Source organism: Mytilus galloprovincialis, chromosome 11 (assembly GCF_965363235.1).
Source record: "Mytilus galloprovincialis chromosome 11, xbMytGall1.hap1.1, whole genome shotgun sequence".
In the NCBI taxonomy this organism is placed as follows: Eukaryota; Metazoa; Mollusca; class Bivalvia; order Mytilida; family Mytilidae; genus Mytilus; species Mytilus galloprovincialis.
Window position 1 is genome coordinate 8,858,845 of NC_134848.1, and position 72,089 is coordinate 8,930,933.

At 33.4% G+C, this 72,089-nt stretch overlaps 2 protein-coding genes across 5 annotated transcripts; both read right to left on the reverse strand.

Annotated features, from left to right (window-relative positions):
• Positions 1-15,917: 15,917 nt before the first annotated feature.
• On the reverse strand, positions 15,918-17,649 carry LOC143051603 (uncharacterized). The gene has a single exon (XM_076224498.1). It carries the CDS (start codon positions 17,591-17,593, stop codon positions 16,583-16,585), a length of 1,011 nt encoding a protein of 336 aa, XP_076080613.1. The 5' UTR covers positions 17,594-17,649; the 3' UTR covers positions 15,918-16,582.
• A 10,451-nt stretch (positions 17,650-28,100) lies between these two features.
• On the reverse strand, positions 28,101-56,493 carry LOC143051588 (uncharacterized). 4 transcript variants are annotated; one of them, XM_076224472.1, is made up of 10 exons: positions 56,402-56,493; positions 49,602-49,700; positions 46,445-46,588; positions 44,744-45,061; positions 38,284-38,718; positions 36,759-37,072; positions 36,662-36,701; positions 34,272-34,712; positions 30,720-31,007; positions 28,105-30,132 (listed from the first exon to the last, which is right to left on the reverse strand). In XM_076224472.1, the coding sequence occupies exons 2-10, from the start codon at positions 49,668-49,670 to the stop codon at positions 29,743-29,745; spliced, it is 2,439 nt and encodes an 812-aa protein (XP_076080587.1). In that variant the 5' UTR covers positions 49,671-49,700; positions 56,402-56,493; the 3' UTR covers positions 28,105-29,742. The 4 variants fall into 4 exon arrangements, with proteins under 4 accessions (XP_076080589.1, XP_076080588.1, XP_076080587.1 ...); XM_076224474.1 differs by lacking the exon at positions 36,759-37,072 and having other exon boundaries at positions 28,101-30,132; positions 38,333-38,718; XM_076224471.1 differs by having other exon boundaries at positions 28,106-30,132; positions 36,662-37,072.
• Positions 56,494-72,089: the final 15,596 nt, after the last annotated feature.

Consider the following 72,089-nt stretch of genomic DNA (forward strand, 5'->3'; position numbering starts at 1 on the left):
CATTTTTTTTTACTTTCCATATGATAAATTAAAAAAAATTTCTGAAATCCTTACGACTTAAATTCAATGATATTTTACTTCAGGTTCTCAGATCCAAGTTAGAACAGATGAATAGCCAGTACCTAATTGGGTTAGGTAGTATATTTCTAAAAAAAAATTTAACTTACTTTGTTTTTTAACGAATACATAACTAATCGAAATATTGTTAAAACAAAATGAATTTGTGTTTTTATAATGTATTATACAGAATGTTAATTTCCAAGTGAACGTTTGGACTGTTTAATGATGGAATTTTTGACAAGTACATGAAAGGCAAAAGGTTGTAAAATTGCCAAAAAAAAGCAAGATACATTTTCAACTTATTTTGAAGTTTTTGACAAAGTTTGCTCTGCACTATATACAAAATTCTTTTCAAAACTCGAGAGTTTCAATTTGTGAAGTCCAGTTTAGGTCAGTAGCGAGTGTTACCACACGTCTGATTATGCCTTGGACTAAGCGTCGTATAGTTCAAACAGGGATTCTTTACCATTCTCCAACCACAGCTGCTCGTAATTTGTGTGAAATATGACAAGCTTGACCTTAATGTTGATTATGATTTAATCCCAGACAGTCTATTATATATAAATATCCGTTCATATGCATTAACATGGATGGCCAAGGAATAATAATTGCCTCCTGATGTAAATGACCTGAAACAATGCCTGCTCTGTGTGGCCTAGCATTATTGTCCATCAATATTGGTCTAGTTGCAAGATTGTGATTATCAAAATGTGGCAAAACAATATTCCGGATGATGTTATCGCGATATGTTTGGTTTTCATAGTCCCATCTAGAACATTAATGTATATTCTGCAGTCGAATGAAAAGTATCCACAAACTATCAAACCCCACAACCAGACCCTGTATTGCAAAGATGTATGCTGTATTTCAGACCAATGGACTCGATGTCACTTTCTCAAATTTCGGTGACCACTTGACAACTAATGTCGAGCTTGAGGATTTCTTAGTGTCAGCAATTTGACCTACGAGAACGTTCACGCCCATCAAAAGTCTAACTATATCTTTGGCGCTATAATAAACACAAAATGATACTGCTTGTAACCCAAAATTGAATAGCTTTTATAGACTCAAAGCTGTAGTGCACAAACTAATGACTTACCACTTTTGTTCGATTGTCTGGGCATCTCCCAAAGCAGAATATTTAACGTTTATACTGACAAAACAGAACCTGAACACCTTACATTTTTATGCATCAAACTTGATAGAAAAAACTTGAAATTAGCTTCAGAAACCCTGTCCTTACTGTTCTTAAGATTCTTAGGAATGAAATTTATATCTAAACTCTTACGGTTTGGGGGAGGGGTTCTCATTTGGTCTGGGAGTGTAAGCAGGTCCTGCTCGATATGTGGAATTCGACGTAGTAAGTCTTATTCGGTAGGTCACATTCGGGAAAAAGGGGCGGGATTGTAGTTTCAACGTTAGGTACATATTCGATATCATCTGTGAAACAGATTTTCCATAACGGTCAACCAATATGTGATGGTTTTTTTAAAACAAATAACGGAATTTTTAACGTCATGACTTTGATCTCTTGGTTTAATAGTTGGTTTTTTTGTGAGCAGCAACGCTCTATCAAAGAAATCATGATTGGATAAACACACCCCGAAATATCGTATAAACTTGGAGAAGTATAATATGTATGCAGACGCTGCTTGAATGTTGCTACATAGAAATTAAAAGTTCAAGGATACAGCTAAATTCTACTGTTTCTTTGTATGAAGTAACAAGTCGGCAAGAAAGTAGAATGATTTGTTCCCATGGGAATGCCAATTGTTTGTTGAAAAAAACGTCCTCCAAACGTTTAAAAGTGTTCTTAATCAAAAACTCAAGCATCTATCTTGATGATGTCAGTTTCAGACAATTATGTATTTGACTCCCAGTGATTGTGTACGAAGTAGGATTGACCCCTTCCTAAGACAAGATAATTAACTGCGATGGACCTTTTTTTATGAAACAAAACAGGACCACCTCTTGCAATTTGTCATTTTGTTTTAGTGGGGAGTTTTGTGGATAACATACAGAATGTCTTTAATGTAATACTATAATTGTAAAATGAAAATAGACCTTATCTGATCCGGGGACATGTTATAATTCACCTTATAATTAGATGTAAATCTTCACAATCTATGAGGACTTTATTTTCCTAAAGACATGAAAACAAATATACAAGTTTGGATTGAGTATGCAATTAGCTTGCTGGTAATAAATTGCATTGACGTCCTCTGATAACTATAGCACATAAGGTGAAACATATTTATCCTGCAATTGGGTGTCCTACTATACAGATACAGCCCTACAGATATCGCTATGCTGTATCTGTATACTATACAGATATCGTTTTAAAGCTCCGCCCACTGCCGGACTGAGTATTGTTTGAACCTGTGTGACCTCAGAATGTGTATTCCAGTTGCATTCCAATGACGATGACAATTGTCGATTTCAAAACTTGAAAGTGGTGAATGTCAAGTCTGAAGCGTAGGACAACACGTACACTTCTGTTTCAAATTTGACAATGTTTTGTTATTTGTTTTTACTGTTGAAATTAGTTGTTAAGTTAAAATAGATAATTATTCACCTTGAGCGATGTATTATTGTTGACCATTCGAGATTTTTTTTTGCGAACCCGTCTTCAGCGTAATGTGTGATTTTGATATTACTACGCGGGCCTAAAGAGATTACAAATCGAACATAAATGCTAAATATGTTAGTTTTTATGTCTTTCAAAACACAAACAATATACAGAATTAATTGCAGGATAAAGACAATAACTGTTTAGTGTCTTCAAAAATCAGCTGTATTTGTACTCGGCTCGAAACAGGTAAAAAAGCTCGCATACACCTTGTTTTCTAGCCTTGTACAAATACAGCTGATATTTTAAGACACTAAACAGTTATTGTCTATGTATTCGACATCTAACAAATGTATATAATTTAAGAACACGCTGATCATAAATAGGAAAACAAATAATTTGTGAGTGATAAAAATACAATAAAAAAAATGAAAAAATAGGCTACGCTAATGTTCAGATGGAATGCAACATTGATAAAGTAGGAATACTTGTCCTTTGTTTAAATACCCTTGTTCTTGTCTAAAGTTAGAGATAGTGAGCCAAATTGAAGTGGGTTCGTGTTTAGTATGAATTAATATTTAAATGAGAAAATGATTTTATTACGGAAACATTCATCCTTAACAAGTAATATTTGACCAATTCATTTACCAATGGTAAACATTGAAAATTCTAATATTGAGTTTTCAAACAATTTTAAAAAAAATGAAAGACTTAAAATTCCATTTTTGATCTGGTAACTTATTCCACAACTTAATAAATGAGAGAACGAAATACTCCTTGTACGTGTTTACAAAGTATTGTTAGTCTGTCAAGTGCAATAGTTAGGATAATTTACTTATTCGATTTTTGTAAATAATTTGGAATTTCTTTATAAACATATAATCATGATAATAGTGAGGTTGTGTATTCTTTACTTTCTGAACGTTTTTCCCAACCTGTGTCCTCAAGAAGTGTCTGACATGAGTTAATTTAGTTCTCGCGACCTTCGGATTAATGTGAACACTTACAAATTAGTGAAAAAATATTGTGTATAGTTACCCCATATGACACCTCAGCACTCATTAATTTGTCGCATATATGATTATAGTTATCAAAGGTACAAGGCTTATTATTTGATACGTCAAACGCGCGTTTCGTGTACATACGACTCATCAGTGAAATAGGCATATTTCTAAAGTCAACCTTTTGACTTTAAAACTCATCTTCCTAGAGATATACTATTGTTTGATAGTTTAACTATACAATGAATGTGTGCATCACAAATAAAAAGTAACAAATGATGTTGCAGGACAAACCAAAATCTTCAAATTGTATTGTTTTGTAATTAATTGATTATCAAATCTATTTAAACTCAAATTCCAGGTAGAGTAGAATTAGTTCTTCAATCCATCGTTACAAAAATGGACACATTTGTGCAAATAAAGCAAAATGAAGGTTTGTACATAACATTAAACTTGAATAGACGACTATCGGATTTTAGTATATCACAATGATTTTTTTATAACGTCATAGTTTTATACCGATTGACTTTGGTTCATACGATGTAATTTATGCATTGAAAAACTTGAGATTGGTTTATTTTCAAATTTAGTAATTGCTCTCGGGATTTATTGGATTTAAAAGTTTAACAGAAATGAACATTTCTAAAATGTCAAGTTGAAACTGTGCATACGTGATATACTAGTTTGTTAACTTTGTATCGGCCATTTCAAAGAGAACCGACATTAAATATTTTTGATACATAATATGCTGTGTTGTTGAAAAACTAAAATTCAAAAATAATTACAAGCTGAGTAGGTTTTTAAATGTGGAATTCATAAGATATAAAAATCATGTATGCAAAAATATAACTGCCGTTTATATTGTTTGGTTTGCAGATCGAACTGTCACAGAAAAGATAGATGTCAGCTGCCAGGTAGATGACTCGGAATTGGATGCAGAAACCATGACGACAAATAACTTGTCCCAGCCAAGTCAGTCCAGTGAAGAATTTCTGATCAAATCCATTGAAAACAAATGTGTGATACTAGCTCTTGAGGTCTCAAGACAAGTTCTCGAAAGTGAAAAGGCATTAGGGGTTGCAATATATAAACTGATTGAAAGGGTAATAATTGCTGGAAACATTGACTTCAAAATAAAGAGGACAGTTGATATGATAATAATCTTCTCAGGACAGTTATCAAAAGGTATTTGAAATAGTATCTTAATTATGGTTGGTCCTGAATGCTTTTCAAATTTGTACTTTATTGAGCTAAAACTTTTTAGATCAAAATGTCACTGATAATTTTTTGATAACGAAACGCGCGACGGGAATAAAATGTTCTAGGCCTGGTATCTATCAATTTATTGTAAAAAAAACACCAATGCAATTATGTTTGCCGATGAAGTTCAGGATTGAAACGTTTGATTTTGATTTCATTCCTCCAAACGATTGTTCTCAAACAGAGGCTTCTTAAATCATATTATATTATGTCTCTCGTGATTAATTAATAGCATCTAATGGTTTGCTTTTTCTCATTTAATATTGTTGTACAAAAAATGTATCTATATTGCAATATTAAGTGAAAATACGTACGGATATTGTTACGAAAAACATTTCATTTGTTTAAATATCAAATAATAAACTATGAGCCTATTTACGTGCGTATTCAAAGTCAACAAAGTGAGAGGTTTAGTGTTATAAAACCAGGTTTAATCCACCGTTTTCTACATTTGAAAATGTCTGAACCAAGTCAGGAATATGACGGTTCTTGTCCATTCGTTTTTTATATGTTTTGTCGTTTGATTTTGCCATGTGATTAAGGACCTTCCGATTGGATTTTCCTCTGAGTTCAGTATTTTTTTTTATTTTACTTTTATTCACAAACAATAATCGTAAAACTTTTTATAGACGAATTTTCTGTCATCTCAGCTGTGACATCACCAGACAAAAGTAGCCAGGAAAAGGCCTTATCCGACTTCGAATTTTATAGAAATCGAATTGACAAAGGTAATTTGCAAATTTATAGGTTTACTAAAATCTTAATAACTTGTTAAACAGTGTGTAAAACTATTGGTATTTTTAATGTAATTACTACAAAATCGATAATTTGTTTGCTGAAATGTAAGTCCCTGACATGAAAAGACGGACATTATTTATGGAAATTTAATGTTTTGATATTTTGATTACGACAAGATTTGTCTTTTCCAGGTTTGCCTAATTTATTAGACATTTAAGTTTTGAAGAAGTTTCAAGACGTTTACATATTTTGGTCTTAAACAACACTGAAATAGGTTAATTTGTAATTGGTCACATTTTAAAAGATCTAAGGAAATGCTTCAGAATTGAGATGCAAACTGGTTGTCATTTCGTTATTAAATCAGTTGTATTGTATTATTAAAATTGAGAATGGAAATGGGGAATGTGTCAAAGAGACAACAACCCAACCATAGAAAAAACAACAGCAGAAGGTCACCAACAGGTCTTCAATGTAGCGAGAAATTCCCGCACCCGGTGGTGTTCATTTTTGAAAAGTTGAATTTATTTTTCCTCTTCGAGCCCTCGAGCTTATATGCATTCGGCTAAATATTTCTCATATATATTCTCATGAACCACTACAAAAAATGTTTAACTTGTATCTTAGTTTGTGAAAATAACTTTTTAAAAATGTAAACTTGACGATCCAAACTGCTTTGTGTCACAATGTTAGCATTGAAATGAAAAATATGACTTCAATAGGATAAACTATTGACCGAAAAAATTATGATAAATCCAGTTTTCTAACAAGAAAGCAAATGCTAAAACATCCTTATTGCTCACGAACTTATCGTAACGTTGGCACGTTTTAAAAAGTACAGATATTATAGTTACATTTAGTTCGTAAATACCTTTACCATCGTATTATCTAATGTTTTATAATAATGCTTTAAAACACAAATATTGACAACCATTTTTAGTTAGAATTTCACAAAAAAAAATGATGAAATAAGTAATGAATACATATTTACTAGTTCACTGATAGGAAGTAATGTTCTTTTTTCAATTTCGTGTGATGTATGACGATAATTAGTGTTTATATTAAAAAACGACATGTCTTGGAATTGAATATGGGTGTGGATATTTTCTGTTAAACAGGTGTATGTGTTTTCAAAAAAGAAATGGAACCAATTGCCAAACACGATTCTGAAAAGACTCAAATAGAATGTCCTAATTGCAGTGCTCTTTATAAGTGCCCAAATTGTAGTTCAAAGGACGTCCAAATAGCTGCTTTGGTAAAAGAGATATCATATTTGAGACCACGTGAGTTATTAGTATTTAAGAATAACACGAAGTTTTATCGAGCACCAATTGTATAGTTTTATTGTTGATATTCACCCCATATGTACAAAGTTTTAGATTCGTTTTATTGATATGTACAAGAAATATCTTGTTTTCCTAAAGAAAAGATTATACACACAGAAGATTGATTGATTATTAGTTGCTGAACGCCGTATTAGGACAACAAGGCTTTATCGCAGCGATACACACAGAGGAAGAAGTATACTTAACAACAAAGTTATTTTCATTTACCTGTGTATAATACAAGTTGATGTTTTTCTTAAAATTGTTTAACATTTTACAGTGGTATTATACTTTTACCTTAGTTAAAACCTATTTATTTACTTTTTGTTGAAGGCCGTACCTTGACCCATAATGGTTTACTTTTATAAATTGTTAATTTGATAGAGCGTTGTCTCATTGGCACTTATACCACATCTTCCTATATCTATTTTAATTTCCTGATAAGATCAAAAGTTTTTTAAATAGTGTTCATGTGGTAAATTAAATACTTATATTCAGGAAATTTAGTGGACAGTAAATTAATAAATCGATACATATATCAAGGACTCTTGAAATTAAGTATCTGTATTTATTATTTTTGTTAGACTGTTTTGTTTATTTGTTGTTTCTTTTATACCAACTCATATTTTATAAGCTTTCCTTTTGTATTCGAGAATTTGTAATTTCAGTTAGTTCGCTTGCATAATTACTTATCGTCGATGGGCTTCTGAAATGTCGTATATGATTTTTTGGGCTAAAAATACTTTTTGACGCCAATGGTCTGGGCGGGAGGAAATCTTTGGTATTACAAAATAGCATACTGTTAGATCAATCAAAATGTGTGAAATAAGACATATTACAAAATTGCCAATGTCAGTTGTTTGTGAAGTTTGCTTCCAAAATGTTGTATGAAAACTTGAAAATCGTTGTAGAATGGCTTTAGGAAAAAAAAATGTACATTTCTTTATTTCTGTGAAAATAATTTAAGTTCTTGGATAATCCAGAAATGTCAACGTTTTTATTTCACTGCTATTCACATACGACATTTTGGAAGCATGCAAGTTGCCAAATGTTAAATCAAAAATATTAATTAATTATTTATTCATTCATCAATATGGATTCTCTCAGACGAAAGATATACATAGATTTATGATAACATTTACCTCTTCCATATCTCAACTCATCTAGATAGAAATCCTTACCGATAAACAAACAATGTTTAAGAAAGTGCTATATGGTTCTTCTAATGCATTATCCATTCTCATTAAATAAACAGACCTACAAATAGAGCGTTTTTGGACAACTGTAATGAATTCGATTTTAATCTGAATTGAAAATTTTGCTATACAAAAAAAAATAATTTGTAATCATGTTGTTCAAGAGTATCTCGAGGATGACGAGTGGTGATAATGACATTAAAATATTATCTTATCAATATCTGTAAAAGAACTGCATAGGTACGACTTTTTAATTGTTGCCTGTGAGCATTTCTTCTCTTGTATGGTGTAGCCTAAATAATGCTCGTGTTTGAAGTATTTGTTATTACTTTTCCATTCAGTAAAAATGTTGTTGTTTTGTTTTAATTGTAGGGATGAGGAAACAAGAGTCACTTATGAGGTGAGCATGGACATGTTTAAGAAACTGCAGATTTTTTCATATTGTGCAAATCACTCAGGGATGTACTATGTTTATCCTACGGTACAATGAAAAATATTTTCCCTCTTCAAGTTAACACCAATTTATCTTTTAATGTAAGACCTATAAAAAGGAACATTACCAAAATGTAAGAAGATCCTTTATTACTTTTCTTTACATTTTAGCCCAATATTAGGTAAAAGTCCAAATCAGCCCATTTCTACCATTTTTTAAAACTCAATTAACTCTGAATGGAGCTTTAGAACCTATTGCTGCCTTGTAGCGGCACAAACCGACTCTTTTACGAAATCGATAAGGGCATCTTTTACGAGCATAAGTAGCTCCCTCTTTACACAGGTCAGACATTTATTGTCCCCCTTCCGACGGACTATCATCGTTTCTCCAAAATCATACTCGCAAATGGTGTCAAGGGAAAGCCGAAAATTGAGGTCCTGAAATTGTCATCCCGGAACGGGAATCGAACCAGGAACCTTTGTGCATTAACCACTTCACTACGGCTCTAGCTTATTTTGTTTTTCTGTTTTATAGTATCAATTTTAAGTTCTTGATTTTTAGCTCACCACGAAGGACCAAGTGAGCTTTTCTCATCACTTGGCGTCCGTCGTCCGTCGTCGTCCTGCGTCGTCGTCCGTCGTCGTTAACTTTACAAAAATCTTCTCCTCTGAAACCACTGGGCCAAATTTAACCAAACTTTGTCACAATCATCATTTAGGTATATAGTTTAAAAAATGTGTCCGGTGATCCGGTCAATCAACAAAGATGGCCGCCATGGCTAAAAATAGAACATAGGGGTAAAATGCGGTTTTTGGCTTATAACTCAAAGACCAAAGTATTTAGAGCAAATCTGACGGGATAAAATTGTTTATCAGGTCAGGATCTATCTGCTCTGAAATTTTCAGATAAATCGAACAACCCGTTGTTGAGTTGCTGACCCTGAATTGGTAATTTTATGGAAATTTTACTTTTTTGGTTTATTATCTTGAATATTATTATAGATAGAGATAAACTGTAAACAGCAATAATGTTCAGCAAAGTAAGATTTACAAATAAGTCAACGTGACCGAAATGGTCAGTTGACCCCTTTAGGAGTTATTGCCCTTTATAGTCAATTTTTAACCATTTTTCGTAAATCTTAGTAATCTTTTACAAAAATCTTCTCCTCTGAAACTATTGGGCAAAATTAATCCAAACTTAGCCACAATCATCATTGGGGTATCTAGTTTAAAAAAATGTGTCCGGTGACTTGGTCAACCAACCAAGATGGCCGCCATGGCTAAAAATAGAACATAGGTGTAAAATGCAGTTTTTGGCTTATAACTCAAAAACCAAAGCATTTAAAGCAAATCTAACATGGGTAAAATTGTTCAATAGGTCAATTCATCTATTTGCCCTTTAAATTTTCAGATATATCGGACAACCCGTTGTTGGGTTTCTGCCCCTGAATTGGTAATTTTATGGAAATTTTACTGTTTTGGGTTATTATCTTGAATATTATTATAGATAGAGATAAACTGTAAACAGCAATAATGTTCAGCAAAGTAAGATTTACAAATAAGTCAACATGACCGAAATGGTCAGTTGACCCCTTTAGGATTTATTGCCCTTTATAGACAATTTTTAACCATTTTTCGTAAATCTTAGTAATCTTTTACAAAAATCTTCTCCTCTGAAACTACTGGGTTAAATAATCCAAACTTGGCCACAATCATTTTTGGGGTATTTAGTTTACAAAATGTGTCCGGTGACCCGGCCATCCAACCAAGATGGCCGCCACGGCTAAAAAAAGAACATAGGGGTAAAATGCAGTCTTTGGCTTATAACAAAAAAATCAAAGCATTTAGAGCAAATCTGACTGAGGGTAAAATTGTTTATCAGGTCAAGATCTATCTGCCCTTAAATTTTCAGATGAATCGGACAACCCGTTGTTTAGTTGCTGCCCCTAAATTGGTAAGTTTAAGGAAATTTTGCTGTTTTTGGTTATTATCTTGAATACTATTATAGATAGAGATAACCTGTAAACAGCAATAATGTTCAGAAAAGTAAGATTTACAAATAAGTCAACATGACTGAAATAGGCAATTAATCCCCTAAGGAGTTATTATCCTTTATAGTCAATTTTAAACAATTTTCATAAAACTTGTAAATTTTTACTAACATTTTCCACTGAAACTACTGGGCCAAGTTCATTATAGATAGAGATAATTGTAAGCAGCAAGAATGTTCAGTAAAGTAAGATGTACAAACACATCACCATCACTAAAACACAACTTTGTCATGAATCTATCTGCTTCTTTTGTTTAATATTCATATATACCAAGGTGGGCGACACAGGCTCTTTAGAGCCTTTAATTTAAATTTCACATAAGTACATAATCAAATAGATTGATCTATTTCTTTTGAATAATTACGTATAGTAACATTCGTAATTCTAACATTCAATGTTTATATTGTCATGTTGTTCTTGTCTCTTCCCTTATTCTATCAGATTGGTATAACCTTTTTGTGTAATTTTGTAGGTTTTTATATGAGTCATGAAAATCGTTAAATATTCGAATTCGTGGTTTACTATTACCCATGAAATGAAACGGAAATTAGAATACCGTGATTTTTTTTTAGATTTTTGTTGTTGGATGCTTATCTGATGAACCGAGCACATTTCAACCTACTCTTATTTTACCTTTTTGCTGTTACACTACTGTCCTATGTTATAAGAATGGTTGAGGTCTAGGAAAACATGATGATCCCCGAGTTGTATTAGATTTGTTCATTGCTAGGGACACTTTATCCAGTGCTTGATATTGATTGCTGTTTTTCAAAGTAGATTTTTTTTTTTTATTAAAATGAGGGAGTATTAAGATATGTTTTGTATTTTTGTACAAACGTAATAGACACATTTTTTAGGTTTATAAATTTTAAGGCAGCTATGTTTTACTACTGTCCTAACGTTGTATCTTTTTCACTGTTTTGCGTGTTGATATTGATTCTGTTGAGGTTCAACATTCAATATATTTTATATTTCAGTTGTCAATGTTGTACAGATGAAGATAAACCTGCGTTTTACGAGTGTAAAGAATGCGACAAGTACATGTGTGAACAGTGCCAAGCAAAACACAACACCGATCCATCTTTTATTGACCATAAAACCAAGTACATTGATCCACTTAAATATAAAGTGAAAGATACATTTAAAATCAGAGGAATTAAGATTCGCGATATCAAAATGTTAAATGATGAACTATTGGTTGTTGCTGATGGCAAAGAAAACAAATTAATCACATGCCGAATAGATGGACGCGACCGAATGGAAACAATGTTACCGATGAAACCATTCCGAATGGCAGTGATGGACGTACAAACAGTTGCTGTTTCGTTTGGCTCTGAAATGAAAGTTGGACTTATAAATGTTATATCTGGTGAATCAACCAGTGAATTTGACCTACATGCGTCATGTTTTGCAATAGCATACAAAAATATGCAGTTATTCGTGAGTTGTCAAGAGAAAACACAAGTTATAAGTGACAGTGAATATGCATGTACAGTTCATGTTATAAGTATATCAACAGGAGCATTACATTACAAAATTAACCTCTGTGATTTTACTCCAGAAAACATGCTTGTAGGAGTGGATTGTCGTATGTACTTTACTTATTATGGAAACAAGTGCATATGCACTGACAATACCGGAAGTAAAATATTTGACGTAGATGAAGACAATATGAGGGGCCCTTGGGGTATGACATTTGACGACAACGATGGCATTTTAATCGTGTGCAATAAGTCAAAAAACGTCCATAGAATAAACACTGATGGGAGTGAAAGGACAGTTTTGTTTAGTTTTCCATCATATATTGAAGCAACAAGATCAGGTGCATATATATGCTGTGAAAATATATCAGGATCTATAATTATTGGAAGGGGAAATAAATTTGTAGTTTTTACAAGACAGTAAATTAAACATTTTAAACTTTAAAAAAATAAAAATTAGAGCCTGCAAAGTTAACGTTTCACGTTGTATAGTGAAACCTGTTTAAACCGAACCTCTTCGGGACTTGAAGATTTTGTTCGGTTTTATCAGGTTCACAACGCACATTATCAGATCTGACGGTGCTTACGAACATATTTGGTTTATACAGGGTTCGGTTTAGCATGGTTTCACTGTAATATTTGTTTCCCCTTTCTAAACACTATACATGAATGGCAATCGACAAGTTTGCTGTGTGTTGCTCTTTCAAGGGGTTACTAATAATATTATACTATTAATGATAAGTATGAGTTCTGGTGAATCTCTGTTAGTCGACATTCTTACTGAACCCTTCATCAATTGTTTATCCTTCCGGAAAGGCTGAGATCATATGTGTTTTGCTTGAGATCAAATATGTTTTGCTTGAGTTCTGATGAATCTCTGTTAGTCGATATTCTTACTGAACCCTTCATCACTTGTTTATCCTTCCGGAAAGGCTGAGATCATATGGGTTTTGCTTGAGATCATATATGTTTTGCTTGAGATCATATATGCTTTGCTTGAGATCATAAACGTTTTGCTTGAGATCATATATGTTTTGCCTTGAGATCACATATGTTTTGCTCGAGATCACATATGTACTGCTTGAGATCATAAATGTTTTGTTTGAAATCATACTGTATTGCTTGAGATCATATATGTTTGGCTTGAGATCATATATGTTTGGCTTGAGATCATATATGTTTTGCTGGGGTTCGAATTATGCAGTCTTTAGTTTTGTCTGTTGTGTTTTGTTTATAATTGTCTTTTTGTCATGGCATTATCAATTCGATTTCACCTTTTCAGTTGAAAGTCCCTTGAGTAAACCACACAAATTATATTTATCCATTGTAATGCCATTATGTGTTTCATTTGGATACTTTCCTTATGTCCTAACTACCATCCCTTAAAGTGGTGACTCTGAGTAAACCCTCTACCACACACATCACATGTTTAAGGTTCTCACCGTGTGCTTTTATATGTCTCGTTAAGCCTTGTTTCTGACTAAATCCTCTACTGCACATAACACATTTATGACATTTTATATCATTATGCGTTCTAATGTGTGTCTGTAAATTATCACTGTATTCACTGTATACGTCACTTTTATAGGCTTTAACATAAGTGTGTGTTCTGCTGATATTGTTATTTACACAATACTAAATCAAGGGAACAACAATCAAACTGAATACAGACCAGGTGTCCACATTGCATTAGCATTTTACTATCTAATCTTTTTATTTGATTTGATTTAGATTTTAAGCACCACATTTATGCTATTTCGTGGTGGTCAGTTTTATTGGTGGAGGAAGCCGGAGTGGCCGGAGAAAACCACCCTCTATTTTCTTCTATTCTCGGGTTTTGTCATAATTATCAAACCTTTAAAATAAGTAGGTATAAATTTCATCGACTTATGTTATCATCACCAGAACAGAGGGGAAAATTGAATATTGTCATACCCAAGCGTGAACACATGATCTGTATTCATTATTATGCATTGGACACCTATAACCGTGGGTTTTGTAGGTACAGGTGAACAACGAATTCAAATGCTCAACGAATAATATATTTTAAATGGGCTTTGTATACAGAGATTGACAAAATCTCGAAATCAAATATCAACGAATATTCAAGTTTTCATTAATCGACGAAAATTGATACCCACGAAAATAAATGAACCCATAGAAAATGGAAGGAACAGATTCCAAACAGTACCAACCTCCATATTCAACTTTCTATTGATATCTTTGGGAAACGCCAATTATCTGCCTTCACATCATGATCATCAACTCAGATAATGAAAACTTAAAATCAATCAAATTGATAGATATGTAGGAAGATGATTACGACGAATGTGTTGAAACTGTCGCCCACACAATCCCGTCATCTTTACCCCAAATGTGACCTTCCTAATTTGACTGATTAATATACACACATGTACAAACACTAACCATTAAAAGAGTGGATATACCATCTGCAATGCCTCGCCCGCTGGACTGGCCATGATGCATATACACACATGTACAAACACAAAACAATACAGGAAATAATATACAAGCTTCAATTTCGCCTGCTTTACCATGTTTACTGACACTGACTATTATTCACATATGTACAAACACAAAACAATACAGGAGTGGATAAACAAGCTGCAATATCGCCTGCTTTACTAAACCTGATTAATATAAACATATGTACAAACACAAAACAATACAGGAGTGGATATACAGGCTGCAATTTCGCCTGCTCTACTACCCTGAATAATATAAATTAACACATGTACAAACACAAAACAATACAGGAGTGAATATACACACCAATGCATCGCCCGCTTTACTAATCATGATTAATATACACACATGTACAAACACAAAACAATACAGGAGTGAATATACACATCAATGCATCGCCCGCGTTACTAATCATGATTAATATACACACATGTACAAACACAAAACAATACAGGAGTGAATATACACATCAATGTATGGCCCGCGTTACTAATCATTATTAATATACACACATATACAAACACAAAACAATACAGGAGTGAATATACACATCAATGCATCGCCCGCGTTACTAATCATTATTAATATACACACATGTACAAACACAAAACAATACAGGAGTGAATATACACATCAATGCATCGCCCGCTTTACTAATCATTATTAATATAAACACATGTACAAACACAAAAAATACAGGAGTGAATATACACATCAATGTATGGCCCGCGTTACTAATCATTATTAATATACACACATGTACAAACACAAAACAATACAGGAGTGAATATACACATCAATGCATCGCCCGCTTTACTAATCATTATTAATATACACACATGTACAAACACAAAACAATACAGGAGTGAATATACACATCAATGTATCGCCCGCGTTACTAATCATGATTAATATACACACATGTACAAACACAAAACAATACAGAAGTGAATATACACATCAATGCATCGCCCGCGTTACTAATCATGATTAATATACACACATGTACAAACACAAAACAATACAGGAGTGAATATACACATCAATGCATCGCCCGCGTTACTGAACATGATTATAATCATTTTAAAGTTCTTAAGAAGTACGAAGTATGAATATAAATATCACATAAGCTTTACATTATCAACTATCATTGTAAATGAGGTCAACACCTGATAACCCTGCCAGACATTGAAAATTTCTTAAACATTCCATACACCAAAATAATTTACCTTTAGTTTCTACTGTCTGAGAAATAGACCTTACCATCAAACGGTAATTCTGACCAATCAAAGTAATGTTTAGATGAGTATTTCTGTAATGTTAAGATAAGATTAACCATGCTAGACGGTATATACCATACATGTAAGAACTGGACTCAAACATGTTAAACTCAGTGATTTTCCTAGTATTTAGGGGAAGGGTCCCAGCCCCATGTAACTGGGATTAAAAGTTCGTGAAATGTTGGATTTGGGGAAAATATATTATTTCATTTATACCAATGGCACACAGCACCAGCCATGTGCAACTTGGAAGATGGGTTTGGAGAATTATTAGGTTCAAAATTCTGAATTCTGAGAGGGAATCAATATTAAAGTTATATCTAAACTTGCATACTGTCACCAACAAAATCTTGCAACGATGTATATTTATAAATTTGGAATTTTAAAGCTGAAAACTGTGAAATAAAGAGCATATTTTTCTTTGGGACAGGGACCCATATATGGACTCAAACATGAGGGTTGGAAAATCCCTGAAACTATTTCAGCACAATTACGCCTGTAATGCCTGTGAGCTTTATAACATTGCATGCGTCTTTTACTAAATTGGTTCACTAATACAACTTGTGTTAATCGTTTAAACTGTGTTTAAAACAGTACTCATTTATTTGGTAATTCAAAAGTTAGTTGTTAGATGTGTACCTGAAAGTCTCTATTCTTATAATATCTTTACGCACATGCATCATACTCAAAATATTAATCACTATTTCACAACCCTTGATCACATATATGAGAATCTTTACTAGTATGTGTTCTCATGTGTGTCTTTAAACTAGAACTCTGACTCAACCCTTTACCACATATATCACATTTGTAAGGTTTCTCGCCAGTATGAGTTCTTATGTGTCTACGACAAGTACCATTTTCCCTAAACCGTTTACCACATATTTCACATTTATAAGGTTTATCACCTGTATGTGTTCTTGTGTGTCTGTGGTAGGCACTACTGTCATTATACGTTTTATCACATACATCACATTTATAAGGTTTGTAACCAGTATGTGTTCGTATGTGTACATGATAGGCACTACTGTCACTAAACGCTTTATCACAAACATCACATTTATAAGGTTTATCACCAGTATGTATTCTCATGTGAGTGAGTAATTGCTGGTTCAGACCAAACCTTTTACCACATACATCACACGTATGTGGCCTATCACCAGTATGAGTTCTCATGTGTCTAAGACAAGAACCGTTGTCGCTAAACTCTTTACCACAAACATCACATTTATAAGGTTTTTCTCCCGTATGTATTCTGATGTGTCTTTGAAAGGAACTGAAATATCTTAATCCTTTACCACAAACATCACATGTGTAAGACATTCCTCCAGTGTGTATTCTAATGTGTCTTTTGTAAGAATGGTGATGGCTAAAACCTTTACTACATACATCACATGTATATTGTTTAATACCCGTATGTGATCTTATATGTATATGATAAGCATTGTTATCACCGAAACCCTTACCACAAACACCACATTTGTAAGGTTTATCTTCAACAAGTCCGATTTGTATTCTTGAGTGTGTCTTTAATACATTACATATTCTTATCCCTTTATAAGATATATCTCCACCATGTATTCTCATCTGATCCTCTAACTTTTCATTAATATTGTTTCCTTCAACATGAAATCTGGTGGGTTCTTGCATTGATTGACCTGTAATCTGATCAAGGGAGACCATCATGGGTGTAACCGTGATGCTGTTGTGAGACATTTTATCTACCTCTTCACTTTCTCGTCCTCTGTTTGTTTTCTAAAAGTAGCCCGGGTCTGATAAAGAGAAGAAAATTATAAAAAGACGAAATATCTTGCATGTTTTATTACAGGTACACAGTACTTTCGAGGGCTGTCTTCTCTACTTTAATAAATTTTCTTAATCTGTTGTCATGTACATATATTTGTTATTTGCTAAATAAATCATGATAAATATTTTAGTTTTAAGTGGGCACTTGATTATGTTGATAATTCTTGAAACTTTGTGCAGACTCTCATATATTAGTTGTGTTCTTATCATATTTCATATATTTCCTTATTTCATATAGGTTAACTAGTCAAAACATTTACTAAATTTTATCATCGGTATGAGGACATCATTCGTAAATATAGCTCAACATGCAGACTTCTTATACGTTCAGGTATTTCACATCCAATTTTTTTATGAAAATATTCTTTATAAAGCACAAAGGTGTCAGTATTCACCTCAAAAACTAACAAAACCTTTGAATAGACTTATTAAGAAGGGATATAGTTACGATACTGTTGTCAGGTCATTAAAGATTGCATATTTTGGCGTTAATATTGATTCACTTATAGGGTCTTTGCATCGGAACTAAACACATTTATTCAAAAACCAGTTGTTGGCATGACACGGGTTATGTTCTTCTCATATATGTTATGATGGTATGATACTAAACCCCTAACGGGAAGGACTGTGCCTGATAACAGTGATAACAGTCTATTCAAAGGTTTTGTTAGTTTTTGAGAGTGAAAATCACTGAACTGATTATTTATTTTATAAAATCACTGAACTGATTATTTATTTTATAAAATCACTGAACTGATTATTTATTTTATAAAATCACTGAAATGATTAAGATCTGTTTTTATAGATTCCCTTGTTAGGACTTGTTAAATTGAATTTGTTAAAAAAAAAAAAAAAGGTAATTAATTTCTTCTCAACTTCTTCCTAAAATTTCTACAGCCAGTTGGGGATCCAGGGGAAAGGGGGGGGGGGTTCCGGGTTTGGAGGCACTCAATGCATTTGAATGGGAACATTTAGTTGGAACCCCCCACCCCCCCCCCCCTTTTTTTGTCCAAGGTTAGGAACCGCCCTTTTTAGAATGGCTGGATCCGCCACTGACAGCAAGTGGATTTGCGTAAATAACATAAGCCTTTAATATTAATACTAAATGACCGATGCGATATAAAGTCATCAAGTCCGTCTGATGGGGACGTTATATCTGGTTGTTTTATATATAAATTTAACAAATTAGATAATTATATAAATATACTTTGAATCATTATTTTAAACTGACCCTGGAGTTAACACCGATGGTGTGAAGTGAATTCAAAAGGTGTACTTGAAGGAATCTGTTCTTGAGCTGAATGTTTGATGGCGGGGTGGGGGGGGGTGGGGGTAACTTCGATATTTTTTTGGTAGGGGTGTGCCATTTTTGCCTTAAAAAACGTACCCATTTTAATATTCACTGAAATTCAGTACCTATAGTTATATAAATATTTAAGAAAGAATGACCTATACTTATATACAATATTTAAAATATGACACATTCATGTTTGAAAGGTGACTCTGATCTTGTTACAATGAGAAATGATTAGATAAGACGATACCAAGATATTTTGCTGTGTTGACCGATTATAAAATGTGGCCTTTTAATATATAATCATGTTTGAATGATGACTCTGATCGTGTAACAGTCAGAGAGTTGCATTTTTCTGGATGGAATTGCAATCCCAAAGTTTGTTCCCATTTGGCTAGGCAGATAATGTCATTTTGTACTATATGGTACAGTCTTGATGATTTTTAATGATTCTGTTAATAAAATTAATAAGCGAGTTTTTTTATGTTACTGATGGGAGGGAGGTTATTAATGGAAGATGATAAAAAGTAGTGGAGTAAGCCGGTTTAATTTTATTATATCATACGGGTTTGAGATTATTACACGAGTTTCTGCGGTATATGAAAATTTAAGATTTTAGATGATAATTTGTTATCAACTTTTGTATAAAAAGATGCCAAATATTTATAAAAATGATTTTTATTGTTTTATCATGCAAATATGGCTGACCCGAAGAAAACAATAGTACACATGACACAACATAGAAAACTAAAACACAAATCCCAGCAAAAACTAGGGGTTGTTTCAGGTGCTCCGGAAGGGTAAGCATATCCTGCTCCACATGTGGCACCCGTCGTTGTACATCGTGAAAGAAGAAATTTCTGGTGATGTCAGCGTATAAGATATAGTGTCAATAAGTGTGTACATCCAACATGGCGCATGGTATATTTGCGTTATCCTTAGTCACCATATTGGATCAACTTCCGAAGCAAGGTTGTCGGCTCTCCGGACATTCCCGAAGTCCTGTGTTTAACACCGAGTTTATGAGCTTCGGTCCTTGCTTGGAAGTTGCATATTGGATGTAAAGGCTATATTTATAACGATCTTTATCTTTATGAACTTATCTGCTATTTATGTATCATTTTTTTTAGTTATAAAAATATTCATTCTATACAATTTTTAATAATCAATGTTTAAAAGTCACAAATATGTTCTAATATTCATATTTCAAGTGTTATTCGGTCATTACAAGCGCTATCCGGTCATTCGAGGAACCGCAAGAAAACACATTGTTGGTTACATTTTTATTTGTCGCTATAAAACCAGGGTTTATCCATCATTTTCTACATACGAAAATGCCTGTACCAAGTCATGAATATGACAGTTATTTTCAAATTGTTTGATATGTTTTATATTTTGATTTTGCCATTTTATTAGGGACTTTCCGTTTTGAATTAGGCACTGGCCACGGTTACATGGAAATGTAACAATAATAACTAGAGGCTCTAAAGAGCCTGTGTCGCTCACCTTGGTCTATGTGCATATTAAACAAAGGACATAAATGGATTCATGACAAAATTGTATTTTGGTGATGGTGATGTGTTTGAAGTTCTTTCTTTACTGAACGATTTTGCTTCTTACAATTATATCTATAATGAACTTTGCCCATTAGTAACAGAGAACTATATTTGGTAAAAATTTACATAAATTTACCAAATTAATGAAAATTGTTAAAAATTGACTATAAAGGGCAATAACTCCTTAAGGGGTCAACTGACCATTTTGGTCATGTTGACTTATTTGTAGATCTTACTTTGCTGAACATTATTGCTGTTTACAATTTATCTCTATCTATAATAATATTCAAGATAATAACCAAAAACAGCAAAATTTCCTCAAAATTACCAATTCAGGGGCAACAACCCAACAACCGATTGACCGATTCATCTGAAAATTTCAGGGCAGATAGATCTTGACCTGATAAAAATTTTTATCCCATGTCAGATTTCCTCAAAATGCTTTGGTTTTTGAGTTATAAGCCAAAAACTGCATTTTACCCCTTTGTTCTATTTTTAGCCGTGGCGGCCATCTTGGTTGGTTGACCAGGTCATGCCACACATTTTTTAAACTAGATACCCCAAAGATGATTGTGGCCAAGTTTGGATTAATTTGGCCCAGTAGTTTCAGAGGAGAAGATTTTTGTAAAAGATTACTTTAATTAACGAAAAATGGTTAAAAATTGACTATAAAGGGCAATAACTCCTAAACGGGTCAACTGACCGTTTTGGTCATGTTGACTTATTTGTAGATCTTACTTTGCTGAACATTATTGCTGTTTACAGTTTACCTCTATCTATAATAATATTCAAGATAATAACCAAAAACAGCAAAATTTCCTCAAAATTACCAATTCAGGGGGCAGCAACCCAACAACCGATTGACCGATTCATCTGAAAATTTCAGGGCAGATAGATCTTGACCTGATAAACATTTTTACCAAGTCAGATTTGCTCTAAATGCTTTGGTTTTTGAGTTATAAGCCAAAAACTGCATTTTACCCCGATGTTCTATTTTTAGCCGTGGCGGCCATCTTTGTTGGTTGACCGGGTCACGCCACACATTTTTTAAACTAGATACCCCAATGATGATTGTGGCCAAGATTGGTTTGATTTGGCCCAGTAGTTTCAGAGGAGAAGATTTTTGTAAAAGTTAACGACGACGGACGACGGACGACGACGACGGACGCCGGACGCAAAGTGATGGGAATAGCTCACTTGGCCCTTCGGGCCAGGTGAGCTAAAAATATTATTGTTACATTAGAGACTAATTGCCGGAATGCAAAGTTGGGTAAGGAACCGATTAATTACAATTGTAACAGTAACTATTGAGGCTACGGTTAACATGGTTAAGTTGTGTTATTGTTACATGAAGAATAGCACTGTACGCTAGATTCATTAAACTTAAATCTTCTATAGTTTTGTTGCTTAATTCTTTCATATGTTATAAATAATACTTGTTATAATAATAAATAATAATTATTATTATTCAACAAATGGTGTTTAAATAGATTTATGTATTAATGGTCGAAGTTTTTAAAATACTATAGTAACTTCTATATACAAGTATCCATGGAGGACGTAATTTCGTTTCAAAATCAGATGGAGCTCGCCCAAACCAAAGGTAAGTTTTGTTTTCCTTTTTTTAAACCTATATACCTATATACGAAAATTGCTTGGAGTTGTTTCATCAAAAATGTGTCGAACTTTAACATGCTCCAAAAACCACTTACAGGATATGTAGAAACTGTTAAAATAAATAAATTTTATGTAATAATAATATAAAATAAATGTCTTCAACTTTTATTATTTAGTACATATTACTAGTCTCATCGTACATTGTTGTTTTTCGTGTAATAATAACGCAATGTAACCGTAGCCTCAATAATTATTGTTACATTCGTAATTAATCGGTTCCTTACCCAACAATGCATTCTGGTATTAAGTCTCCAATGTAACAATAATATTTTTATTGTTGTTACATTTCCATGTAACCGTAGCCAGTGCCTTTGAATTATCCGCGGAGTTCTGTTTTTTTTGTGATTTTGCTTTTGTAAAATAACAGGTATGTTTTATAACAGTTTGAATTTAATAAACAATGATTAATGAGCGTTCTCATTCGTGGTTTGTAAAATTGGTCAATTCACCTTTTCAGAACCTAAAGGACTGTTGATGACCTCATTGTTCATACAACAAAATGAAAATAACGTTACGTCATTGAATGTATGTCTCTATATCATGTGTCGCATGGTTTAACTCATACTTTACAGTGGCGGATCCAGCCATTTTAAAAAAGGGGGGGGGGGTGTTCCCAACACAGAGTAAAAGGGGGGAGAGGGTTCCAACTATATGCTCCCATTCAAATGCATTGATCGGCCAAAAAAAGGGGGGTTCCAACACCCGGACCCCCCCCCCCTGGATCCGCCACTGCTTTACATGCTTTAGTCCCTATCGCAAATACTACATTTATCGTGTCTCTCTAGCGGCAGCATGTGTCACATAGTTTGACTCATACTTTAGTCTCTATCACAAACAACACATTTATAAAGTTTATTACCAGACCAAAGGTTCCTTGTTCAATCCCCGCTCCGGGGAGAAAATTTCCGGGACTGAATTTTCGAGTATAGTCTTGAAAAACCATGATAGTCAAGGTGAAAGGGACGATAAATGACTGACTAGTGTAAACAGAGAGACATACCTCTTTCACGTAAAAGGCACCCTAGGCTAGTAGATTTCGAACAATACCCAGACTAATGCCACTACAAGGAAGCACTTACGCCCGCAAAGTGGAAAAAGTAAAGAAGTTGCAATAAAAGAAGGACGAAAGATACCAAAGGGACAGTCAAACTCATAAATCTAAAACAAACTGACAACGCCATGGCTAAAAATGAAAAAGACAAACAGAAAAACAATAGTTAACATGACACAACATAGAAAACTAAAGAATAAACAACACGAACCCCACCATAAACTAGGGGTGATCTCAGGTGCTCCGGAAGGGTAAGCAGATCCTGCTCCACATGTGGCACCCGTCGTGTTCCTTATGTGATTACAAATCCGGTAAATAGTCTAATTCGGTAGGTCACATTCATTAAAGGGAAGGGGATTGTAGTAACGACGTAAGGAACATATCTGATATCATTTTTGAAACGGTTATTCCATAACGGTCAATCAACTCGTGATGGCGTCCGTAAAATTTACGATGGGATGATTTCAACTTCACCATTTGGAACTCAATAACTTTCCCAATCCTCTTTAAATAAATAGGTTTAAAAGAGGGACGAAATGAAGGATACCAGAGGGACAGTCAAACTCATAATTCGAAAATAAACTGACAACAGTGTCATGTTAACTATTGTTTGTCTGTTTGTCTTTTTCCTTTTTTAGCCATTGTGTCATGTTAACTATTGTTTGTCTGTTTGTCTTTTTCCATTTTTAGCTATTGTGTCATGTTAACTATTGTTTGTCTGTTTGCCTTTTTCCATTTTTAGCTCTTTTGTCATGTTAACTATTGTTTGTCTGTTTGTCTTTTTCCATTTTTAGCTATTGTGTCATGTTAACTATTGTTTGTCTGTTTGTCTTTTACCATTTTTAGCTATTGTGTCATGTTAACTATTGTTTGTCTGTTTGTCTTTTTCCTTTTTTAGCCATTGTGTCATGTTAACTATTGTTTGTCTGTTTGTCTTTTTCCTTTTTTAGCCATTGTGTCATGTTAACTATTGTTTGTCTGTTTGTATATTTCCATTTTTAGCTATTGTGTCATGTTAACTATTGTTTGTCTGTTTGTCTTTTTCCATTTTTAGCTATTGTGTCATGTTAACTATTGTTTGTCTGTTTGTCTTTTTCCATTTTTAGCTATTGTGTCATGTTAACTATTGTTTGTCTGTTTGTCTTTTTCCTTTTTTAGCCATTGTGTCATGTTAACTATTGTTTGTCTGTTTGTCTTTTTCCTTTTTTAGCCATTGTGTCATGTTAACTATTGTTTGTCTGTTTGTATATTTCCATTTTTAGCTATTGTGTCATGTTAACTATTGTTTGTCTGTTTGCCTTTTTCCATTTTTAGCTATTGTGTCATGTTAACTATTGTTTGTCTGTTTGTCTTTTTCCTTTTTTAGCCATTGTGTCATGTTAACTATTGTTTGTCTGTTTGTCTTTTTCCATTTTTAGCTATTGTGTCATGTTAACTATTGTTTGTCTGTTTGTCTTTTTCCATTTTTAGCTATTGTGTCATGTTAACTATTGTTTGTCTGTTTGCCTTTTTCCATTTTTAGCTATTGTGTCATGTTAACTATTGTTTGGCTGTTTGTCTTTTTTCATTTTTAGCCATTGTGTAACACTGTTTGTCTTTTTTATCATTTTTAGCCATTGTGTAACACTGTTTGCCATTGTGTAACACTGTTTGTCTTTTTTACATTTTTAGCCATTGTGTAACACAATGGCTAAAATGAAAAAGACAAACTCATAATAGTTAACATAACACAATGGCTAAAAATGAAAAAAGACAAACAGATAAACAATAGTAAACATGACATAACATTGAAAACTAATGAATAAGCAACACGAACCCCTCCAAAAAACAGGGGTGATCTCAGGTGCTCCGGGAGGGTAAGCAGATCCTGTTCCACATGTGGCACCTGTGTTGCTTATGAAATAACAAATCGGTTAAATAGTCTTATTCGGTAGGTCACATTTATGAAAGTTAAGGGGTTGTTGTTACGACGTAAGAAACAACGTCATTTGTTATACGGTTATTCCATAACGGTCACCCTAAGAATAAGAAAGAAGATTAAGAATACTTTATTAATCCAATGATGGATCCTTCTGGGTTTTGAATTTCATACAATGTACAATGATTTTTGTGATAACAATGAAATAATAATACAATAAAATACAACACAACACAAAGAAAGTCAACACTGGTAGTATACTGCTGTTCGAAATTAATCATAATGCTGGATCAAACTCTGAAACAGTGGTGACGTTGCTTTGCTAAACTATTAAAGTCAACGTAGCGTAGTAAAGAGGAGGTAACCGCTGTTTCGGAGTTTGATGCTGGATAGCACCTCTGGAATGTTTGCAACTGTAGCTGTGTATTATTCCAAAAAGTTATAGACGTGTATTATTTCAAATATATATTTCATCACAGCTTTGATGGTTTAAATATGTTAAACTAAACCATTGTCTCGTCAGTAATTATCAAAAATTACTTTTTTCATGTTTATCATAAAAAGTTTTGATATTTTCTATTACAACCTAAAACTGTAGATATAAAATAATGACATATACAGAAAGCTCTGTTCATTTCTTTAAGTGCCCATGCCATGTCAACTTCAGGGCCTGTGAATTAGTATTTTTCTATTGGATTAGGTCCTTCAAATTTGTTTATAGTAAAAAATAAACAGCTGCGCCATGAGCGCATGATACGCCCGACGTCTTGTGTGGAAGTTTTATGCAATAATCATAAATAGTTTTTGAGAAAGTTTTAAGCAATAACCATATACTGTTTTTGAGACACGGCGGGACATTTGAAACCCCCAACCCTGTTTTTTTTTTTTTTACAAAAAACTAAATATCACTAAAATAAAATTTTGAATCAAAACCAAAAAGTATACAGATCTTTAGATTAATATAACAAAGAAGTGTGTAAAGTTTTAAGCAATAATCATAAATTATTTTTGAGATACGGCGCAACATGTAAAAAAAACCCTCCCCTATTTAACAAAATACTCAATAACTCCAAAATAACGTTTTGAATCATCACCAAAAAGTATACAGATCTTTAGATTAATATAACAAAGAAGTGTGTAAAGTTTTAAGCAATGATCATAAATTGTTTTTGAGATACGGCACAACATGTAAAAAAAACCCCTCCCCCTTTTTTACAAAATACTCAATAACTCAAAAATGAAATTTTGAATCATCACCAAAAAGTATACAGATCTTCAGATTAATATAACAAAGACTTGTGTAAAGTTTTAAGCAATAATCATAAATCGTTTTTGAGATATGGTGCGACATGTAAAAAAACCCTCCCCCTTTTTTACAAAATACTCAATAACTCAAAAATGAAATTTTGAATCATCACCAAAAAGTATACAGATATTAAGATTAATATAACTAAGAAGTGTTTAAAGTTTAAAGCCATAATCAAGAATCGTTTTTGAGATACGGTGCGACATGTGAAAAAAACACACCCCTGTTTTAGTTACAAAGTGCCGTAACTCGAAAAGTTTTGATCTTATTTTCACCAAAAAGTATACAGATCATTTGACCATCATAAGTAACAACTATGTTAAGTTTCATGAAATTTGGATAAGTCGTTCTCAAGTTACGGTGCGACATGTTTACGCCGGACAGACAGACGGACGGACAGACAGACGGACGGACGGACGGACAGACAGACGGACGGACACCGGACATTTGTATACCATAATACGTCCCGTCAAAATTTTGACGGGCGTATAAAAATGTTACTGATTAACAAGTAAGTTTTCTTGTTTGAATTGTTCCGAATATTTCATATCGGGGCCTTTTATAGATTTCTACACGTATATCAGTGTATATGGTACAAATATTTCTCATTATTGACGACCGTATGTTGGCCTTTAGTTATTAATACATTTTCCTCCTTTGAACTCTTTGGGATAGCATTGGTTCTTTGAAAAAATACCGCATCCTTTTTAATAAATAAGACAGTTATAGTAACTTAAATCAATACAACTGTAATGAAAGTGAATTTATATTAAAAACTTTGATCAAAAATAGGGAACGTGTCCATGGGACACAAATGATGCCCTCGCCAGGCAGCATTAACGTTAACCGGATGCTCCGCAGGTCGCAGCTTTATACAACCGCTGAGGTTGAACCCTGAACAGTTGAGGCAAGTATGGACACAACATTCAAGGTGGATTCAGCTCTAAATTTGGATTGTGATTAAATAGTTGACATAGCATAGGTTTCTGACACAGAATGAATGTGGTCTAATGAACTTAAAACATTTTTTTTTTTGCCTTTGAGCAATTCACTATGCTGTTGAAAAAATGTTTGAAGAAATTTTCTTTTTATTTATGAAATCTGAAATAAGAAAAATTTAACCCCCCCCCTCCACTTTTTTTTTCACATCCCCCTTTCCCTTTTTCTAAAACTGATCTCAATTCAAATTTCTAATGGAGTTTGAAACAATAACTACTCATTTAAATACATCATAAAATATTAAAATGTAAAATAAAGTGCTTGTTATCACTGAATGGTAAAGATTGTTTTAATTTATCAGTTGGTAGTAAAAGTGAATATACATTGTATATTGTATAAAACAATGATTTAAGTTGATTCAACTACTATTCTGGACAAAGAAAGATAACTCCAATTGAAAATTTCTTGCTATTGCACAATATTGTGCAATTAGATATTTCATGCTATTGCGCAATACTGTGCAATTGAAAATATTTGCTATTGCACAATACTATGCAATTGAAGATTTCTTGCTATTGCGCAATACTGTGCAATTGAAAATTTCTTGCTATTGCACAATACTGTGCAATTGAAGATTTCTTGCTATTGCTGAATACTGTGCAATTGATTGATTGATTGATTGTTGGTTGCTTAACGTCCAGTGCTGTGCAATTGAAAATTTCTTGCTATTGCACAATACTTTATATAATAATTTTGGATCCTTATTTAAACCAACTTGAAAACTGGGTCCATAATCAAAAATCTAAGTACATGTTTAGATTCAGCATATCAAAAAAGCCCAAGAATTCAATTTTTGTTAAAATCAAACTTAGTTTAATATTGGACACTTTGGACTTGTAGACCAATTTGAAATCGGGACCAAAAATTAAGAATCTACATACACAGTTAGATTTGGCATATCAAAGAACCCCAATTATTCAATTTTTGATCAAATCAAACAAAGTTTCATTTTGGACCCCGATTTGGACCAACTTGAAAACTGGACCAATAATCAAAAATCTAAGTACATTTTTTAATTTAGCATATCAAAGAACCCCAAGGATTCAATTTTTGTTAAAATCAAACTTAGTTTAATTTTGGGCCCTTTGGACCTTAATGTAGACCAATTTGAAAACGGGACCAAAATTTAAGAATCTACATACAGTTAGATTCAGCATATCAAAGAACCATAGTTATTCAATTTTTGATGAAATCAAACAAAGTTCAATTTTGGACCCTTTGGACCCCTTATTCCTAAACTGTTGGGACCAAAACTCCCAAAATCAAAGCCAACCTTCTTTTTATGGTTATAAACCTTATGTTTAAATTTCATAAATTTCTATTTACTTATACTAAAGTTATGCTGCGAAAACCAAGAATTATGCTTATTTGGGCCCCTTTTTGGCCCCTAATTCCTAAACTATTAAGACCTCAACTCCCAAAATCAGTCCCAATCTTCCTTTTGTGGTCATAAACCTTGTGTTCAAATTTCATTGATTTCTATTTACCTATACTAAAGTTATTGTGCGAAAACCAAGAATAATGCTTATTTGGGCCCTTTTTTGGCCCCTAATACCTAAACTGTTGAAATCAAAACTCCCAAAATCAACCTCAACCTTCCTTTTGTGGTCATAAACCTTGTGTCAAAATTTCATAGATTTCTATTTACTTAAACTAAAATTATAGTGCGAAAACCAAGAAAATGCTTATTTTGGCCCCTAATATCTAAAATGTTGGGACCAAAACTCCCAAAATCAATCCCAACCTTCCTTTTGTGGTCATAAACCTTGTGTTAAAATTTCATAGATTTCTATTCACTTTTACTTAAGTTAGAGTGCGAAAACTTAAAGTATTCAGACGACAACGACGCCGACGACGCCAACATCATACCAATATACGACCAAAAAATTTTCAATTGTTGCGGTCGTACTAAAACTATGGTAACTCTACTTATTTTCATTATGCATAACAAAGTAGATAAATTTATAGTACAAAGAGTAGTATCTTACAACATTAAATACATGTTATACATATTATATATATATATTTTGCTTACTTTCAATTAAAATAAACTTAATATCCTTGATAAAAAATAATAAAAAAAAAACTTTGACATAAAAACTAAAATCATTAACCAACAATTTCATATAATCAAGTCTAAAACATCTAATGACTGGTATCAATCAGTCATTTACAAAAATAATGATCATGATTTATGTGTGTATTTATGATGGTTATTGTCAAACAGAAAATATGGAATATTGGTGATCTTTGACACCTTAGTCTGTAGGTTCAATTTTGATTCCAGATGTTGATGCTGTATTCCCAGAAAACTCGTTTTGTGAAACTGATCCAGCATGAGCCAATAATAAGTTCTTCATCACACCTATCTCTTTTGATAGATTTGTAACTTTTTGTTTCAATGCCTCATTTTCCTTTCTAAGTTTATCAACCTGATCCATTGTTTCGTTCGCTTTCTGTTGACTCTTTTCTCTGCATTTTTTGACAGCCGTATTATTTCTCACCCTTTTCATAACATATTCATCACTTCCTTTTTTTAATTTTTTTCTTTTGTATTTTGGTGAGTTATCATCCATGCTACTTCCATCTTCACTGGTGGTAAACTGTCTTTTAGAAAGATGTTTTTCCATCTTGCTTCTTTGTCTGTGCTAAAAAAAAAAGAAAAAATTAATTAAGTGAATGAACATGACCTGATTTCTCAAAAACTCACTTTGAAAAATACAAAAAAAAAAGAAATTTGAAATAAATAAAATGCTTTGCTGAGCACAGCTGGATACGACTGCAAAGGTCAAACCCTAAACAATTGGGGCAAATTTGGACACAATATATAGGCTTGATACTAGGGGCGGATCCAGTAATTTTCGAAGGGGGCGAAGTTTTTAAAGATCACCGAGCAAAGCGAGGCAAAACATTTTTGGGACCTTTTTTGGGCTAAAAACAAGAAAGAAGTGTAAAATGCACTTTATAAACGGTTCCTGGCGTGGGGCATGTATATTCTATAGTTGCTGTAAAGTGTAAGGGTTGGACATTTTTTATGCTGCATTCTCCCTATTGATTGTTTATCATAAAATATTAGCATGGGTCAAAAGCTATGTACTGATATATTTGATGTGGGACTTGTCAGTAAAAAATAGACATGGAAAATTCTTGTTTGTTGTATGTTAAGTTTCATCATAAGAAACAGACAAATATGGCTGTATTTACATGCCAAAAACTACTCTGAGTACAGACTTACCTGTGTATCTTTTGATAGATTTGTAACTTTTTGTTTCAATGTCTCATTTTCCATTCTAAGTTTATCAACCTGATCCATTGTTTTGTTCGCTTTCTGTCGACTCTTTTCTCGGCATTTTTTGACAGCCGTATTATTTCTCACCCTTTTCATAACATATTCATCACTTCCTTTTTCTAATTTTTTTCGTTTGTATTTTGGCGAGTTATCATCCATGCTACTTCCATCTTCATCACTGGTTGTAAACTGTCTTTTAGAAAGATGTTTTTCTATCTTGCTTCTTTGTCTGTGCTAAAAAAAGAAGAAAAAATTAATTAAGTGAATGAACATGACCTGATTTCTCAAAAACTCACTTTGAAAAATACAAAAAAAAAGAAATATGAAATAAATAAAATGCTTTGCTGAGCACAGCTGGATACGACTGCAAAGGTCAAACCCTAAACAATTGGGGCAAATTTGGACACAATATATAGGCTTGATACTAGGGGCGGATCCAGTCATTTTCAAAGGGGGCGAAGTTTTTAAAGATCACCGAGCAGAGCGAGGCGAAACATTTTTGGGACCTTTTTTGGGCTAAAAACAAGAAAGAAGTGTAAAATGCACTTTATAAACGGTTCCTGGCGTGGGGCATGTATATTCTATAGTTGCTGTAAAGTGTAAGAGTTGGACATTTTTTATGCTGTATTCTCCCTATTGATTGTTTATCATAAAATGTTAGCATGGGTCAAAAGCTATGTACTGATATATTTGATGTGGGACTTGTCAGTAAAAAATAGACATGGAAAATTCTTGTTTGTTGTATGTTAAGTTTCATCATAAGAAACAGACAAATATGGCTGTATTTACATGCCAAAAACTACTCTGAGTACAGACTTACCTGTGAAGTTAAAAACGTTTTAATGCCTAGCATCCACTAGATATATAAAAGTTAAATGCATTTTGTGTTTCAGAAAGATAAAATCTCTTTTGGATTTTGATGGGCATTTTTTTCCTTCATGCACAAGGTATGAAAATTAACTAAGTTGTTGTACAACTTTGAGATGCTCCCTCAGGTAAAACCAGATGCTCCGCAGGGCACAGCTTTATACGACCGCAGAGGTTGAACCCTGAAGGGTTGGGGCAAGTATGGACACAACATTCAAGCTGGATTCAGCTCTAAATTTGGATTGTGATTAAATAGTTGACACAGCATAGGTTTTGGACACAGAACGAATGTGGTCTAATGAACTTAAAATATTTTTTTTGCCTTTGAGCAATCACTATGCTGTTGAATATTAATCCTCTCAAAAAAATGTTTGAAGAAATTTTCTTTTTATTTATGAAATCTGAAATGAGAAAAATTTAACCCCCCACCATTTTTTTTTCACATCCCCCTTTATCTTTTTTCAAAACTGATCTCAATTCAAATTTCTAATGGAGTTTGCAACAATAACTACTCATTTAAATACATCAGAAAATATTAAAATGTAACAAAAAGTGCTTGTTATCACTGAATGGTAAAGATTGTTTTAATTTATCAGTTGGTAGTAAAAGTGAATATACATTTTATATTGTATAAAACAATGATTTAAGTTGATTCAACCACTATTCTGGACAAAGAAAGATAACTCCAATCGATTGAAAATTTCTTTTTCTATTGCACAATACTTAATATAATAATTTTGGATCCTGATTTGGACCAACTTGAAAACTGGGCCCATAATAAAAAATCTAAGTACATGTTTAGATTCAGCATACCAAAGAAGCCCAAGAATTCAATTTTTGTTCAAATCAAACTAATTTTAATTTTGGACCCTTTGGATTTTAATGTAGACCAATTTGAAAACGGGACCAAAAATTAAGAATCTACATACACAGTTAGATTTGGCATATCAAAGAACCCCAATTATTCAATTTTAGATGAAATCAAACAAATTTAAATTTTGGACCCCGATTTGGACCAACTTGAAAACTGGGCCAATAATAAAAAATCTAAGTACATTTTTTGATTCAGGATTTAATTTTTGATAAAATCAAACGAAGTTTAATTTTGGACCCTTTGGGTCCCTTATTCCTAAACTGTTGGGACCAAAACTCCCAAAATCAATCCCAACCTTCCTTTTATGGTCAATAACCTTGTGTTTAAATTTCATAGATTTCTATTCACTTGTACTAAAGTTATAGTGCGAAAACCAAAAGTATTCGGACGACGACGCCGATGACGACGACAACATGATACCAATATATGACCAAAATATTTTCAATTTTTGCGGTCGTATAAAAAAGTAAACACAAACAGACAAATAATAATAGGTACTATGGGAGGCAACCAATAATTTATGTAAGGATTTCTTCACTTTTAAACAGTATCTATAAATCTTTGAAGTTATGGTGTTTTGAAGCTGGAAATTCGAAGTAATATGAAGTATGAATGTTCAGCTAATGCTTGTAGAGTAAAACTGTGGTTGGCTTGCTTGCTTGATTTGTTTGTATAAATGTTTATTCAAGCTTTATATTTAAGATTGACATATTTGAACAATATATATAGGCAAAGTTTTTTTATTTATATTTAATTGGACATTTTTCCAATATAATTGTACAATATGTAAACAAAGCAAGTAAGCTAACCAAAGTGTTGCTCTTCATGCATTAGGAAATTAGCTGTAACTCCAAATATTTGTAACGTTGTCATATGTCTCTTTGAAGGGTAATAAGCTACGAATTCGAGAGAAAAAAACGTATTTTTTACCAAACATTTATAAATGCTGAATGAAGTTAATCCCCAGTATGTGTTTTCAAATGTTCATTTAAGCCTTTATTCTTAAATAAATCTTTCATCACATACTCCACACTTATCAGCTGTGTATGGTGTTGCCATATGTACAATCATCTTAATTGTCTCACCAAATCTTTTTCCACATATAACACAATTCTTAACTGTATCACTAGTATGCATTCTCATGTGTGTCTGTTATTGAAGAGACTGTGTAGAACCTTTACAACACACGTCACATGTGTAAGGTGTGTATAAATCACCACTAGGATGAGTTCTCATGTGTTTGTCTAATCCCTGACTTAATCTAAACCCTCTACCACACACATCACATATGTAAGGTGTGTATCAATGACCACCATTATGAATTCTCATGTGTATGTCTAAACACTTGACTTAATCTAAACCCTTTACTACACACATCATATGTGTAAGGTGTGTATAAATCACCAGTATGTGTTCTCATGTGTTTGTCTAAAGCCTGAATTAATCTAACCCTCTCCCACATACATCACATGTGTAAGGTTTGTACATGTATATGTATCAATCACCAGTATGAATTCTCATGTGTTTGTCTAAAGCCCTACTTGAACTTAACCCGTTACCACATACATCACATGTGTAAGGTTTGAAATCATCACCAGTATGAGTTCTCATGTGTTTGTCTAAAGCCTGAATTAATCTAACCCTCTCCCACATACATCACATGTGTAAGGTTTGTACATGTATATGTATCAATCACCAGTATGAATTCTCATGTGTTTGTCTAAAGCCCTACTTGAACTTAACCCGTTACCACATACATCACATGTGTAAGGTTTGAAATCATCACCAGTATGAGTTCTCATGTGTTTGTCTAATCTCTGACTTGATGTAAACCCTGTACTACATACATCACATATGTACGGTTTCTTTTCATGTATTTTCATGTGATAGTTCACGCTACTTTTCACTCTGAAGTCTTTACCGCATATTCCACATTTATAAGGTTTGAATCCAGTGTGTGATCTAATGTGTTCCCGTAAGCTAGATTTGCTAATAAACTCCTTGCCACATATATCACAGTCATGGAACAGTTTTCCAGTTTTTAAAAGTGGGTGTGTTCTTGTGATTGTTCTTGTTTGTGTTCTTATGTGTGTTATGAGCACTCTTCTCTGTCCATGTGGGTGATCTACTTGACTAAACTCATTACTACATTCCTCATGGTTTCTTTGTTCATCTCCAGCATGTGTTCTTTTGTTTATCTGTAACACAAATTATGTAAACATCAAAATTTTCATCTGGTTAATTATGTGGGGTTCCAGTTACATCTAAAAACAAAATGTTAAGGTAGGGATGTTTTTTTTTTTATTCTATGGGTGTTGTTTTTTGGCATTGTGCTTATAGTAGAAACATTTGGACTTTAACAGTGCTTATGAAAATGGACTGAAAAATATCTAGAAAAGGCATGACTATTATGAGGATTAAAAAGTAGGGTAAACAGCAAACCTAATTCTTCTGCAGATGTCAAACCCTGAACAGTTGAGCAAGTATCATGAGTATGGACACAACATTTAAGCTTACAACAACTCTGAATTTGGATTGTGATTGAATATTTAAAACAGCATTGGTTTGAAACACAAAATAAATAAGGTCAGAAAACTGAAAATTTTGAAACTAAAAATATTAATATAAAATTAAATACGATTTAATCATAGACTCTAAAATAAGTTATGATGTAAAATTTATTTTAAAATTATAATCAAATACAACTAAAAGTTTTCTAAAAGAATCTGTCACTCCAATAGTAATTGGGTGATTGCATTGACAATTACCAGGTGTGTGTAATCTTATAAATTAGTGTATAAATCAAAATCAAACTTTATTTATATCATTTATAGTTCCCATTATTTTTTCTTTCATTTGTAACATACTAGTTTAATCCTGCAACTTATTTCATCCTAATTTTAACTTTTTAGCTTATAAATAAAAGATTATTATCTAATGAATTTTCGAATCTGGAACCCCAAACAGGATCAAGTAAAAATTTGAATTAAGGTGGTATCCAACACTTTCACTAAATTTAATTTGGCTCGTTTAATTTTCATAAAATTTTGACAAAGTATTTACTTTGACCCTTTAACAAAAATATAAAAATTTTACAAATTTTGAACCAACCATTTTATCAGAAAAATTACACTGGTTTGATAGCAGTCTAACAAACATCAATTTGGATCACTGAGAAGCTTAATATTCCCTTTACAATTCAACGTAATTAAAACGTTTAGCTGACTTTACAGAGTTATCTCCCTGTAGTGTTAGGTACCACCTTAACAAACACAACCAAACATTTCAATTCATACATCACTCAATAATAAGTTTTCATATAAAATGACAAACATACCATAAAATACTTCAAACAATTTACCAAAGAAAAGAATCAAAGTGCTTGAAAGCACTGAGCAGTAAAGGTTGATTCAATTTATCAATGGGAAGTAAAATTAATTATTGTATTGGTCATGTTGGTTGTAGTTGATTAAACAGCAATTCTAGACCAAGGAAGATAACTCCCATTTTATAAAGAGGATGTTAACAATGAAATCATTCTATTTTAAGAAAAATATTATTCCTGCACCTTGCAAAAGTTATGTAATTTTCTTGACAAGTTTTTCAATAGTTTGTGCCTTGAATATATGTCTGCATACATTACATAACAGGTGACCTTCTGTTGTTGTCTGCTCTATGGTCGGGTTGTTGTCTCTTTGGTACATTCCCCATTTCAATTCTCAATTTTATACAGTAGTTGTCCTTTGTTTATGTAATTTATACGTGTTTCTCGTTTCTCGTTTTTTTTACTTTATATAGATTAGACCGTTGGTTTTCCTGTTTGAATGGTTTTACACTAGTAATTTTGGGGCCCTTTATAGCTTGTTGTTCAGAGTGAGCCAAGGCTCCGAGTTGAAGGTTGTACATTGACCTTTAATGGTTTGCTTTTTTTTAGACTGTTATTTGGATGGAGAGTTGTCTCATTGGCACTCACACCACATCTTCCTATATCTATCAATTTCTTAATATGGTCATGAATAGGGTGTATAGAATGTTTTGATCAATGCACTTTATTTTGTGTATCAATGAAGTGATAAGGCTTGGAGGATTTGAATATCAAGTCAGTCCCATACGATCTTGACCTAAAAATCAATAATGAAAATCATACCTGCAAATCTGAAGAGTTATTTCCCTTATCTCCTGAAGAGTTATCTTCCTTATCTCCTGTAGAGTTATCATCCTTCTCTACTGAAGGGTTATCTCCCTTATGTCCTGAAGAGTTATTTCCCTTCTCTTTATGCCTCCTCATGTGTATTTTAAAGCTACTAATCACACTGAAGTCTTCACCACATATCAAACATTTAAAAGGTTTGAATTCGGTGTGTATTCTCATGTGTTTCTGTAAGTCATCCCTGCTACAAAACTCCTTGCCACATATACCACAGTTGTGGAAAATTTCTTCAGTTTTTAATATTGGGAGCATTCTTGTCTGTTCCCTTGAGTGATTTAACTGACTAAATTCATTACTACTTTCCTCATAGTTACTTTGTTTATCTACAGCATGCGTTGTAAAGTACATCTGTAACACAAATTATGTTTCAAAATTTTCATAAGGTAAAGTATGTGTGTTTCCAGTAACATCTAAAAATAAAATGTTTAAGTACAAATGTAGGGATTTTTTTTTTTAATTTATAGGTGTTGTTTTTCTACATTGATTCTATAAGAAGAAACATTTTAAAAATTATCTTTAGGCATGGTAATGATGAGGATTAAAAAGTACAGTAGACAGCAAACCAGTTTCTTCTGCAGAGGTCAAACCCTGAACAGTTGAACAAGTATGGACACAACATTTAAGCTTATATCAACTCTGAATTTAAATTGTGATTGAATATTTGATACAGCCTTGGTTTGTGACCAAAAATAAATGTGGTCGAAGAACTGAAAATTTTGAAATTAAAATATACGATATAATATCCAAAATCTAGGTACATTGCTTAGAATCAGCATAAATCAAAGAACCCCAAGAAATCATTTTTTGATGAAATACTTCTTAGTTTAACTGTTTCTGTTCAAATATAAATATAAAATCAAATATGATTTAACCATCATGACCATAGACTCTAAAATTAGATATGATGTAAAAATTGTTTTTAAATTAAAATCATATATGAATAGTTTTCCAAATAAATCTACATGTCACTCCAATTGTAATTGAGTGGTTCCATTGACATTTACAAGGAGTGTGTTAGTCCAAATAATTATGACGTCTGGAAAGGATGTTTTTAATTATTTTCCTATCAAAGGTCATGGTTTTTTCTGGGCACTCTTGCTTGTCTCCAACAATAAAATCTAGCCGCCACAAAAAAGCCTAAATGCAGTGCTTAAAATTGGTGTTAAAACACCAACAATAACAATTAATCTAATGAACTTTCAAATCTGGAACCTAAAAAAGGACCAAGTGAAAATTAAAATAAACAGACACAACAAAACATCTACAGTAAAACCTGACTAAACCGAACCCTTTCGGGATATGAGATGTTGTTCGGTTTTGGCAGGTATTCGGTTTCATCAGGTTCACCATGCATAAAATGTGATATAATTGGTCTTCAGAACAAGTTTGGATTAGACAGGTTTCCGGTTTATTCAGGGTTCGGTTTAATCAGGTTTCCCTGTATAGTCATATATCTGACACTCAGAAAATAAGTTTTTTTATAGAATAACAAACACACTATAATATTCTTCAAACAATTTACCAAAAAAAAGAAAAATTTATACAAATGAAAATCATACCTGCAAATCTGAAGGGTTATCTCCCTTGTGTCCTGAAGGGTTATTTCCATTATGTCCTGAAGAGTTATCTTCCTTATGTTCTGTAGAGTTATTTCCCTTCACTCCTGAAGGGTTATCTCCCTTATGTCCTGAAGAGTTATCTCCCTTCTCTTTATGACTCCTCATGTGTATTCTAAAACTACTTATTACACTGAAGTCTTCACCACATATCAAACATTTAAAAGGTTTAAATTCAGTGTGTGATCTCATGTGTTTCTGTAAGTCATCTTTGCTACAAAACTCCTTGCAACATATACCACAGTTGTGGAAAATTTCTTCAGTTTTTAATATTGGGAGCATTCTTGTATGCTCCTGTGGGTGATCTAACTGAGTAAACGCATTACTACATCCATCATAGTTAGTTTGTTCATCTACAGCATGTGTTGTTATGTGCATCTGTAACAAAAAATATGTATCAAAATTGTCATTAAGGTGGTACCTAACACTACAGGGAGATAACTCTTTAAGTCAGCTAAACGTTTTAATTACATTGAGTTGTAAAAGGAATATTAAGCTTCTCAATGATCAAAATTGGTGTTTGTCAAACTGCTATATAACCAGTGTAATTTTTCTGACAAAACAGTTGGTTCAAAAAATTTAAAATTTTGATATTTTTAATCAAGTCTCAAAGTAAATACTTTGACAAAATTTTATGAAAATTAAACGAGCCAAATTAATTTTAGCGAAAGTGTTGGGTACCACCTTAAACCAAGCATGTGTGGTTCCAGTAACATCTAAACACAAAATGTTGAGAGGGATTCTTTTTTGGGTTGGGTCTATTTGACGAAATAAAAAATCTGTCACTCAAATTATAATTCAAATTGGTGATTGCATTGACACTTACCAAGTGTGTGTAATCTTATCAATTAGTGTATAAATCAAAATCAAACTTTTATTTATATAAACTGTTATCACAGAGATGTGTCTCGCCATTTTGTAATTTTGATTATGCAAATGTTGAAATCAAAATAGCAATACTTTAACATCTTTCACAAGTTATGAAAATATTCAAAGTCAGTGAACCATGACTGAGTTGCATGGCTAAACAATTTCCATGTAAATGAGATTTGCCAATGCTTATACAACTGCATACCAAATACCATCATGACCATTGACTTATTATAAGTGGTTTCCAAATCTGAATAAAAACATTAACTTGTAAACTATAGAAAAGTTTCAAAGTCAATAAGAGGGGGTGGGGCTAAATAATCTCCATGGAAATGATTCTTACAAATGCCAATGAATTTGCATACCAAATATCATTGACGTAACATATAAGCAGTTCATCTTATACTGATCTTATCACAAACTAATACATGTAAACTAAGATAAGTTTCAAAGTCATTAGACTGTGACAGAGGGGTGTGGCCAAATATTTTCCATGGAAATGAGATGTGCCAATGTTTTTACAACTGAATACCGATTAACATTGGCCTACGATTAATGGTTTCCCTTGGTTTGAGGGAAGTTGGGGCAAGTATGGACACAACATTCAAGCTGGATTCACCTCTAAATTTGGATTGTGATTAAATAGTTGACACAGCATAGGTTTCTGACACAGAATGAATGAGGTCTAATGAACTTAAAATATTTTTTTTGCCTTTGAGCAATTCACTATGCTGTTGAATATTAATCCTCTCAAAAAAATGTTTGAAAAAATTTTCTTTTTATTTATGAAATCTGAAATGAGAAAAATTTAACCCCCCCCCCTCCCTCATTTTTTTTTCACATCCCCCTTTCCCTTTTTCCAAAACAGCTTTCCCTTTTTTCCAAAACTGATCTCAATTCAAATTTCTAATAGAGTTTGCAACAATAACTACTCATTTAAAGACATCATAAAATATTAAAATGTAAAAAAACTGCTTGTTATCACTGAATGGTAAAGATTGTTTTAATTTATCAGTTGGTAGTAAAAGTGAATATACATTGTATATTGTATAAAACAATGATTTAAGTTGACTCAACTACTATTCTGGACAAAGAAAGATAACTCCAATTGAAAATTTCTTGCTATGCACAACATGTGCAATTAGATATTTCTTGCTATTGTGCAATACTGTGCAATTGAAAATATTTGCTATTGCACAATACTGTGCAATTGAAGATTTCTTGCTATTGCACAATAATGTGCAATTGAAAATTTCTTGCTATTGCACAATACTGTGCAATTGAAGATTTCTTGCTATTTCTGAATACTGTGCAATTGAAAATTTCTTGCTATTGCACAATACTTAATATTATAATTTTGGATCCTGATTTGAACCAACTTGAAAACTGGGCCCATAATCAAAAATCTAAGTACATGTTTAGATTCAGCATATCAAAAAAGTCCAAGAATTCATTTTTTGTTAAAATCAAACTTAGTTTAATTTTGGACCCTTTGGACTTTAATGTAGACCAATTTGAAAAGGGACCAAAAATTAAGAATCTACATACTCAGTTAGATTTGGCATATCAAAAAACCCCAATTATTCAATTTTTAATGAAATCAAACAAAGTTTAATTTTGGACCCCAATTTGGACCAACTTGAAAACTGGGTCCATAATCAAAAATCTAAGTACATGTTTAGCTTCAACATATCAAAAAAGCCCAAGAATTCATTTTTTTTTTAAATCAAACTTAGTTTAATTTTGGACTCTTTGGACTTTAATGTAGACCAATTTGAAAACGGGACAAAAAATTAAGAATCTACATACACAGTTAGATTTGGCATATCAAAGAACCCCAATTATTCATTTTTGATGAAATCAAACTAAGTTCAATTTTGGACCCTTTGGGCCCCTTATTCCTAAACTGTTGGGACCGAAACTCCCAAAATCAAACCCAACCTTCCTTTTATGGTCATAAACCTTGTGTTAAATTTTCATAGATTTCTATTCACTTATACTAAAGTTATTGTGCATAAACCAAGAAAATGCTTATTTGGGACCTTTTTTGGGCCCCTAATTCCTAAACTGTAAGGACAAAAACTCCCAAAATCAATCCCAACTTTCATTTTGTGGTCATAAACTGTGTGTCAAAATTTCATAGATTTCTATTTACTTATACTTAACAGTCAGGGGACTTACTAAAATAAGTGATTTTTAAATCACTTATTTGAGTAGCAAAATTGAAGTTTTGTCACAAATTGTGATTTTGTAGTTTTACCAAAATTTTAAACACATAGGTTTTAATAATATCTTTTCATTAGGCCAAAAATAAAATATTGTTTGTTTCCCCTCACACGACCGACCCGGTAAAATCACCGCGACCCGAAAAATTTTATTGGCCATTCTTGTCCACTATTTTTTTTTGCTATGTTGGTTTTTGGTGATACCTTTATGATGCTGTAGTCAACGAGCGTTTTAAATCAAGGCATTTTTGCAAGGATTAGCTTCTACATGATTCGGAATCAAGGAAACAAAGCCACACGATTTGTGGGCAAGGGTGATCTTTTTTGAAAATCAAAAAAAACCTGAAGCATCTTTCAACCCGCTGAGTGCATCTTGATTTGTTTTGTATCTAACCCCTGTTCCTGAATCGTGCTTTAAAATCTATCTACTGTCTTTGTCTTTGAACAGGTTGGGCACAAGTCAGGAAATGTGGGATACATGTATTCCCTGCTTTCAGGGAACATCCCTGTTTTCTGGTGTAAAAAAAACAGTTTAAATGGGATTTCTTTTTTCAATTTATGGCATGAACATTACAAAAGGGCACGTTTTAACATTATAACTGCATCCGTAGAATTCGTAAATACTTATTAAAAGTATTTTAGGAAAAACAAAACATTAATATAAAGTGAAGCCGTGTTTCTTCTAGAACTCGAAAAAACATACAAATCTTTGTTTAAGAATCAATTGACCAAGCTGCATGATCCAGGTGTAACTGAACATAACCAGTCTTCACGACGAGTGGCAGCCCAGGCAGCCCAGGCTGGTAAAATTACTCTCGGGCCTGTAAAAATCAGACTTACAGCTGCGGGCCTGTAGATTTAGCAGTTCAGCGTGAAGACTGCATGCATAACTAAATTAATATGTTCACTGCTATTGAAAATTTTTATTCATTGAATTTTAGTGATAAACATACATGTATCTTTTTGTCATCTCATAATTGATGATCAAGGTATGCATTGGTAAACAAAGGAATTGTTTTGTTGTGAGTTATGCATCAAATATGACTTGAACTAAACTTGATTTTTTAACTAAAAACACACTTGCTATCATTAAGCATTGTTATCACAAGTAGAATATGCGCTTTTGTAGATTTCATTACATTAAATGAATAGGAAAAAAGGAGGTCCCTGTATACTGTTTTGTTTTATCACCAGAAAACTGGGGTGTACACTGAATTAGAATACAGGGAATACCCCACTTTTCTTGACTTGGGTCTTACCTGTTGAATTTTATATAAATTCAATATAGAAAATCATATCAAGGAATAAAATAAAATAATTTGCCTACCTACCTACCCATACCCTAACAACCTCAGTCGGGTGAGGGGAAACAAAGATATTTTTAATGTTGGCCTTAATAAAATTGGAAAAAATGAACTTTTTGCTTCTTTTATGTAGCAAGGTTTATGCCTTTGATGCTATCATTTATCTGCAAATTCTATTTTAGTTGAAAATATGCTATAATAATGGCTTTACATAATAAACTCATACTTTCTTAACAGATTTTTCCCAGCAGTGGGAGTATTTTTCCTGTAAAGTTCAAGGTTTTATCTTTCAGATTATGTAATAAAATTCTACTGTTCGGGATAAAAATTTCACTGTTCGGGGGTGTTGAAATTAGTGGGGGTTATTAGAATAATGATACTTAAATAAGTGATTTTTGGGAAGGAAATTGAGGTATGATACTTAAACAAGTGATTTTTATGTCATTATCCTAGATTCAGTACAAGGTCATCACCTGAAATGACCTGGTCATCCTAGACAACACAGATGTTGGTTCTGATAAGTTTAGAAACATAATTAGTCCCTGGATCATTAGTATTCTATATTTAAAGCTATAATAAAATTCAATCACTTCTTCTAATGATTTATTTGTACTACTTAAATAGGTGAGTATTAAAGAAAGACAACTCTTACTTCCAATCTGTATGGAAATAATGTTACTTAAATCAGTGATTTAGAAAATCACTCATTTAAGTAAGTCCTCTGACTGCTTAAGTTATGGTGCAAAAACCAAGAATAATGCTTATTTCGGCCCCTTTTTGGCCCCTTATTCCTAAACTGTTGGGATCTCAACTCCCAAAATCAATCCCTACCTTCCTTTTGTGGTCATAAACCTTGGGTTTAAATTTCATTGATTTCTATTTACTTATACTGAAGTTATTGTGCGAAAATCAAGAATAATGCTTATTTGGGCCCTTTTTTGGCCCCTAATTTCTGAACTGTTGCAACCAAAACTTCCAAAATCAATCTCAACCTTCCTTTTGTGGTCATAAACCTTGTGTCCAAATTTAATAGATTTCTATTTACTTAAACTAAAGTTATAGTGCGAAAACCAAGAAAATGCTTATTTGGGCCCTTTTTGGCCCCTAATTCCTAAAATGTTGGGACCAAAACTCCCAACCTTTCTTTTGTGGTCATAAACCTTGTGTTAAAATTTCATAGATTTCTATTCACTTTTACTAAAGTTAGAGTGCGAAAACTAAAAGTATTCGGACGACAACGACGATGACGCCAATGTGATACCGATATATGACCAAAAAATTTTCAATTTTTGCAGTCGTATAAAAAGTCAAATGTCAGTAGACCATGACTAAGGGGGAGGAGCCAAATTATCTCCATGGAAATAAGATATACCGATGCTTATACAACTGCAAACCAAATATGATTGTCCTACCACTTGTTGTTCACCATGATTTAGACCTAATCACAAACTAATACATTGTTGATGCCGCGGACACCCCCAATGTTGGAAACGGGATACTGATGTCTCACTTTTTGACACCCTCAAGGTGAAACAAAAATTGATTTCTAATATTTCTTCTTTCATTTGTAACATACTAGTAAAGATCTGCAACTTATCTTATATTAATTATAAATAATAGATTATTATCTAAGGAATTTTCAAATCTGGAACACCAAACAGGATCAGGTAAAATCTAAAAGACACAACAAAATCTGTACATTTATATATCACTCAGTAAATTAGTTTTTATGGAATAACTAACACAACATAAAATTCTTCAAACAATTTACCGAAGAATGAGGGGCCTGATTGGTTATTTTGGTTCTTCACGATCGGCGCATTTTCACATTGTGATCTGTTTTTCTATAGATTTTTTTTTATATTTTCGTGATCCGTGATCATGAAAATTTATTTTCTGTGAATCATGATTGACAAAAAAATCAACTAAAGAATCGTGATGAGACCCCCCACCACCACCAATCAGGCCCCTCAAGAATAGAAAAATCAATAATGAAAATCATACTTTCAAATCTAAAGACTTATATTTCTTCCCTGCTTGATGCCTCCGTGTGTGCAAGATAAAGCTACTTTTTACACTGAATTCTTCACAACATATCAAACATTTATACGGTTTGAAACCAGTGTGTGATCTCATGTGTATCTGTAAGTCATATCTGCTAAGAAACTCCTTGCCACATAAATCACAGTTGTGGAACATTTCTCCAGTGTGTGTTCTTATGTGGGTTCTTGTCTGTTCCTGTGGGTGATCGAACTGACTAAACTCATTACTACCTTCCACATATTTACTTAGTTCATCTTCAGGATGTGTTCTTATGTACATCTGTAACAAAAAATATGTATACATCACCCTTAAGGTCAGGTGAGCTAAACTAGAGGCTCTAAAGAGCCTGTGTTGCTCACCTTGGTCTATGTGCATATTAAACTAAGGCCAGGATTTTTTAATTTGTTGGTTTATGGATACGCCGACCCGATTTTGCCGATTTGCAGAATAAAAATAAAATTGACTTTTCATGCTTTTTTATTCCCGCCGACCCTAACAAAACCATTATCGCAAACAAATAAATTAAATTTCTTTTTTCTATGAAATGAAATGCATTAACTACTAACGGAATTGATAAAACTTTAATCTGGTGTGAAAACTAAAACTTTCAATTTACGTATCTAAATATAGACAAATCAATCATAACTGACCTTGTAATGTCGTACGGAATAATTTATCAGAACGAAACCTGTGTTTAAAACCCATTACACATTAAGTATGTTTCTCGTATTTGTCATCATTCCGTAAGATAGAAACATGGAAAATGAACTTGTCAAACAGTGGAAGACGTCTGACAAGTTGAAGAAATTAATTAAAACAAATCCTTTGCAATTTTCTTCAGACTTGTGTCATTGACAATAATTTTTTTTTTACCCCATTTGGATATAAAAAAAAACAGGAATGCATCACAACTGATGAACCCGATTTCCTTTTTCCAGTCGACGAGTCTATTACGTTTTTGACATACATGAGTGTTGAGACTGATTTTCGTACGACGTTTTTTTCTTTATCATTTTCATGTTTGAAGATCATTAGGACCAAGTTTCCTGAAATTGTTTTAGGGTAACGTTTGTGAAATGACGATTTGAATTGCTCTTTGTCCGTGGACACAAACCCCCTTTTTCACAGAAAATTATTAGACGATGTCATGCGATGTTTATAGCAGCTATAAGCAATAATATTTCATCGAAATTATATATAAGAAATGATGATCAAATAGCAAACCAAACATATTGTTAGAAAGGTGAAATATATATTTTTTTGCATATTTTTTTTCTTTTTTTTCCCGACCGACCGACCCGACTTTTTCATGGAGAAAATCTGTGAAGCAACAAATTAAAAAACCCTGGCCTAAGGACAAATATGCCTGAATGGTCTGAAAATTTTAGAACAGATAGATCATGACCTAAGAAACAATTTTATTTGAACAAATTTGCTCTAAATGCCTTTGTTTCAGAGATATGAGCCAAAAACGGCATTTTACTATGTACTTTTTTAGCAATGTTGGCCATCTTGGTTTGCGTGAAGGGATATCTGACACATTTCTTTTACTAGATCGTGTTTATCATATTAATCATGCTTATCATGTTTGTCATGTTTATCCTGCTTATCATGTTCATCTCCTGATCTTACCTTATGTTTACTATATGAAATGATTCTTACCTGTACTTCTTCCTCCAACCTTTCCTCATCAATTGATACATTGTTTTGTGGTGGTATCATTGCTACACTGTCTGTCTGTCTGTTTGTGTCATTCTTTCTCTCGCTTATTGGATTGGTTTGGATTTCAGACTGGTTTTCAATACCCTGTATAAACATATTAGATGTTACACTATGTGTTGTTTTTAATGTTCTCTCATGTGTTGTTTTTAATTTTCTCTCATGTGTTGTTTTTGATGTTCTCTCATATATACATGTAGTTTTTAATGTTCTCTCATGTATAGTTTTTAATTTTCTCTTGTGTGTTGTTTTTAATGTTCTCTATATCATGAGTTGTTTTTAATGTTTTCTATATCATGAATTGTTTTTAATGTTCTCTATCATGAGTTGTTTATAATGTTCTCTCATGTGTTGTTTTCAAAAAAATTCTCATGTGTTGTTTTCAAAAAATCTCTCATGTGTTGTTTTTAAAAAATCTCTCATGTGTTGTTTTTAATGTTCTCTTGTGTGTTGTTTTTAATGTTCTCTATCATGTGTTGTTTTCAATGTTCTCTCATGTGTTGTTTTTGATGTTCTCTCATGGGTTGTTTTTAATTTTCTCTTTGGCATGAATTCTGTCTTTGATTCAAAAGTCAGGTGCCTGTGATTCAATGGTTGTCATAATTGTTCATGTGGTAAATATTTGTTTTTAATTCAATTTTTTTTAATAAGGCTGTAAGTTTTCTTATTTGAAGTGTTTTATATTGTCATTTTGGAGCCTTTCACAGCTAACAATAGGGTATGGGCTTTGCTCCTAGTATATATTTGTTTAGGGGCCAGTTGAAGGACGCCTCCGGGTGCGGGAATTTCTCGCTACATTGAAAACCTGTTGGTGACCTTCTGCTGTTTTTTTTTCTATGGTCGGGTTGTTGTCTCTTTGGCACATTCCCCATTTCCATTCTCAATTTTATCATTGTTGAAGGTTGTTCAGTGACCTACTGTATAGTTGTTTACTTCTGTGTCAATTTGGTCTCTTTTCTCATTGGCAATCATACCACATCTTCTTTTTTGTGGGATTGTAAAAAAAATGTTTGAGAAAATTAACGGGAGATTATTCAAACATAATAATTAACAGGTTGTTATACTTGGGAATCTGATGCACAGTAGTTGTCGTTTGTTTATGTAATTTATACGTGTTTCTTGTTTCTTTTTATATAGATTGGACCGTTGGTTTTCCCGTTTGAATGGTTTTACACTAGTAATTTTGAGGTCCTTTATAGCTTGTTGTTCGGTGTGAGCCAAGACTCCATGTTGAAGGCCGTACATTGACCTATAATGGTTTACTTTTATTAAATTGTTACTTTGGTGAAGAGTTGTCTCATTTAGGCACTCATACCACATCTTCCTATATCTATTTTGACCTGAATTCCTTCACCGGTTGGTCTGACATCAAAGGGGGTCTCATTGGGGGTTCTGATCCCAGATCCCACTTACTGTTTTGTCAGTTTCCTGTATCCCGATTATACTATGTACCTAAGCAATTCTCATTTTTTTGTAATTTCCCTTGTCCTGCTAGACCTTAATTCCAGTTTTCACTTTTCACTAGGAAGGCACATTATATTAATAATACATGGGTGATGGGTATCAGAGCAATTTTTCACACTATAATGCACTATAATTCTCAATTACAGTTTTCTGGATGGTGGTTGCTGACAAAAACTGCCTTCCAAGACCCCCCCATACATTTTTTTCTGGAATAGCCCTCACTTAAAAATGCATTTTTATCAAAGTTTGGATTATTGAAACAATGCTTGGAAATTATATATAAACAAGGTATCCTTAAATGTGTAAATCTTGTATTCTGCTTACATATATAGAATAAATGAAGAACAGAATGAAATTGAATTTTTCATTCTACTAGAAATGACTCAATGGTTATCTGTATGAAAAGTATATATTTAGCTGTGATACTATAAAATAACACCAAGTCTATCTATTATGTGTTAAAATAAGCTTAAACAAGAATGTGTCCTCAGTACACGAATGCCCCACTCGCACTATCATTTTCCATGTTCAGTGGACAGTGAAATTGGGGTAAAAACTCTAATTAGGCATTAAAATTAGAAAGATCATATCATAGGGAACATGTGTACTAAGTTTGAAGTTGATTGGACTTCAACTTCATCAAAAACTACCTTGACCAAAAACTTTAACCTGGAGCGGGACAGACGGACGGATGGACGAACGGACGGACGGACGCACAGACCAGAAAACATAATGCCCCTCTACTATCGTAGGTGGGGCATAAAAATCATATTGCCCAGTAACATGAGTAATGCCCAGTATTACCCATTTCTGGGAGTATTGCCCAGCCCAGGAAAACCCGGTGGGAATTCCCGGGCGGGTAATACTTTGCCAACCCTGATTTTTACTTATAAGATCATGAAGATATAAAACCGAAAACATCTGCCAAAATCGAACATAATCATAACTTTCATAAGTCCCAAAGAGATTCGGTTTAGCCAGGTTTCACTGTATACATGGTATATTTATAACAAATTATGTTTTGACACACAAGCCATTACAAAAATATTTTTACTTTTTAGTTGTTACCTTTTTAGCCATTGTTTAAGCCATGTATGTTTTTCCACCTTTTTTATTTCCAGATATTCTCTTTGTATTTACAATATGTGTGACTTATGCTGACACAATAGACAACTTTCGAGTTTGATGCATTTAAGTCAAAAACTTTGGTTTAAGTGAACATCATTTATCCGTTAAGGGCATCAACACTTCGGTTCCCATGTTGAGCGAGTGGTTTGAAAACTATGATGCTATTACTTGTATCATGGTTATTGAATTTTATGCATTTTAATGCATTTTCATTTTTATGTATATGATTTTTATACTTTTCTGTAACCTTTGTACTTGCATGGTTTTATGAGAATAAACTATCTATCTATCACAAATTATTTTTCAAATTGAATTCTCATAATTGACAATCAGCACTGCTGTCATTAGGGAATTGTGATTAAGTACCTATAGAACAAACATTATTTATAGTTTATCCAGCACAATGACAATCTCTTAGATGCTTGATTCTGTTCTACAGTATGTTCAGGTTGTTGTCTCTTTGACACATTCCCCATTTCCAAAAAACTTGAAAGTTGTCTTTTCTTACTTTTTTTCTTTTTCTTTCTCTGTCCTCTCGCCTTATAACATCTTTGGATTTTTTCTTTTTTCGTGGCATCTTTTCAACTATTAAGACTCTTTTTATTTCCTAAAAAAAATCCAGTTATATTTCATTCTTTACATCAGTCAGGGGTACTACTTGTACACGTTATTTTTATTTACTTGAAGAAGTAAAAAAAAAATATACACATATAAGTAAATTAATAATGTTTAAATATTCTCCCTTTAATTTCTCAAAAAATTACTTGCATAAGTAAATTTTTCTTACAAAGTTACAATCCTACAAATATTCTCAAGTTTTGAGATGTAAAATCAAGGCTTTTTAAAATGATTTTTCCCAGGTTAGCTCATATTTTTTAATTAGAGTTCAATGTTTCATCTCATTAATTCAACAAAGAAACTGATTGCACAAAGATTTTAAGTATTTGCCAAGGCCTTCAAAAATTGCTCCTGAGGAGCTTGTAAATGAGCAGTGACAGTGTTCTGAAGATAACAGACAAATAGGATTTTCATTGCCAATGAAATTAATTTTTAAATGTTTAGTAAAGACATCTGCAAAGGGCAGATAACTTAAAATTGTATTAGAGCAAGGATTTGTATTAGAGCAAAGAAATCCTAAGAATTCAATAAAAGAAGATATGATGACTTTTTGTTTACCTATACAAGTAAATATAATTCACTTAAAAATAACTTGTACAAGTAGTACCCCTGACTGTACATTGAACAACTTATAATGGTGAAGTACAAAAAAATGTACAATTTTAAATAACAACAAACATAACTTGTATGTAAATATCAAAGCATTGTTAGCACTGTAGGTAGTTCACCAAAAACCTAGGCAAATGTAATTAAAATAAAACGCTTCGCTGAGCACAGCCTGATACAACCACAGATGTCTTACCCTGAACAGTTTGGGCAAATTTGGACACAATTTTCACGCTTGATACTGTCTGAATTTAGATTGTGATCAAATTTTTGACATGATATTAAAAGGTTTCTGACACAAAATAAATGTGGTCTGGGATCTGACAAATCTATTGCCCGATACTGTGCATGCTGTGCAACTAAAGATTTCTTCTTGAAACTTTTCTTTTTTTGTTTGAAAATATGAACTCCTTTCTCTGGGAGAAAACACACCCCCCCTCCAACTTTTTGAACCCCGCTTGGTGAAATTACCCCCAAACTCTATCTTAGCCATTCCTTTGTAGTATAGAACCTTGTAGTACAATTTAAGAGATATCCATAAAGGAGTATGTTCGATAAGGTCCTAAAATGGCCCCCTTTTTTAGCGTAAATTTCAAATTCGGATTTATCGACCAATATCACGATAAATTATAGCTAATACATTGACTAGCTAGGATATAAACCATTTTGTTGAAAATTTTACGTTTCTGCGTTTCATTATGACGTCACAATTTGTACTCATATTGATTTTTCACTAAAAAATCACTGAAAATGGGTAAATTTCTATAGATTATTGGACAGGAAACATAGAGCGCATACGTCGACAACAAAGATCTTTTAAAATAATGTTTATGAAGACATTTCACATGTCTTATTTGAATCTTAAAGACAAATCCTTCTATTCAGATCTACCAATAATATCTTCTTTATATTTTATTTTTACTTTAGGCTAGGTAAAAGCTTTAAAATAAGCAAATAAAAAAATGGGGTCACCGACCTCGTTTTCGATTTAAAACGCCATCTTTTTCACGGAATTTGGAAATTGGGACTTCTAGTCAATAGCAGTGTAATATTTTTTTTAAAGTCCGTATCCAATAAAAACTTGTCTGTTTTGTTAACCTAGTTGTTAATACAAACTATTTTAATAATATCACCCTTTACTGAATGGAAAACAATAATGATAAGTCGCTATAATAGTTTTCCCGCCTTTTTTTATTGTGAAATACCTATAAAAAAAATAGGTTTAAAAAAAATTGACCAATAATTTCTCCATGAGTCTTCAATAGAATATGCGTTGTTTATATCTAAACAAAATAAGGAAATAAAAAGATGGGGTCACCGTAATGGAAAAAAAGATATTTCAAAAAAGGGGTTAACAATTTGAATTGGCGGGAACACATTGCGCCAATTCTAAAAACAACGTCGAAAGACGTTCGGCCGTTTTAGGCTATATTCTCACAAATTAGAGACAACCCAGTTCTCATTATTTGCTGTTTTGTTGTTTGTTTGTTTTAAACTACGATAAATTCACATTAATCTACACATGATAGTACTTAGTTTTCAGTCAGTATCACAGACACGTAATATAAATGCGGTGGTTGGAAAACAATGCGTTGTACAAATGTACACACGAATGCTACTGTGAACATTTCATTTCAGGTTATTCATAGTGCTTATGTGTTGAACAGAAATTTTTTTTAAAATAGTGAAGACATTTTTATATAATATCATTGTTCAATCAAAGTACATCTGAAAGACAAGACAGAATTTTGCTTCCGGTATCATGAATTTTAATTTCGTTTAAGAATGTTGTTCCTTTTTATTTTGATGATAATTACTTAAAATCATTAGAAATCTAAGACTCCGTTTCCAATAACAATAAAGATCGATCATTTCTGAGATCGCCAATCTTTAGTATTGCAAAAATGAGAAAGATCGATCTTCAATCGGACGTAAACATTCCATCTCCAGACGTAGTTTTAAAAGACCGATTTTTTTATGAACCGATTTTTCTTCAAGTGAAAACGCTTAAGATACATCGCGATCGACTTTTCAATCAATCAATCGATATAAAATTCCAAGTGTTTTATGTAGATATGAAAATAAATCTGCTCATGGTCAGTTTAAAAATGACTTCAGTGTTTATTCTCAAATGATTTGACAAAACGTGCCATGGAGATAATAAAAACCAAATTAATATATTCGACATTTTTTGCGTCATTCTTCTGAAAATATATAAATAGAAAAAGAAAATGTGGTAATACTATGATTGCAAATAATACAATGCTCCACAAATGACCAATTGACACTGGAAATTATTAACTATGGGTCACCGTACGGCCTACAACAATGAGCAAATCCCATACCGCATACACAACTATAAAAGGTCCCGAAAGGACAAATGTAACACAATTCAAACTAGAAAATAATAAAAAAAATAATTAATGAAAAACAAATGTGTGACTCTTTTACAAACAACAACCACTTTAAATTACATACTCCTGAGTTGAGACAGGACCCGTTACAGCGCTCGACTGATACCGTTACTTATTCGTTCCTTATTTGATTATTATACGTTGAAATACATTGCACCTATTACGAAACAAATCTTTTCAATTGTTTTCTTGTCTCTGGTGTTAGCTATAAGTTCTTAAAAGTGAAATATACCTATTAGCGCGTATGTACCAGTTTTAGCGCTAGACCAATGAATGACCTGCTACTTATTCGCTTACAATATGTTTGTTATAGGTCGCACCTTTTTAAACAAATCTTCCATTTTTTTTTTCTTGTCTCTGATGTTATATATTGGTTCTAAGAGATAAAATAACCCTATTCTAAGGCGTAAATACTCGTTTCAGTGCTCGACTGATGCCCTGTTACTTATTCGTTCCATATTCTCTTACTATACGTGTGATATTCGGTGCACCTTTTTAAAAAAATATCTTTTCAATTGTATTCATTCAGTATTTTTTTTTCTTTCTGTAGATTACTCATCTTCAAACGAAATGACCGTCATAAGTAATTTTTTTCTGACAATTCTTTTTTTAATTACTTATGACATGTTAATCAAATATAATATTAATAAATGCAGAAGCATATAATTATCTAATGAACCAAATATTTCCTTATTCAATTTTTTACGATTTTTTGTCAACGAAATGGTTAGGCTAATTGTTTTAGATATGCAATGTATACTAAATGTAAACGCACAAGTTCTTTTAAAAAGATCGAAAACACGAGATGCTCTTCAGAGATCAATTTTATTTCAATTCCGTGCAAGTGATAACGGGGTCTAATTAACACCATTTCTGTTTTGATCACTCATCCTTAGGCATCTATGAATATCGAAATATTCCGTAATGTTGCTAGAAACTCAGTCTTAGTATACTCATACAGCTGTCATACCGTGAGTATGAATAAAACCTAGTCCGACCTCTTTTCTCAAATCTCCTTTTAATTATTTTTTTCCCATATGCATTCATCTGTAATTCTTCATTCCGACATCTTTTTTACACAGACACGATTATGTTTTTTTTATACAAAAATTGCGCACCTTATACATAAATATCAAACAATCGGAACAAACTCGGAATGGTCATATAAAAAAACCTACAATGTTAGAAGATTATATGTTAACTTCTCTAGATGTACTTTGTTTTACATGTATGCGTCATTAGGTTGCTGTTTTGTTGGTGTTTATTTGAAATCCTAATTATCATATTCATGTAAAAATGTAAGTGCAGTACACATTCAAAATACGTCAGTGCAATTTGCCATATCCATACCTATTGCTAAAGATACAGTGAATTTTGAGGACATGATCAGAAAGATTGATGATTTTTGTACTTTCTTAATGATTTGTAAAATATCGATGTAATTAAGAACCTACAAAAGTCTATACATGTAGAAAATTAAGGAAAAAAGTATTATATTAAAATTTGATTGGCTCGTCTTGTCGTCGAGTATCCAGATTCTACTTCGTTTCTTTACGGTAATTTTTGTGTACTTTTTGTTGTTAGATTGCTGTATAGTTGACTCTCTTTTCATTCTCATATTTTATCCAATTCTGGAACATGTCTATTATATAAAACAATTTTCATTTTTTTCTCGGCAAATTAACCTATCAAAACGATTGTCACTCTCTCCATCGGCTCAAAGAGGAATAACTCTAATAAACGTTTCCAGTTCGCGGAAACCGCGACGTCATAAACCACTGACGGCACAGTACTGTTGCGCTTGTATATGCGCATAAACAATAGAGGGATTTGTCTTTAAGCTTGTCGACGCCTGCGCTCTATGTTTCCTGGTCCTTTATTTGGTTGAAATCTAGCTGATTTTGTCAAATTTCACCAAAATCACTTATCTTGATCTTTTTTGGATGTAAAAATCAACGTGTTAGAATTAAACTTTGACAAAAACAGTTCTGTTTAACTTTCTAACATATCTTTAAGGCAACTTAAAACATTTATTGTCTTGTAACTATGAACTTTATAATTGGGGCCAAATATGGCCCTTACCGAACTTACTCCTTTAAACACAAGTCATTATCTGCAAAAAAGAACCAGATGCTCCGCAGGGTGCAGCTTTATATGACCGCAGAGGTTGAACCCTGAATGGTTGGGGCAAGTATGGACACAAAATTCAAGCGGGATTCAGCTCTAAATTTGAATTGTGATTAAATAGTTGACACAGCATAGGTTTCTGACACAGAATGAATGTGGTCTAATAATCTTAAAATTTGTATGTTGCCTTTGAGCAATTCACTATGCTTGTGTTGAATATTAATCCTCTCAAAAAAATGTTAAAAGAAATTTTCTGTTTATTTATGAAATCTGAAATGAGAAAAAATGACACCCCCCCCCCCCCCCCCCTCATGTTGGTACGAATCGGAGTTGGAACAAATCATCTAGATACCCACATGAATACATGTCATGCTGGATAATATTATTTTCAAAACCGATTCAACTGCAAATGTAAAATGTAATTTATGTAAGCTGAATAGTTACAAAATAGCCAATCCGAATCCGGGTCTGTTCGCGCCCAATCACGTTCGCACCCTTCCACATTCGCCCCCATTCACTTTCGCACCCCACATGTTCGCACCCAAATTTTGCGAAAAGTTCGTTCGCACCCCACACGTTCGCACCCAATTTTACCGATTTTTTTGAGGTGTATTGGTATAAATATATATGCCATTGTTTTTAAATAATTCGAGATACTGACAAGTTTTTTTGTGTCATGACAAGTTTATAAAAAAAAAAGTCTTTGTTTTTAAGTCGGATTATGTTATTCTGGCAACAACTATTTCATTTGTGTGTTGAATAATTCTTAATCGTGTTTTGGTTAGTGTATTGAAATAATTTGTTTTTCACTGTTTCTAGTCAATTTTAAGTGCGAATCTGACAACATGTTGAACAACTGGTATGCATGGTAAGTGTTATTTATTTTATTAGTATTTACATCAAAGCAATTTAAAACAACAATCATGATTTATAAACAACAGTAAACAATAACATCAAATTAGGCTGTTTATAAATACCAATTAGCAATAATCATACATAATCAACATTTAATAATTAATCATCAGATTGATAAAAAAAAAATCTATTCAATAAATTCTCAAATTTTATTCAAATAGAATACAATTATTTGTTATATTCATATGAATAATTTCTAACAATTTAACTTAAATTTTATTAAATATTGGGCGCGAACATGTAGGGTGCGAACGGACGTGGGGGGCGAAAATGTGAGGTGCGAACGTGTAGGGTGCGAAACTATATTGGGCGCGAACGGACCTGATACCAGCCAATCCCGGTTAAAAGTTTATGAACAATGTACTTCGGCCTATGTCGTATGTGTTTTATTTTTGCACTATCAATTCCAAGTTTACTTTCCACAGCAGTCACTGTGACTAAGAGTGAGAGAAGTATTTCACTTCGTATCTTATCACCTATTTTCCTATGTTTTCTATGTATCCCAAAAACTGGCATTGTTTTAAAATGCGTTTAAAAACAATACTGAAGAGAGTCCATTCCTTGTGTAGGTTTAATGTTTTTGAGGTTTGTTTGGTAAAATGGACATAATTCTAGTTCCTATACTTACCAAATATATTTGTATAGGTCAATAAATTGTATAAATTGAAAATTAAACGTTTTCATTCAACAATTTGACAATACCCAGCCAAGCCGAAAAGCCGGAAGTGAAAATAGAACGAATGAAAGGGAGATAATCACGATTAAATACCTATGGAACGCCTTTTTAACAAAGATCATTGTTTTGTTGTATAGATTTGCACTTTTTTTAAATCAAATCAATCCTTCATTCATTCATAAAGTTGTTTTTTTTAAATGATTATATACAACGTAACTCTGTCGCAAATTTTTTTTTATGGAACAGCGTTTAATAGTGCAATAAACCTGGACCAATAAACCTGAGACTATTATAAAACATTTACGATGTTGTGTACTAACAATAACTTTACAAATTTCAGCTACTTTGAAATTTTAGCTGGTTGGCGCTAAAAACTGCTTTATGTGTGAAATTTATACAAAACATTCCTTTTTTTATATTTATAACATGTGATTATATCTAAATAGCATGTAATCAACAAAAGAAATTTTTCAAAAGGGGATTCCAAAGGGGACGAAGTGTGTGTGTGGGGTGTGTGTGGGGGGGGAGAGGGCAACTAAATGTCCCCATTCAAATGCACTGATCGTCCAAAAAAGGGGGTTCCAACTGATGTCAGATTCCCCCCTCCCCTATATACCTTAATATACTAAGTTTATATCAAGTTATACAAGGGGGGGGGGGGGGATCTGAGACAAGTGCCTGTGATCGGATCCTAGGCTTGATAAGATAAAGTGAAGTATAAAGGTAAGGAATAAAAACAAAATCTTACTGGATTTGGAAGAAAAATCAAAACTCCTTTAAATGGAAAAACTTACGAACTGTTAAAAAATTGTTGTGAAATGAATGACCAACAGAAAGAAATCGTAGGCCTTAGTATATAGCACAAGTCCAATCCATGACGCAGATTTTTTTTAAATTTCTAAAACAGTTTTACAATTGTCGCAAAAATATATAAGTATAGGCCTTTATGAAGGGATTTTCAATCCCAACTGAATGCGTTTTATTTAATATACTGCTGACACATTAGAATTTTTAATGTCCATTTTGGTTATACATGTTATATAACTTCACATGTTTTGATGTATTTTATAAAAAAAAATTACACGATATATTTGATTTACAAGTTGATCAGAAGAAACACCGGCATAGCTAGATAATACTATATAAATAACACATAGCTGAGAGGGTGCTAGAGCAGATTGTTACCCCGACAAAACATTGTCAACCGCGGCGAAGCCAAGGTTGACAATGCTTTTTCGAGGGGTACCGGTCCAATCTGCTCTAGCACCCTCTCAGCTATGTGTTATTTAATTTATTATACTGAATGTCCATACATTATTGTCTTTTACAGATCAATTTTATCTTAAAAGTATTTCCTATGGCGTCATGTACACAACAACGTTACAGGTAGACAAAACAACAAAAGTTAAGCAAGATGTTTTTTTTTTTTTTTACTTTGAAAGTCAAATAATTAAATCTGAGCAAAAACGTAGAACTTAAGACTTGTTTGAATTACTTGGTGTAAATTCAATTCATTGTCCTTTAAAATATCGATTTTTTGATTGGTCTGGACGAGAGGGTAACATTACAAAAAATGTCACCCGCTCAGCCATGTGATAGAGTAAATTAACACCCTTGTATTAGCCAATCAAAATATGGCATTTTAACGTGAAGTATAATAAAATTATTTATCTAAATACTACTACAATTTGATTCTAATTGGTATTGTAATTTTCACTGTTATGAGTACATGGTAGATAACTTAAAGTCATACAAATCTAATATTGAATTTCATCCACATTATTTTTTAATTGTCGGAACTCGTTTTAGTCTTCGACATTCAAATTTGACGTCACTTTGCATGGGCGTTAAACTGGCTTTCGTTAACACGGCTGTGTATTTTTGTAATGTATTCGTTTTAATTCTGTCGCTAGTCACCACTAAGTTTAATCATGCATAACTATTATATAGTCATTTTATAAAATTTTCTATTTGCAAAAGTATGAATTATTCTTATTAATAATGATGTTCTTGTCCCAGGCGGATAACACTGGCCGCAATTTTTTGGAACATTTGGTCCTCGGTTATCTTCAACTTTGTACTTGTTTTGGCTTTCAAGTTTTTTCATCTGAGCGTTGCTGGTTAGTCTTGTGTGGACGTGGCGCACGTCTGGCGTATTAAATTTTTAACCTGGTACCTTTTGTTGGCTATCATTCGTTTGTTTACTGATCTGTCCTATATTTTCTCCCATTTATTTATTGTTGTCCTGTCATGTAATGTTGTCATTATAATGTTATAATTAACATTGCCATTAACGCGGGGGGTTTGACCTGCCACAAAACCAGGTTTAAACCATAATTTTTTTCTTCTTAAAATGCCCTGTACCAAGTCAGGAAAATAACCATTGTTATATTATAGTTCGTTTCTGTATCTGTTACATTTAAATGGTTTGTTTCTGTTGTGCATGTCGTAAAACCTGATAAAACCTGATAGTTCTCTTATATTTAATACGTTTCCCTCAGTTTTAGTTTGTAACCTGGATTTATTTTTTCTCTATCAATTTATGAATTTCTAACAGCGGTATGCTTCTGTTGTCTTTATTTAATAGTTATCTCTATCGCTTTGATTATGTATGATTGCGTTGTTTGTAGCCTATTTTCTCAGTTGTTTTCCATTTTGCAGGTACCAATGGAAGCGTGTTGTATTTGTGATCAATTATCCATTTTGACTGACTTGAAATTGGCGGAAAAATTGCTAAAATCAAGAATAATGTTGTTACTATGCAAGTAATTAGTTCCTAAAATTAACGGATGGGACGTAAACGGCAAAATATAAACTTCAATTGCATGTTGTTCATTGTTACATGCAACCAAGATTTTTGTTAAACCAAACACTTTAACCTTTGTATTATCGGCAAGTCGCACTTCAGACGGAAATTGTTCAAAACTCAATTTAGATTTGTTTGGAAGAGTATTATATAAAGTTTGTGAAATAACATTAATTGAACTACCAGTATCTACCAATGCTGCTATGGTTATATCTTCAAATGAAACTTGCAAATGTACAAAAGAAGTTCCATTGTTTTTATGTATGCTGGCACTAACTAAATTTTGACCGAACGACCGTGCCTGTCCCTCGGGTTTTAGCCATTTCCCGACTGGAATTGTTGGAGGGTTTTACAGAATTGTGCAGTATGTCCCTGTTGGGAACATAACTGACAGGTCGCTGATTGGTTGGGAGGTCCAGTTTTAGTCCAATTACAATCCCGATGGATATGACCTTGTCCCCGGCAACCGTAGCATTCGCGCGAATCTTGTTGTCGAGGCGGATAGTTTGATGCCTGGCGATAATCTTGTCGTCGATAATTTGGTCTTTGGGTGTTTGCTTGGTTGTCATTGGTCTTTACCGTGATATTGGCCACCATTGATGTGAGTGTTTTTATCTGATCCTTCAGGTCATCCATTTCTGTTTTAGAATCAGTAAAAACCTTAGTCTCATTTTTGATAGCTTGTGTTGATATCGCTTCAGTGCGATATCCGCACGCTTCTGCCATTTTGGATGATGTCAAGGCTGCTTGCAGGGTAGTTGGGTTTCCTGCGCGAACGAAAAACGCCATTTTGTCCGGCAGACCATTGATAAATTTGGATAGAACCTCATGTTCTGGTTTCGATAGAATTTGTGCTTTTTCTACTAAATTACAATAAAAATCTTCAATAGCCTGACCTGAACTTAGCCGAATGTTTTGAAAAATTTCATTTGTCATCAGCATTGTTGAACTTTGCCCTGCAAAGTCCATGTAATGTCTTTTAAATAAAGCTAATAGTAAAGTCCAATCAGACTTTGTAGTCTTGCTTACATTATTAAACCATGTAAGCGCTGGACCTTTGAGATGCAGGTGAAATGCTGCAATTTTTCTTTTGGAATCCAGTAAATCATAAAGAGTTGAGTAGGACTCAAATTCAGCCATAAATTTAGCGGCATTTTCTTGGGGGTAACCGGAGAATTCCCTACACTTTACAATTTTCTCCATTGGGATGGAAGCGGGTGAGTATGATGAAGAAATTAAGGAAGTTGTGCTTCTAGTAAACGGTAAATGAGAAATGTCCGTTCGAGGAGTAGATTTTGGAATGTTGGTTATGTTGTCAAACGAACGTGTCGGGGTCGGTAAAGATTTAAACTCGTCCTCTTGTATAGCTTGTTTCGAAATAAAACTGTCACTTAATAAATATCTAGACTGAGAGAGGTCATTTGAATGTTCATTCAATTTATACATGTGTTCAATAGAAGATTCAGAAATGTTGGGGTTTATTTTGTCTTCCTCAAAAGTTACAGATTTACTCATACTATGTCTTATTAATTCAAAACAATCATGAATTTAAACTTGGTCTGGCGAGACAATTCTCATCGAGAGCCTCATCTGTATACACATAAAACAAATAAATTCTTCAACACTGACAATTCCTTTATTACAATAAACATATGTGATTATGCGCAATCAACAACAATCAAAGCTACTATTTGCAACAGCCATAATTTGGACAGCAATGATGTAGGATGAATTCCATCTAAGTAAAAGGCATTAAATTTGTATGTAAACCGGCTAGTTCTCATTTGTCTGCATTTTCTAGAATTTTGAAGATCACAGCTAAATTTTGGTGAATGTTTTCGAAGAATTAAATTTGTCTCACGAATAAAACTATTTACGGTATTGATTTGTTCTTCAAGTTTCAAATCATCATTCTGAAATTGTTCCGAAAATTTGTGGCCTTGGTATTTATTCCAACATACAATGGAATAAACAGGTATTTCCAAAAACACTAATTCAACTGTTTTATATGTAGCGACAAGTGCATAAATTCGCCTAAAGTGATTTATTATATCATTGACCGAGGAAGAGTCACGTGATCGGAGACTGATGTATCTATTTTTACTATTAAAATCAGTTAAGTCACAAGTTCCTAACCATACATAAAATACAATGTTTTGGTAGTGTCGTACAGCTTCTTCGATCTGTCTTTCTAAATATTTAAAACTGTCTCTTGTTGTTGCTCCCTTTTTATGCCAAAAACGAACGCCAGATTCAATTGCTAAATTTATTTGTAATTTTAAATATTTCCCTTTACTATCGGATAAAATTATAGGTGTTTTATTAAAGGCACTTTGATGCGTAAGTTTGTTTCTCAATTTAACAATTTCACGCTGTATCTTATCATTGCTCATTATCATGTAGCTGGTCACTTCAATCTAAAAATAAATTCCTTATCTGCATGATGATTGCGTGCAGACGATACACACACTACGCTGTAATTTGGGTCAAATTCACACAATTAAAATGTCAATTAATGCATTATAAAGCTAGTATTAAAGACGGAATGCAAACAAAAAGTACAATGTTCATAACGCCAGCGGGAAATATTTGAGGTCCTCCACCATTCAACGTCCTTGGGGGACTAATAAAGGACGAAATCGTTTCTAAAAACTAATTTTACTGCTCTCAATATATTTGTGTGTGACTACCTTAACATGCGGTGGTAAAGAGAGAAAAAGAAGGCATGCTAATGTAATATGATACGGAGGATATATAAATGATTACTAGAACACACCCGCGAAATCGCGGGCATTCAGAGTGGAGTTAAAAGTATGTAAAGTGTTGTTAGAAGTTTTATACCTCCTCCTTCATTTCCAAAATTCCCAATTTTTGGTTTTCTATCAATTTCAATATGAACATACATTTAGTATGTTATGAACATTTAAGTAAGGAGCCTGTAGTTCAGTGGTTGTCGTTTGTTTGTGTGTTACATATTTGTTTTTCGTTCCTTTTTGTACATAAATAAGGCCGCTAGTTTTCTCGTTTGAATTTTTTTACATCGTCATTTCGGGGCCTTTTAAAGCGAGCGGTATGGGCTTTGCTCGTTGTTGAAGGCCGTACGGTGACCTATAGTCGTAAATTTCTGTGTCATTTTGGTCTCTTGTGGAGAGTAGTCTCAACATGGCAATCATACCACATCTTTTTGTTTGTAATCAATGAATTTTGTAAAATATTTAATGAATGGAGAATTTCAGAAAAGGTATCAAAAGTTCACATGAATAATTTTAGCGCTTATCTGTATATTACTATATAAATAAAGTGTATTTACTTTCAATTCTTAGTTTAGTAATCGATCCATGATGGTCAATTGACATAGTATACAGATCCTCTCCATTTAATCAACTCTGAACAGAATTAAAATACACTTTACTCGTACTATTTGTTTGTTCAAAGTATACAGAAAAACGCAAACCGGAAGTATAATCTGACTTAAAATTTCGTCCAATGACGGGGCAATATCCGGATGCCTTTTTTCTCGTTTTTCTTCCAAAATAACTCAATCTGAATAATCATATGAATGGATGACAAATGCAACTATGCACTGTACATATAGGACACAGAGTCGTGTTGATTAATTTATTGTGGAAAGAAGAGAAGCGACACCAAAAATGAGGTCTTCTCGTTTAATAGTATAGATACTATTTACAAACATCATCCCGGGGCACCCCTGTGATTCCGGTATGATACGTACTGAACTACGTTTCCAACAACCATATACAAATCAAGTATATAACAGAGTAGCGGATTCTACCGAGGTGTAACGTGCAGGGGGTCCTACACGCCAGATGGTACTTTGTGTACCCGTAGACCCTTACAAATGGTAACGTGTTTTCTGAACTAATTCAACCTTAGATACAAAAGCCTAATAACAATTAACAAAAGATTACTTCTAGTAAAGAGACAAAATGTAACCCTTAACCTAACAATTGAGTACAACACAAGGGACACTTAATTGGAGCTGTGACTTAACCTTGATTCAAAATTAGATATATGACTATTAACCTATTTGCCTTACAGTACTTTAGTTCTTGATTCAAAGGTAATATGGAAATATGGTTTCCAGTGCGCCCCTGGTCCTTGTTCAGGCCCAATGTGTCACTGATCCAAAGGGACAGTATGACGTTGTCACCTTATTTATTATATACCACAGGACAATATGTCACCACCTTATTCAGATAGTACAATTGGGTCTTGCTTATAAAAGTTTAACCAAAGGTCCTTGGTAAGCTACTTCTTATTCAGAAATAGTTATAATTACCTTTTCTCTAGTCTTCGCTTTAGGATCTCTGACGACCGAACTGATTAACGTTGCGAGAAACTCTACTTATATACTAGAATAATCTCTAACCAAAATGCATATAATCTCTAAACAGAAATAAATATATTCCGTATTACTGTTACGTTTTAGTATAACGCCTATAGTAATTTAATATCAAGCACTTTCTTTTCAACTAGTTAGGATCGGAACCAGTACCAAAACTTCGGAAATCGTTTTCCGTATTACAACCGTAATTAACGTACTTCATTAAGAAACGAAAGTGAAAGGATTTAAACATTTGCCGACTTCCTAACAGATAAACTTAAAACTTCTTAACATAATTAAGGTAACTGAATAATTTTCGTCACAGAGGATTGCCGAATGCTTACGGTAATTGAATTAGTAGAAAAAATGAAAGATTACTGCGGATATACTGCATATTCGACTGTTCATATAAAATCAATAATCACTAAGTATTTTGGAGATGATGTATTATACCAGAAATAAATGGAAAACCAAATGTTATTACACTTCGCAAAACTGCAACATCAAAAATTCATGATTTTCATCAGAAGCAAAATGCAAGTGAACCTGAATCAGAAAAAAAAATGAACATTATAAAAGCAGCAGCAAGTCTACTAAAATCTGACATCTAATCAATTGATTGATTGATTGTGTGTTGCTTAAAGTCCGGTGGCAAATATTTCATGCATGTTGAGGACGACATCAAATCAAAAATAGGCACGATGTTGAATCCTTGGAATGCAATGAAGTAATTTAATATCAAGCACTTTCTTTTCAACTAGTTAGGATCGGAACCAGTACCAAAACTTCGGAAATCGTTTTCCGTATTACAACCGTAATTAACGTACTTCATTAAGAAACGAAAGTGAAAGGATTTAAACATTTGCCGACTTCCTAACAGATAAACTTAAAACTTCTTAACATAATTAAGGTAACTGAATAATTTTCGTCACATTACCCACGCCTCAAAATAAATGCGCCCCGCATTTACAATACTCGACCTAAATCGTCGACCTCTGGCCCTTTTTCAGACCCAAACTCTATCAACTATCTATTCGACAGTAACCACTGAGCATGTTCTCAAGATGCAAAGTACTCTCCATGGTACTAGACAAAATAAATCGAACAAAATAAATGTCCACCTTATCAGCTCGTAGACATAATATCTACCATATGCTCAGATTTCAACCAGCTCCTACCAATACTACTACCAATGGGTAATGGATTCCTAACAACACTACTTAACTTAATACCTTACCCTTACTATATGAAATCTAAATACCAGAGGCATACATCAATTTAAACTGTCACTGGAAACTTAATCTTCCGAAATAATCCTGGTTGCAAAATTTAACCTATGTAGCGGCCCCTAGGAGCCTACTCTTAACGAACTCTACAAAGGGATTTTTAACGTGCACAGGACGTGACATTTCCTGAACACGGGGCATCGGATTTAACGTCCCCAGTCCGACCGGACGGTCATACCATAAAATTAAAACTAAAACACAATAATAATATCGGGTATCTTTTACCATATTTAGATCTACAATTATAAAACAGATATTTTCTATTAAAAATACATATTTACACTGTCTATTTACATCTCAAAACAAACAATTTACCGTTCGTAGTCCTTCATCCACGATGGAGGTTTTCTAAACCTCCTTGGCCGATCATTGTCTACATCATCATGATCATCTAGATCTAATAAGGGCAAAGAGTCAATGATAACTTCTTCGTCATGAATCTCTGATTCTAGCTCTCCTGTTTTCTCAGGACTTTGTTCGTCAACAAGTTCTCCCCTTAGTATTTGTTGGGGACACGGGCGCACCCTATCAACATGTATTACTTGACCCGCTCCCTTACGCCACAATTGACGGTGTATGTGACACTTGAGTTTATCTTAAACACCTTATATGGACCACGCCATTGGTTAGTGAACTTTGGTGACAAACCCGGAGTTCTAAGGGGAAAGTATACATAAACCATGTTGCCAGGTTCAAATTTAGCCCAACTGACATTTTTGTCATGGTTTTTCTTTTGCCTTAACATTTGACCAGAGACATGTCTCTGAACAATCTGATGTGCCTCTTCCATGTGTTCTTGTAATTCCCATGCCCACTGATTCTGAGGTATTGCCTTAACTTTGGATGGCAACTTATATATTAAGTCTAGGGGGGTAGACACTTCACTTCCCAACATTAATATATCGGTAGTGTAACCAGTGGTCTCATGTTGAGAGGACCTAACACCTGGCCAATAAAAATTTTCCTTAATCCTAGCCAAAGTTTTCTTAATGCCCAAATGAGCAGCTGTCTTATTATCATGAGCAAACTCAAGAATTTTACGTCTTTCCTTCATTGGTATGACAACTTGTTTCAAATTTGTTTCCGGGTCTTCCCTAAACAATATACCATCTTGAACCTTCATAACATTCCATTGGGACCAAAGGGACTTAACAACATAACTGTGTTTGCCGGTTTGTGAGTATAAAATAAAATTGAGAATGGAAATGGGGAATGTGTCAAAGAGACAACAACCCGACCAAATAAAAAACAACAGCAGAGGGTCACCAACAGGTCTTCAATGTAGCGAGAAATTCCCGCACCCGGAGGCGTCCTTCAGCTGGCCCCTAAACAAATATATACTAGTCCAGTGATAATGAACGCCATACTAATTTCCAAATTGTACACAAGAAACTAAAATTAAAATAATACAAGACTAACAAAGGCCAGAGGCTCCTGACTTGGGACAGGCGCAAATGAAGGTTTTGAGCCAGTAGTCAACCATCCTATGACAGTCTGCAAGTCCTTGTCTGTTTCTTGCAATTGTCTTATATCTAGCTCAAGATCATCATCCTAGCCCCCCTGAAATTGTACCATATTGACTAAGCCAGCTGCTTCCCAGTTCTCAACAAAGCCACACTGCTTACAAGGGATACGACTCAAAGCATCGGCATTGCGATGTTGGGTACCTGGTCTATATTTAATAACCATATCGTATGAATTTATAACTTCCAGCCAACGGGCTAGTTGACCCTCTGGGTTTTTGAATCTAATGAGCCATTGTAATGAGCTGTGATCTGTCCTTATAATAAACCGCCTACCGTACAAGAAATGCCGAAAATGTTTAACAAAATGGACCACGGCTAGTAGTTCCTGCCTTGTAACACAATACCGGCGCTCTGTTTTTGAAAGGGTCCGACTCCCATATGCAATAACATGTTCCTCACCATCAATAACCTGTGATAAAACACCACCTGTCGCTCTGTTACTTGCATCCGTATCAAGAATAAATGTTTGGGAGAAGTCGGGATGACTGAGGACTGGGGCACTGACTAATTTGCCTTTCAGCTTTTCAAAGGCCTCCTGACTATCATTTGTCCACAGAAATTCGCGACCCTTTTCGGTCATTCGGTGTAAGCTCTTAGCCGTATCTGAGAACTTTATTATGTACCGGCGATAATAACCACACAAACCCAAGAAGGATCTGAGCTCTGTCACGTTCTGGAGTACTGGCCATTCCTTTATACACTTAATTTTATCGGGGTCGGTAGCAACACCCGATTCTGAAACAACATGTCCGAGAAAAGTAACCTTTTTAGCAAACAAATGACACTTTTTGGGTTTGAGTTTAAGCCCTGCCCCTTGTAACTTTACAAAAACCTTGCGTAAATTATGTATCATTTCGTCAAAATTCTTAGCCATAACTATGATGTCATCTAGATATATGAGACAAATGTCCCGTTGGAGCCCTGCCATAAAATTCTCCATTAGACGCTCAAAGGTGGCAGGGGCGTTTACCAGACCAAATGGCATACAGCGAAACTGATAAAGACCCTTCCGTGTGATAAAGGCTGTCTTAGGGCGATCTGATGGCTCTACTTCTACCTGCCAATATCCAGAACATAAATCCAAAGTTGAAAACCACTTGTTTCCTGACAACTGCTCCAGCGAATCATCAATTCGGGGCAAAGGATACGCGTCTTTGATAGTACATGCGTTTAACTGTCTGTAGTCCACGCAAAACCTAGTGGTCCCATCTTTCTTTCTCACCAAAACTATTCCGGAGGACCATGGTCCTTCCGAGGGCTCAATAATGTTTCTTTCCAACATATCGTTAATATGTTGATCTACCCCTTCCCTAAGACCTATTGGGGTGCGCCGTGGTGGCTGCTTTATTGGCCTTGCAGCACCAGTGTCAATTCTGTGTTTCACAATATTTGTTTGTCCAAGATCAGAATCTTAAGCGGCAAACAGATGCTTGAATTCTAATAACAACTCTGTGACCTTGTCTTTTTGTCCATGTCCAAGATTCTCACTAGACCTATCTAATAATTTTTCCAATTCATTATTAAGAGCATAATCCTTGTGATTGTCTACCTGACTAACCACTTCCGCTCCACTGAGATTTCCGACCACAGTACCGACATTTAATACTTGGACACTGTCACTTATATTCAACAGCCTAACAGGAACTGTTTTATCAGACATTACAACAGACTTCCCTACCAGATCCTTTCCTCGATCAAGAAATTCTTCACTGGGTTCAATAATGCCAGTCACCTTAACACCTGAATCATAGTTCAGTACTTCACCCTGGATTACTACCTCGGACCTTGGGGCTATGCTAACTTTATCTTTGACTGCCACCCGATAAACGCCTAACTTTCCCTGTAGTAACAAAGGTATATTATGTTGATTATCCCTTTCCATTACTTTATTGCCTAAATCAACTTTACAACCGTTTGTTTGCAGAAAATCTGGTCCAAGAATACCTTCCACTGACAAACCTGCTATTACACCTTCAATGACAGTGTGAAAACTACCAAGCTTAAGAGAAAACAGTGCCTTACCAATGATTTTTAAAGACTCTCCATTAGCTGCTATTATTTCCTGGGTGACCTGCCGTACACTTGGCCTATCGCGGGACTTCAATTTCTCAATTTTTTTGCTTTCTCTTATTTTTGAGTGTAAATTCACATTGCGATAAGACGTGTCACGGTACTTGTCTATCCCAAATTCATGTATTTGGTTTTGATGTTATATATATATGTTATATTTGTTATTCTCGTGTGATTTTGTCTATGTGTGTTACATTTTAGTGTTATGTCGTTGTTCTCCTCTTATATTTAATGCGTTTCCCTCGGTTTTAGTTTGTTATCCCGATTTTGTTTTTTGTCCATGGATTTATGAGTTTTGAACAGCGGTATACTACTGTTGCCTTTATTTAATGTCATGAGGTTTCAACGGATTCGAGACTTCTACATCTTTGAAGACCTTTGGTCTGGCGCCAATGCCTATATGATGTGGACCAACTGGGGTACTATGAATCGGGGTTGTTTTGTCAACATACGTTTTGTCATTACGTTGTGTAGTAATAATTCCTGAGTCACTTGCAAACCCAGGAATTGGTGTAGAATGTGAATGACGACTCCTTGACAAGGTGTCCTGAAGATCTTTGTCAAGCCTAGACAATTGGGCAAATAAATTTTCGGCTTTATCCATATTTATCAAACAAAATGATGTCCGACTATACTGACTGGTATATCCAATTAACCAACTATACAGCGAACAAATCCCACCGCTCCCACCAAATTCTGTAACGTGCAGGGGGTCCTACACGCCAGATGGTACTTTGTGTACCCGTAGATCCGTACCAGGGTTACTTCCCTGGATTTGTTGTGTATCGTTGGTTAACCCTTACAAATGGTAACGTGTTTTCTGAACTTATTCAACCTTAGATACAAAAGCCTAATAACAATTAACAAAAGATTACTTCTAGTAAAGAGACAAAATGTAACCCTTAACCTAACAATGGAGTACAACACAAGGGACACTTAATTGGAGCTGTGACGTAACCTTGATTCAAAATTAGATATATGACTATTAACCTATTTGCCTTACAGTACTTTAGTTCTTGGATTCAAAGGTAATATGGAAATATGGTTTCCAGTGCGCCCCTGGTCCTTGTTCAGGGCCAAGGTGTCACTGGTCCAAAGGGACAGTATGACGTTGTCACCTTGTTTATTATATATCACAGGACAATATGTCACCACCTTATTCAGATAGTACAATTGGGTCTTGCTTATAAAAGTTTAACCAAAGGTCCTTGGTAAGCTACGTCTTATTCAGAAATAGTTATAAATACCTTTTCTTTAGTCTTCGCTTTAGGAACTCTGACGACCGAACTGATTAACGTTGCGAGAAACTCTACTTATATACTAGAATAATCTCTAACCAAAATGCATATAATCTCTAAACAGAAATAAATATATTCCGTATTACTGTTACGTTTTAGTATAACGCCTATAGTAATTTAATATCAAGCACTTACTTTTCAACTAGTTAGGATCGGAACCAGTACCAAAACTTCGGAAATCGTTTTCCGTATTACAACCGTAATTAACGTACTTCATTAAGAAACGAAAGTGAAAGGATTTAAACATTTGCCGACTTCCTAACAGATAAACTTAAAACTTCTTAACATAATTAAGGTAACTGAATAATTTTCGTCACAGAGGATTGCCGAATGCTTACGGTAATTGAATTAGTAGAAAAAATGAAAGATTACTGCGGATATACTGCGTATTCGACTGTTCATATAAAATCAATAATCACTTAGTATTTTGGAGATGATGTATTATACCAGAAATAAATGGAAAACCAAATGTTATTACACTTCGCAAAACTGCAACATAAAAAATTCATGATTTTCATCAGAAGCAAAATGCAAGTGAACCTGAATCAGAAAAAAAATGAACATTATAAAAGCAGCAGCAAGTCTACTAAAATCTGACATCTTATCAATTGATTGATTGATTGTGTGTTGTTTTAAGTCCGGTGGCAAATATTTCATGCATGTTGAGGACGACATCAAATCAAAAATAGGCACGATGTTGAATCCTTGGAATGCAATGAACACTACCTACCCGACATTTTACGGTTGGTTCTAAATAGTTTAAAGTACAAGAACCTGTAATCACAGCCTGAAACTTTCTGCTAATGGCCAAACGATAATTCAAGCAACAAGACCAATATATTTAATAGCATATAACCATATGCATTGAATAGGCTATTTGCCAACTTCCCTAATTGACCCTGAAATTAGAGATCCCTATTTCAGTTGTCTCCCTTATGAGGGACATTAATTTTTATTTATAATAGAGAGCTATTTTAACTATTTTTTCATGAAAAATAATTTCTTATGTCAAAAGAATTTAGCTTAACAACAAATTAGTGTAATTAAAAGATTTAAAAACCTTAAATAGTACTCACATTACGCACAGGTAAATTTGCTCTTTCTGCAAGCTCTCCATTGTAAATAGAAATTTATGTCCTTCATAAAGGAGATAACCTATTAAAGAAGGGATAACTATTTACAGGGTCAATTACGGGAATTGGCAAATAGACTATTGAGAATGAAATGGGGAATATGTCAGAGACAACAATCCAACCAAAGAGCAAACAACAGCCTACGGACAGCATGCAATGGGTCCTAAATGCAGCGAGAGGTGGTCCTCAACTGTATAAGGCTCAGGGTAGTTAATTAAAATAACAAACTTGGTATTCTAAATGAATAAACTTTATTTTACAATACTACATAGTTACAGAGAGGAAATACTTATGAATACATGAATAACAAATACATCAACATAAACATGAAATATAACTCAAATATACTAGTATATTATATACTAGTGCATGTAAGTTTGTAAGAACAACATTATAAATTGTAATAACAGTTAACAATGTTAACATTTAGAACGCACAATGAAATTACCCGTGGTTCTTTAGTTTCTGAAACAGCCATTAAACATTACACGACATTGACGATAAATGACGTAATGGCAATTAGTCACCACTGTCTAAAAAAATATCACATTTTTAAGTTACTGACTTTATTTCCAATTTAATTGCTTAAAAGGAAATTAATTCATAGATGGGACAAACTATATCCCTGCCTATTTAAAGTGTACGAAAGTATGTTTGGATGTACAACAACTTTTATGAATTCTTTTTATATTTAATACCAATATGTATTGTAATATTTGGCGCCATATATTAGGCAACAAATTCTTATTGACTAACATCATTATCTTGTTATACATCATATATTAGTATAAGAACTATAGTTGAACTATTGCTCAATTGAAATAGAGTTTCACCAGGAAAGCTTAGTCCACATAATTATGACGTCTTGAAAGGCTATTATATTTTTTTTCTTTGACGCCTTACTTCGAAGTAAGGCGTCAAAGAAAAAAATTATAATAGCCTTTCAAAGAAAAAAATTATAATAGCCTTTCAAAGAAAAAAATTATAATAGCCTTTCAAGACGTCGTAATTATTTGGACTACAGGAAAGCTATGAAAATTAGTCATGGTCAGACGATAACTGCTAGACAAACATATACACCAATCGGCAAACCTCGGGTGACTCCGCTACTCTCCGTAAGATGAGGTACGGAATCGGCCGAGTTGTGACGAATGACATATACACCTTACAATCATT

Bases quoted from the DNA above. Each gene is read 5' to 3' on its own strand.
- LOC143051588 (XM_076224471.1), bottom strand. From the start codon at position 49,670: ATGCCACGAAAAAAGAAAAAATCCAAAGATGTTATAAGGCGAGAGGAC. The intron at 38,719-44,743 runs GTATGATTTTCA...TTTTTGTTACAG, and splicing joins ATAAGTCTTTAGATTTGAAA to ATGCACATAACAACACATGC. The intron at 31,008-34,271 runs GTATGTGGTAAC...TTCTTTTTTTAG, and splicing joins TCAAACCTTACACATGTGAT to CACAGACAAAGAAGCAAGAT.
- LOC143051603 (XM_076224498.1), bottom strand. From the start codon at position 17,593: ATGTCTCACAACAGCATCACGGTTACACCCATGATGGTCTCCCTTGAT.